Source organism: Marmota monax, unplaced genomic scaffold (assembly GCF_021218885.2).
Source record: "Marmota monax isolate L192 unplaced genomic scaffold, Marmota_monax_Labrador192_F-V1.1 WCK01_AAM20220418_F8-fsc00158, whole genome shotgun sequence".
In the NCBI taxonomy this organism is placed as follows: domain Eukaryota; kingdom Metazoa; phylum Chordata; class Mammalia; order Rodentia; family Sciuridae; genus Marmota; species Marmota monax.
In genome coordinates this window covers 3,206,099-3,278,187 of record NW_026694092.1, presented here as the reverse complement: position 1 = coordinate 3,278,187, position 72,089 = coordinate 3,206,099, and positions in this window count along the sequence as shown.

The window sequence follows — 72,089 nt, the reverse complement described above, 5'->3', positions numbered from 1 at the left end:
TATGAATATAGGCATATATGAATATAGGAACATGTCTGATTCATTCTACTGTCTTTCCCATTCCCATACCCCATCCCTTCCCTTCATTCCCCCTTGTCTAATCCAACAAACTTGTGTTCTTCTCTGCCACCCCACACCATTATTGTGTGTTAGCATCTGCATATCAGAACATGCAGCCTTTGTTTTTGGGGGGATTGGCTTATTTCACTTAGCATGACAGTCTCCAGTCCCATTCATTTACCGGTGAATGCCATAATTTCACTCTTCTTTATGGCTGAGTAATATTCCATTGTATATATGTACAACATTTTCTTTTATCTGTTTATCTGTTGAAGGGCATCTAGGTTGGTTCCATAGTTTAACTATTGTGAATTGAGTTGCTATAAACATTGATGTGGCTGCATCACTGTAGTATGCTCACTTTAAGTCCTTTGGGTATATACCAAGGAGTGGGATAACTGGCTCAAATAGTGGTTCCAGTCCAAGTTTTCTGAGGAAGAGGGAGACAATTCTTGGTGATCCAGCCTCTAATCTACTTATAAGCTGACTGCAGATGGATGAGTAAGCCCAGCAGAGACTAGTTAGGCCATTTCCAACCAGAAGTCATGCCTAACCAATCCACGGGAGAAGAGTATAAATAAAATGGATGCTGCTTTGAGTCACTAAGTGTTTGTTATGCAACTACAGCTAACTGAGACATTGGGGAATAGCTAAGTTTGTATATAAAATAAATTCATCTGAAAAGATGAAAATAAATCAGGTGGTCAAGATAAGTAGACGTCTTGAACATGAAGAGGAGAAAAAGACAATCAATGACCCTCAAATTTCTTTGGCAAAACCAAAAGAAGAAATAAATGACAGATCGTCAGGGTGGATCTTAAAGTGGAGAAGCCCAGGTAAGTGGTAATAAGGACTTGAATAAGACACGATCCAAAACTTCAGAGGCATTTTGAGGAAGAAAATAGTAAGATATAAGACAAATGAGCTATAAAGTAGGAAAACATGGCCTCAAAGATGCCTTGAGGTTGATCCTTTTGGACCTGGGAAAACAGTAGTGTCAAATGTATCAAAAGGGAAGTTGGGAAGGACAGGCAAATAGAGCATGATTCAGTCAGTAACCTCAAGGCTGCAAAAATCATTAAATCCGGGTAACCTGTAGCATGTAAAGAAAGCAGACCAACCCAGCCTTAGATAGGGCAAGAAAGTAGCTAAGCTTGGAGACCTCAGCATCAAGGTTTTGTGGACTTATACTCCATGTTGTCATTCCAAGATGCTCTTCTTCTCTATTCAGTTGCAGTTCTTGGGTGTTTGCAGGCCCCCCAAAGGATGAGTGTATGGATCGGGCATTCATGAACCTTGATTCAATCAGGGTGGGGAAAGAGGAGAATGATAAGCCTACAGGGCAAATTCTTCAGAGCTATAAGAGCAGACAAGAGGTAAGGAAGAAAGAAATGAGCACCTCAATAGGAAAAGATGCTAAACCAAGGTTTAAGTAGGTAGAAATGCAAGTGAACATAGGCACTCCTGTGTAGAGTCCTGCTGGGGGTTGGAAACACAGGATTAATGGTTGGGCCTAAAGTTTCCCATATGAATGACATCTACAGATGAGTGAGGGTAGACTCCAGCAAATAATGAGTAATTGTCTGCAAAGAGAATAGCAAGAGAAGACCCTAAGGCAGAGGCCTGGAGCCGTGGGCAATGCCTGTGGATGTGAAAAAAGAAACAACCCTATTAAAAGAGAAAGGACAGAGAAAACAAACCTCAGAGAAAAGTGGTATGAAAACCAAAGAAGGGAGGCATGGCCAACTATGGCTAATGAAATGGACCAGGTCAAGGACACTGAGGACCATGAAAAAAAACCTTCATATGTTTAGATGATCATTGGTGACTTTTAGGAGCAGAAAATAGAGGAACATTGGTTAAACCCTTTCTCCAAGGGGAGTCAAGAAGTAGAATCATGGGATGAGTTTCAAGGAAACTCACACCAGTTGGTTTGGTGCAAAGTGGAAATGGACTGATTTCCAGAAGGGTGTAAGGCTGGAGAGAGTAAAAATTGGAGACATCTTCAAGTGCCCACAAATCAGCCTTGGGAATGTCTTCTTTGGAGGAAAATGGTTCTCCAAATTCTAAGGCTGTACAAAGAAACTTCAGCTTTCCATATATCACCCATGAAGGTTCCATCATACAGTTTTGGAACCACAGCCAAAAGACTGGCTGACACATGTGTGATTTGTAGGCTCTAAGTTACTGTGAAACATTTAGCCAAGCCGTTTGGTAACAGTAGAGACAGTGGACAAGCCCTTATTGCTCACAGGGATGCCTCTGGGGCTTCTTTCACTGCAGTTAATTTCCAGGACATGGCGCCACTAAATATTAGCATGTCCCCTCGTGTTAATGGCAAATGGCAAGAGGCTCTCATAATTTAGATATTTTTATGGCTGTTCTGTGGAAGCTAATTTTGTCTAACAAAACCCCATTAAGTTTTAGCTCTATCCTTTTCCCTTCCTCCAACTCCCAGAACTGGGACTTATATGTTAATTGCAGCCAGTCTATGCTAATTAGGTTTCATTTCTATTTCTTAAAGAGACAGATGCCACCAGGTCCCACCCCAGCCATCACTCCCTCCCACCTTCATAGCTAGCTTTTCAGAGGTTAAACTCTAGACTGGATGAAGAATTCACTCAAGGTTTGCACTTGGAGTTGGAAGGCAGAAGGGTCAGGTGTTTCCATATTCCTCACAACTTCCTTCAAAGATGAAATGCTTCTTTTCCATGAAATTCCAAATGCAGCATTTTTAATTGAGGAACAAATCAACATACCATTAGATTCTTTAACTACTCCCAAAACTCAACAAAATAGCCCCAAGGCCTACTATAACCATTATTTTGAACAAAAGACCCTTGATCCCAGAATTTTCAATTGTGCCATGATACATTTAAGCTCATCATCACAGGCTGAGTAGGGCTCTACAGGGCAAGAACTATCGGAACAGAAAGGCAACTTTCTATATTAGTACCTGCTAGGAGCCCAGTAGGTACTGGAGACAATAAAAACAAAATAGAGGAAACAATGACACCACCCATTAAAAAGTTCTACTTTAGTAGAAAGACATAATAATAGTATTATAATATGAGTGACCTACATCATCAAGCCCTAGAGTGAACTCAATCAACATTTTAATCAACACAATTATAAATATATTAGATGTATATTTATTGACCCATGATGCAGATGAGGAAATTGAGGCTTCAAGTGCCATACTGTGTCAATTACACAGTGCTACACGGAATACTGTGCAACTAACCACAACAAAAGTCAGTGACGTATTACCAAAAGCCTTATTTTTTACTGAGTGGTTTAGACGGGTATATAAATGGTGCATGGTGATTGGGAAATAACCTAATAGGTTTAGAATTTGGATGGTATGTGGGTCTGCTGGGGAAGTTCTGCTTTAAGACATGGGTCACCTTGGCACCGCTGCAGGTAGAGTTCAAGTCTGTTCCATGTGTATTTCATCTTCTTTGGACCCAGAGCGAACCTGAGGCATCTTCTGTTCATACTGTTGGTAGCTCAGAGGGACAACTAGAGACAACTGATGCCTGTGAAGGCCTTTTTTAATATCTATTTTTATTAATGTATATTAATTCTACATATTAATGAGATTCACTGTGCTATTTCTATATATGCATACAGGGTTCTTTGATCATATCCATCCTCTCTTCTTCTACCATTGTCCCCTGGTCCATGGGACCCTTTCTAGTCCTTAATAATCACTGTTTATCTTTAAGGTACAATTTTTTTTTAGTTTTTACATATGACAGGAAACATGCAATGCTTGTCTTTCTGTGTCTGGCGTATTTTGCAGTGAAGCACTTTTAAAGTCTAAGCTCAGAACTCGCACAATGTAGCTATCACCCACATTCTATTAGCAATCTCAAGTCACATGGGCAAGACCAACATCAACGGAAATATTTTATGCCCAATCAAGTGGGAAAAACCACAAAATCACACAGAGAAGGCCGAAGGGTGTGTGATTCCAATCAGAGAGGGTGTGGAAAACTGGAAATGCTGATGTCATCTGTTCTTGTGGTTTCAAACGATTAGAACTGGGATTCAAACTCTGGGTGATCAGACTCTATAGCCATCCCTCTAACCATTACCCTAGATGGAAACTTCTCACTGTAATCAAGTCAGTCAGTGGCAAATGAATAGTAGTAACCCATTCCAGTTGGGGGACTGGGTCAGGCTTCACAGAAGAGATATACCCAGGTATGAAGACAAGCAGGATTTTGATTGGCAGAGAGGATGGTTGGGATATTGTCACAGGAGGAAATAGCATGAGGATGGATGGAAGGGCATGACATGATCATAAGACAAAATATAGACTCCCCACAGACAGTAGGGAGCAGTGAGAACTGAAGATGGACTAGTAGGAGGAAATGGAGCCAGAGTTCTGAGATTGTAGGTAGAAGGATCAGATCCCAACTCTTCTGAGCCAATGCATGTAAAACATAATTGCAAGCCAAGCACAGTGGTGCACGCCAGTAAACCCAGAGACTAGGCAAGCTGAGGCAGGAGGATTGCAAGTTGGAGGCCAGCCTCAGCAACTTAGTGAGACCCTGTCACTAAATAAAATATAAGAAGGGCTGGGGATATGGCTCAGTGGTTAAGCAACCCTGGGTGCAATCCCTGGTACAAAACAAACAAACAAACAAACATCCCAAAACAAAATTGAACTGTGGAATCCCCCTGGGGGATATTGCTAAAATGAAGATTACCATTCAGTAAGTATTGAGCAAGGGGCCTGAGATTCTGCATTTTACCAACTGAGGATGCTGTTTTTTCACACTCCAAGTAGTCACACTCTGAACAATCAGTCTGTTATCCATGCAAGGGTAGGGACTTCATTTCCAACTCTTTGTTCCCACACAATGCCTAGCACATTGGCTTCTACATAGCAAACCCACCATCAGGGCTCGGTGCTGCTCATAATTTCTGTCTTTTTAATCAGCCTCCTTGCCAGGGATTTCTAACACCTTGTTGCATAGGCTACCTGAAGATCTATGCTCTAGCTTGTTTTCTCCTTAGAACAATGGGGGAAAAAAACAAGTAAAAAGCAAAAGCAAAGAGCAAAGTGCTGCCAAAAAAAAAAAAAAAAAAAAAAAACAACCTTGTATTAGTGGACAGCTACGCAGATTCATTAGAGCTTTGGGGAAACCATCAGAAGTTGATTGTGCTTGAAGGGGTTGCTCGTCTCCTCCCATTTCCTAATTTGATTTCACAGCTCTGCAATGAAGTCGGAATTAGAGTCACATTAAATATGGGGAAAAGGAGAAAAAATTGTACTACCAATCAAGTCCGAAAATTTGCAAGATGCCTTCTTTCAGTCTCCCCAAGGAATCTTCTATTTCACTAAGGTGAAGGTGACCTCAAGGGGACCCTAAGCTGAAAAATCATGGCTCCCAGAGCAAGAAAAAGATCATTTACAGAGAAGGTTCATATTTGTGGGCAAGGGGCTCTGTGGAAGGGGGGAAAGGAATTTTGAGAGTCAGAGTTTGGTTAGAGCTCACTTTGGGGGGTGCTAGGCCAGCTGCACTAGGGTCTCACGTCTCACGAAGTCCTAACCCAGTGCCTGTCTTGGAGTTTGGAGGTGTCTGTGAGTTTACTGGCGTAGGCTCACTCCTCCAAGTTCAGATGATGCTCAGGTGCCTGTAGCAGATGCTGCTGCTCCCCTCCCCCACCCCCTTGGCATTTGTTCCTATATCCTGCAGGCACTTACAATGAACACCTGCTAAGTTCTGCCTGAGGGCTTTTATTCTGGCCCTGGGAGCGCGTTGAGGACTCAAACAAGATGAGCCGAGCACGTTCTGGTTCTGGAGACTTTCTATTAGCAGAATAGCCCTCAACCAAAGGGGTTGGAAGATGAATACCCCCTCTGCATCTTTGGCTGTGATACATCGGGGTCATATTCTATTTTGTCTCCGAGAGGTCTCCAGCAGGACTGAGCTCCCGTTGTCTTCAGTAGTCACTTGTTTGATAATATACGTTGTATGGGTGTCCTTTTGGTCCCTGCCTCACTTTACCGCCCCATTCTTAGTGATTCATAGAATCAACTTTCTCGAATAAATTATTTACCCTCCAGACTTTGTCAGAGGATCTAGTTCTGGGAGAATCCAAATAAAGATAGGGTTCTCAAACTTCCTCCATTAAAATGCCACCATTCCAGGGTGGCAAGGGTTCAGGTGTTCAGGAATGAATGGGCTTTATGAGCAAACTGTAGAAGAGGAACTCAGAATAAGCCCCTGGGCATGGAATGGGATGGGATGAGGGCATGCTGGGGATCTGGGAACAGGGTGCAACACAAGTCTCTGATTGCCGAATGGAAAGGTGCCAATTCATCTGTCATTGGGATTCTGCAAGGAACTTGTCCTATTCTTGGGTTTTCTTTGCAAACTGGGAAAGATTAATGGGCTCCTCTATGACGTGGAGCTTGAGCCTTTCATCGCCTCTTCCTGAGTGTACAGCCTAGAGCAAGTCCTTTTTATTTTTCTAAACCTTGGTGTCTTTAGATGTAATCAGAGATCGTAATAATACCCGTTGAACCTAGCTGCCTTGAGCTTGGGGTTAAACCTCAGCTTTGCCCTTTACTTGCTGGGTGACTATGTGTCTATTACCTAACATCTCTAGACTTTTTATTACCAAACGGAGAAAGAATATGAATCTGAACTTTATGAAATTGCATATATTTGACTTTCTGATCTACAGAAATGGCAATTTCATGTGGTTCAACCTAAGATCTTGCAGACTTTATATGAGGATTTAAAATCATGTATGAAAAACACCTAGTATACTGACTGGCACATAGTAGGTGTCCAATGTACCACTACAGCAGCTACAACTATTATTATTGAGATAACACAAGAAAATAGGAAAGCCCTACTCACAATTTGAATAAATAACAATAATAACATCCCCACTGCCTGACGACTTTGTCTAACCACTGGCTAAGATCAAAACAAAGTAACAATTACCGGACAATCAGATGCTGGGAGAATGTACCAGTTCTGTGGACTTCTGAGCATCCTGAAGGACACAATTTTTTGTTTGTTTTTCTAAATGTCATATTGAAACCATTGTGAATAAAAGAATAAGATATGATTTCAGCTTCCATCCTTTGTGATGTTCAGGTTTCAAAGAGAAAGGAGGGCCCGGCAAAATTAACTTCATCATTTTAAGAAACAGCCATTGAAACAGCCATTGCAAATACATTCATTATTATACAACGCTGAGCGCTGTGCACCAGTGCGCGCGGCATCTGTCTGCTCACTAATTCTCCCGTTATTATTATCCACTGAAAGGGCAGGCGGGAGACAATTCCAGGCAATCTCCCACAGCAGAGGTTTGCAGGTTTCATGGAGTACTCAAAACTCCCCCAAACGTGCTCCTTGAGCATTTGGCTTGCTAATCTTGTTGACATGACAGAAAAAAAAAATCAAAAATAGCTAATGGCCTTAATTTTCTTATACCTGACAGCTAACCAATTCATCCCACCCCAAACAGTTACTCATCTGATTCCCTCTCCTTGTCTCCCTCACGCGCCTGTGCACGCTCGCACATGCACACATTCTGCTCTTTTCCAAACCTGTCTGTCACAGCCATGTGTGTGTATGTGTGTATGTGATGGGGCTTTATTTTATTTCTTGCCTCTCAGGAAGGTCACAAATTGCAGCTGCAAAGAGGCTACTCAGATGGCAAACAGGGAGGGGCAAGCCGAATGGCTTCATCAAAGTCTTATGGCAACTAGGCACAATCAGGACCACATGTGGTGCACATCACTCAAGATGACCATTGTGAATAAGATGGAGAAACAGCAAGTGGGGCCTGGGAGGGGGATCTGGGGAGTGTCCACTGTGTCTGGTGGGCTGCAGGGCTTGGAGCCCCACAACTGCCCTTGCACACAGTTTCCAGGACAGCCAGAAGGCTGTGGCAGGCTGGTCATCCTGGAAGGGCGCTGGTGCTGCTGCATCTGGACCCGGCTCAGAGGGGGAACTAGAGAGGAATTTAGTGCAAAGGCAGCTAGAATAGGTTGCTGCTTTTTCTTTCCCCTCCCCTACTTCCCAGTGCTGGTGTTAACTCGTTAAACCTGCAGTCCGGGCTGTATTTATAAATAGGAAAAGTAGAATGAAACTGAACTACCCTTTGTGCATGTATGTGTACATCATGTGTGTATGCATTGGAGTGTGTGTGTGTGTGCGTGCGTATATGTGTGTGGGGGGATAGGGCAGGATGGGATGGTTCTGCATTTTAAAGGGACGGATTAATGGCTAAATGGCTGTTCTATGCTTTAAAGGGCCAGCTGTTCTATGGTTTGTATTACAAGATTTATCTCTCAGAATGTTTTTTTTTTTAAATCACTCCTCTCCCCCAGCTGTAGGCTTCTTGTTGTAGAAAAAGAGAAACATTGTCTGGGTGGAGGGAAAGCATCCTAATGTGCAACTTATGTCCTTTACTGTCCAGCAGAGACCTGGATATTGCCTCTGTCTGAAGGGTTTTTCTAAATTTCCTGGATATTCCTCAAAAAAGGGGGGGTCAGACTTATTTACAAGGTCTGGAGAAACAGGGATTCTATTCTCATTTATTTCAACCTCCTTATTTCCTATTTTCCCAGGCTTGGAGCAGTGCCTATCTTTAGCTTCCAGTAGTTTCTGCCCCAGTTCCCCACTGCACCTCATTTATTTACCCTCAATTCTGTCCTCTGCTTCCTACTTCCTTCTCAGACCCAGAACTTTTTACTTCTACCTCCCCATAGAACATTCCTCTAGTGTAAATGTTTTGCCTTTGCCAAGGGTGATTATGTCTGCCCTGGGAGTAGAGGCAGGAAGCCCCTTCCTCCAATGAGTTTTCCCTCTCTCCTTTCCCTGAGCATCAGGACTTCCCCAGGCAGCCTGACTGTGTACAGGTCTCTGCTCTCTTAGTCCCTGTCAAATTCTTTAGGACTTCCTCCCTGTCTTCTGAAGACAGGCTCCTTAGCCTCCTTTGCTTTCTTGCCTTCTCCTACCTCCAACCCTGTCTCCAGCTGGGATAAGAGGTGTCCAGGGTCCTTCCAGGATAGATGACAACCCACTGAGGGGCAGCTGCAAAACAACTGGAACAAATCAAGCCAAGGCCAAAAGTTAACTGCCTCTGGCGACTTCTCCTTTTGGGCCTCTCTCCCAGGTCCCAGAAAGGCTAAAGGTTCGGGTCACAAAATCCAAACTCCCAGACATACAAATCATCATTTCTAGTCCAAAGGAGACACCCTACACTGCCAAGGTCTTTCTGGACACACATTAGTCATTGAAGCAGCCCTGTCCACGCCACCTAGAGGACCCTTTCATTTCCATGCTCCTTAGATTGTTCCATGAGGAGTGGTCAAATAAATGGCTTAGGAGGTTTCAAGAGAGCCCTGGGTCTTACCTGGAATCATGTGATACCACAGAAGCTTCTGGGGTCTGTCGTATAGGAGCTGAGGGCAGGTCTTAATTCCTGATGCTGAAGCCAGAAGCCCTGTCACATTCACCAGCTTCAGACCAGAGATCCCTACTGTGAGTAAATGCTGCCTGAGTCCTGAACTATGCATGTTCCTGGATGACATTTGTCCTCCCAGAGAAACTGTTCTCTCAAAAGGCTTATCTTTCTTTCTTCTATGGAAACCCATGTTCAAATATGGGACTTGATGTCACAGACAAATTTTAAATGGATCCTAAGTTTTGTGACATATTTCCTAATGAGTTCCTTTGGATTATGAAACACCCCGTCCCAGACAGTGAGAAGACAGAAGGTAGAAGTTGAGGTCATATAAATAAAAAGCCTTAGGATCACTCCTAGCATTGCCACTGTCTAGCTGTGTGACCTTTGGCAAGTTACCTCTCCTCTCTGAGCCTCAGTTTCTGCATCTATAAAATGGGGATACGGATGAGAACTATCACATAAGGTTGATTTGAGTACTAATGAGAAAATCTAGGCAAAGCATTTGGCAGAGTGTAAGTACTCAAAAAGGTTCTTTATTTGAAATGGGATTTTAAAATCCAACTATCAATCTTCATTCGGTTTGGGAAAAAAACAAGGTCAGACAAATGTGCTGAGCAAATGGTTCCTTTCAACATTTTATCATGTTGAACATCTACTATCTCCAAACCTCCTTCTGACTTTGAGTTTTTTAAAAAGCAGAATAATACACAAAGTACCAGTCCCTCAAATATTGTCCATTTTGGGGGAAAGAAAAGTAAAGAATTAGATCAGAAATGTAGTTTTATCTATGTAGTTTCCATTTTCTGATTTCTCTCTGGGGTACCATCCTTTCCCCACACTTAGTCTCCTGGTTTGAATGGGTTAATGTGTGTGCTGGAGACCCTTTCTACCACCTGGGATTATGCCATCTCAAGTTCATGTTTAGTAGCATCAGGCCAGTAACTTGCAATCAGTCACAGTGAGAGTGTACACCACTGAATTTGGAAAACAATGCAAGAGAACATATCCTTTCTCCCACCCTAGAGCTAGCTGTTAAACATTTACCAGCACATCCATGGACAAGTGACTAAAGACTGATCAGACTATTCTAATTTCCTGGATTTAGTGATTCATTCAGAGATGGATATGTGTCCAGAGCCAAACCATTGAGATAGAAATCTTGGGATGTCTTCTGCAAAAATCTGGAAGAAAAATTTCTGTATAGTGGGATTGTAAAGATAAAGATGTTAGTGTTCCACTTACCACTATATGAAGGTAGTCTCAACTGAGACAAAAAAGAATAGGAGATCAAGTGCTGGGAACTAAGCCAGAACTTACTGGATTTAAAAGGAAAGTGACCCAATAAATTTTCTCTTCCTATTTCTTGATAAGCCAGTTGGAGTTGGAGTTCTTTCATGTGAAAACGAGAGTCCTCCCTAACAGGGATACATTAGATACTATCTGGTGTCTAGGTTTGATCTGTTCTGGGCATATGGTTTAATGGCTACAAATTCCTCCTTTCCCACTATGAACACACTCCTTTAAGATGTGGATTTACATCTTTTCAAGAGATCGAGCCTATTTCCCCCTTCCCTTGATTCTGAGCTGACCTATGACTTCATTTGGTAAATAGAACATGGTAGAAATGATGTATAACACCACCTAGAGCTGAGCCTCAAGGAACCTGGAGGCTTCTTCCCATTCTCAGAAACCTGACACCATCATACTCTGAGGCCATCAACCATGTGGGATGAAAGACCACATGGTAAAGATTCTCAGCTGTCCCAGCTATTCCCTCCAAGGCTGAATTCCCCAGCCAACTCTCCAGCTGAACGCAGCCATGTGAGAGAAACTAGGCAAGACTAACAGAATAATCAGCTGCCAACACACAGAATCAGGGGACATAATGAGTTTTTGTTGAAGCCACTCAGCCACTGGGGTGGCTGTTACACAGAAAAAAAGGAGGTACTTGATGGGTTTTAGTATCCAAACTTTATCTACCTACTAATGAAGGAATACAAGTTTTGTGTATAGGAAGAGAATTGGCACGTGGGTGCAGACAGTTGGGTTTTAGTCCTGGTTCCTTCACTTAGTAGCAGTGTACCCTTGGGAAATTCATTTCTCTGTGCTTCAGTTAACACATGCTGTGGTTTGGGTGTGGTTTGAGTGTCCCTCAAGTCTTCATGTGTTGAAGTTCAGTCCCCAAAGTCATATGGTGATGGTTTTATGAGGACAGAAAGTTAATCTGACTATCGTGTGTAGAGGTGAGACCTTTGGAATTTGTCATTTTCAAACATCATGTAGGGTGCTTCCGCAAACCTTGATGGTATAGTTTGTCATTTGGCATGGCTTCTGAATGTAATCAAGAGACACAGTAAACGAGATGTACAGGCTACTGTTGGCATTAACACAGCATAGTGTTTTTATGGGAAATACTTTTTATAAAGAATAAGAGAATACTCTAAAATAATGATTAAAGATGTAGTATAGTAAACATACAGACAAATAACATACTCACTTGTTATTATTATTTATTATATACTGTGCATAAATGCATCTGCTATACTTTTATTGGACTGGCAGCACAGTAGGTTTGTTTGCACTAGCATCCACGCACACGTGAGTCATGTATTGCACTATGTCATTTCAATGTCTACAATATCACTAGGTGGTAGAAATTATTCAGCTTCATTAGAATCCTATGGGACTACCATCATATATGACGTCTATCATTGGCTGAAACGCTGTTATGTGATTGATGACTGTAAAATATGAAGATTGTGAAATGAATCGAAAAAGGGATTGTTAGATAAAGAGGAACCAGAACTTGATGATTTGAAAAATTCTCAGCCTATCCAAGTTGCAAAAAAATAAAAATAAAAAATAAAAAAATGGGAGAAGTTATGCTGTAGAGAACATTAAGGGTGTGGCTGAACAACCAGTTGATAAAGAAATTATGGGTTTTACTCATGAACTTAACCAGCCATCTGAAAAGAAATCAGGAATATAGGAGAAATTATACCAGCAGATACACTGCCAGTCTGTACTATAAGGGGCAAAGATAGTGGGACAAAATGAAGTTAGGCTATTAAGCTTTTTTTGTTTTTAAAGGACAGAACAAAGTTTTTTGACTACCAATGCATGCTAGCATTCAAGACAGGGGAATGATGTCCCTGAAGATGATTCAGAGATCATCAGAGCTGATGTTCTTATCATAAATCCAGAGAGTATAGATCAGTCAGTCAAAGCTATCTCCATCTCAGTTTCAAAGGGTAGGGCCACTGTCCAGCAGAGCTGTAGAGAAAGGTTCTGGGTGAGAGCCCCATGGGCCCACCACCCTGCTGAACTGTCAAGGTGACACTGCCCAATAGTGCACTTGCTGGGCAAACCAGTGAACCAAGAAAGATTATCCTCAAATCTTAAGAGCTAATGAAAGTTGGCTTGCTAAGTTTTGGACTTGCCTATGACCTGTTGTCCCTTCCTTTTATCCTAATTCTCTCTTTTTAAATGAAAATGTCTATCTTATCTCTGTCCTACCATTGTATTTTGGAAAGACCTAACTTGTCTAGTTTTGCAGGGTGCAGGTGGAGAAGAATTTTACCTTAGGATGAATTGTACCTCAATTCTGACCCATATCTGATTTAGATGTTATTTAGATGATACTTTGGACTTTAGAGTTGCTACTGGAATGAGTTAGGATGGGGGGAACTGTTGGGTGGAATGAATATGTTTGTATGTGAGAAGGATATGAATTTGTAAGAGAGCAGGGGCGGAATGCTATGAACTGAACTGTGCTCCTCCAAATTCATACGTGGAAGTCCTGCCGCCAATGTGATGGTGTTTGGTGATGAGGCCTTTGATAGGTAATTAGATTTAGATGAGCTCATAATGTTGTAACCCACATGGTGGGATTTGTGCCCTCATAAGAAAAGACACCAGACTTCCCCCCCCCTCCTCTCTACCATGTGAGGACAGTGTGAGAAGGCAGCCATCTGCAAGCTAAGAAGAGAGCCTCACCAGAACCTGACCATGCTGCCATCATGATTTCCAGAACTGTGAGAAATGAATTTTTATTGTTTAAGCCATCTAACCTATGGCATTTTGTTATGGTAGCTTCATGGACCACAATACCATCTGTTAAATGGAAGTGAGCACTACCACAGAGTTGTTATGAAAATTAAATAACCTAAAAACTTCTTACATATCCATGCCATGTGAAAGAAACACAAACTATGCTGAACAATGATTTTGTCCCGGGTTAAGCCTGGTAGGATTCAAATATGCCCAATCATATTTTTAAGGACTTGGGGGCAGGTGGAAATAGTAATCTATTAGCCTTTGAGATCAAATAAACTCCTGGGAAAGAACTCACCCTAAGAATGGTGTTAGGAAATGAATAGTTTGCATTTATTGAGTACTTGTTCTGTGCCAGGCACTCTCTCAGGAATATCATACGGGTTATTTCATTTAATCCTCACAACAGACCTATGAAGTACTATCGACATCTTCATTTTACAGGTGAGAATACTGGGATTCTGAGAAGTTAAGTTACTGACCAAAGTCACACAGCTCATGACAGGGTAGAGCCAAACCTTTCAAACCACATTCCCAGCAGATTAATTCTGCATTCCTGACCTGTCACCACACTGCCTTGGTTCTAGAACAATGGAACAGAACTGGCCAGCACCACCAAAGTTCACTGAAATAATCCTTGCCTCTAAACTGGGACAAGAGGGAGGGCAGATATGTAGTAAAAGGGCAAAGGAATTCTCTAGCTTTGGTAGGGCACTGGATGTGTTGGGAGAGCCAAGCAATGTTGATACCAGTCCGTTGGTGGCCCACGGGAGGTGGCTCCCCTGCCCTGACACCAGCTGTCTAGTGTGGGGTTTCAGCACTCCAAGCAGACATTGGTGACTGTCTGTGGCAGCCAGGGCATTGTTGGCAGAGTTGGGTAGCAGTGTCAGTGCCTTTGGCAGGCATTGGGGTAAAGGGCCATTTTGGCTTAGGCAAGGATGAGAAACTCTGCCACAGCAGCTGCAGGGGAGGGGGGGGGGTGACATGACGCCACAGGCTTCCAAGAGCCGGAGCCTGCTGAACACAGCAGGAAAGCTCAGAACCATTTGGGAAGAATCCGAGGGGCTCCTAATCCCTGCAGAGTGAGTGGGAGTGGAGCCAGAGATGCTCTGCTTTTTATGGCTGTGACTGCAATGCTATTCTTACTCTCAAGAAATACAAAATTGCAGAACATGTCAAAGCCTCCACGAATTCAGGTGTTGGTCAAGACAGAGGTCACGGAAAAATCTCTATCCCCAGAAAATGTTTTACTCTCTGTCTCCACACCTCCTGAAATTCTCATCATGCAATCCATTCATCAGGGTTAAGACAGCATCTTTAGAAACCCTCGGGTAGCAGGCAAATATATAACAGCCTAGTTCAATGTTGTCATAATTATTACTATTAATAACAGCAGTAACCAACTTTTATAAACTACTCTTGATTTACCTGGATCTTTCCTATTTGAAATATTCCAAGCAAGAAATCGAGGATGTAGCTTAGTGGTAGAGTGCTTGCCTAGCATGTACAAGGACCTGGGTTCCATCACCATCAGTGCATAAGGAAATGTTTTTAATTTAAAAAAAATGGACTAGGGGTATGGCTAGGTAGAATACTTAGGTAGCATGCACAAGACTCTGGGCTTAATTCCCCACACTGAAAAAAATTAAAAAATAAAATAAATACTCCCAGCAACTCCTGACAGTATTAGCCTGTCTCAGAGATGAAGATACAGATTCGGACAGACCAAAGGATGTCCTTAAGATCCCACCAAAGCTAAATTCAATGTAGCTAAATGGTGAAGTACCCCTGGGTTCGATCCCCAGTACAAGAAAAAATATCCACTAAACATTAGGAAGAATTCTATAATTCTGTCCACTGCCTTTTCCTCCCACCCCAGGCTTCTCCATGTGTGCTTTTAAGTACCTCAGCAGACACCAATTTCTGATTCATGGAGAGAAGAGGTCTATGACAGATCAAAGGTGGTCACATGTCTTTGGCACTTCCCATTGAGAAGGGAAGTCTGATTCCCATCCTTTTAAATCTGGGCTGACTTTTGTGACTCACTTATAACCAAGAGAATGTAGTGGGAGTGACACCATGTGACATTTGAGGCTAGGTCAGAAGTCTTGCAGCTATTGCCTTGACAAACCTCTCTCTCTCTCTCTCTCTCTGTCATGCTGTAAGTATCCCAAGTCACATGGACAGGCCACCTCTACTCTATGGCAACACTTCTCCAAGTCAACTGTGCTTGTGGATCACCTGGGGCTCTTGTTTACTATAGAGCTCTTGTTTTGATTACATAGAAAGGACAGGACTCAAGAATCTGATTCTCTAACTAGCTCCCAGAGTTGCTGGCTTAAGAACCATACCCTAAGGAGTGGGGTACCATGTTTTCCTATTTGGCACCACCCACGGTGAATCTTAGCTACTAACATAAGGATCTCTGTTTCCTCATAAGCAACCCCAAAGGTCCATAATATTGCCTTGCCCTTTTTCTGAAGCTCATATTTAAATCATACCTACTTGGAGGCTAGTGTGAAGGAAGTCACTTGGCTTCCATGGGAATGCAATTTTAGAGAAAGCTCATATAAACAATTATTTTTTTTTCAGAGATTTGGAGATGGAGTGATTGCTCTGGTTTGAATTGTGTTCCCTCCACTCCCCACTCAAAAGATACACTGAAGTAACTTAACCCCAGAACCTCCCAGGATGGACTGGGAGGATGATCACAGCTTATCACCCTGCCCTTGGCCAAGAGTGTAATCTTCTAGCTCAGGCTGCTATGGGTGGAATGAAGTACAGAGGGCTCTCTATGGATTCCTGAGACATTTAAAAGGTAAGGTGGGTGGATCTTGATGATTAATACTGCAGAAGAAGATGGAGGTGTATAGGGTGACCCGATTATGACTTGAGGATATGATGATAGCAAAGATATGGAAGGCCAAGTGTATTTTTTCTGCCTAATTTCACTAAATAAGTCAATTGCATTCTCAACAATCTTTGCTCTTTCCTTTCTCATTTGATGGCTAATTTTCAAAATGAAAAATGTTTTCTCACTAGAGAAAGCATTACTCATAAAGAAGGACAAGTAGAGAAAATGACTAGGGTCTCTTTCTTGCTGTCTCTGTATTCCTCACCCCTATTTTGTATTTCTTAAAGGATGCTAGTCAGGGTGGCTATGAGGTAGCATTATGGTTTGGTTCTGCAATGTCCCCCAAAAGCTCAAGTATTAAAGGCTTGGTTCTCAGTGCCTCAATGGTCAAAGGTATCTTTTGACAAAATACTGGATCATCAGGGCTCTGACTTCATGAATGGATTAATCCATTGATGAGTTCATAGCTGAGGGTATTATTGAGGGTTGGTGGGAACTATAGAAGGTGGGGCCCATAGTTGGAGGAAGTATGTCATTGGAGGCAGGCCCTGGCAGGGTATATTTTTTCCTAGCCCCTGTCTTTGTCTCTCTCTCTCTCTCTCTCTCTCTCTCTCTCTCCCCAACCCCTTCCCCCTCTCCCCCTCCCCTCCCTCTCCTGGCTTCCATGAGGTGAGTAGCTTTTCTCTGCTGTACCCTCTCCACCATGACGTTCTGTCTTATCTGAATCCCAGAGCAATGAAACCAGCTGACCATGAACTAAAACCCCTGAAACCATGAGCCAAAAGAAATCTTTCCTCCTTTAAGTGGTTTTTCTCAGGTATGTTGTCACAGCAATGGAAAGCTGACTAACATAGGCAGAATTCTAAGATGACCCCCGGTGATTCACAGCCTTGTATATTTCCTTTCCCTTGGACCTGGCTGAATTAGGTCTAGAAGTCAGAAATAGAAGTCAGAGAGATATTGCTACTGGCCTTGAGGAAGCAGGTCACTATAAGCCCTTCAGCTGCAAATGACATGCTCTTGGAAGAAAACTCTGAGTCCCAGATGGGGCTCCCAGCACTAGCCAAAACTTCCATTGCAATCTTGTGAGATCCTGAGAAGAGGACTTAGCCGAGGTATACCATATCCTTGATCCCTGGACACTGTGAGATAATAAATAACAATTTGAAGTCTCTAGGTTTGGGGTAGTTTGTTATTCAGCAATAGATAACTAATATGGTAGTGCGCCTGACTTCCTTCAGCTGGACTTAAAAAAAAAAATGGATTCAGCCTTTCCTATCTTCTCCCTGTCATATCATTCCCACCCATGAAATGTTCTCGATCTGGTTGAGGTGTTCTGGTAATAATAACAGCAGATGCTGGGATGTTTGGATGAAAGCATGACCAGCAGGCAGTTAAAGCCTAATAAGGCCCCAGCGGAATTTCTTTCCTCTAGGACGAAAGTGGACTTTTCCATTCCTTCAGTTTCTGCTTGTAAGTGTAGGTTTGGATGTTGGAGAGGGGTGTTGGGAGACAAATATCACAAATGAGAGAAGGGGCTGGCTGTTCTGGGCCCCAGAAGGTGAAGACAGAAAAAAATGTTTTGCTGTTTCAAAAGGAGTGACTGTGAGCTGTGGACTTTGGGGAATCTGAGGTAGAACAAGGAACTTTTTATTAAGTACCAGTGGGCCCGAGAGTCTGTGCATCATGGTGGGGGTGATGTGGGACTCAACATGTGAAGCCGAAACTTGAGTTTCTGTCAAATTGTTTTTCTGGAAAACAGGGACCAAAAAAAAGAGCTGGGTGCAGTCAGTTTCTTTTAGAGGTGATTCCAGGAAGTAGGAGTGAAGGACCAGGAGGGCGAAACAAAGAAGAAGATCAAGCCAATACAAGAGTGTAGTAACTAGGAGTCTGTGTGGTCAGGAGTCTGTGAGACCAAAGGAAAGCTCTCCAGAGAAGTCCAGCAGGGACCCTGGTGACTGGGGCATTTGTCCACTGACTTCTGCCCTCCCAGGCTAAGGCTTACCCTCAGGAGTCATCCCCTGTACTTTGGGCTATTCCTACATGATGGGTTCCACAGCTTCAGAGAAAATTCTGAGGTAGAAACATGAATAGACACATAGAGTGAGAGGGAGAGTGCATTCTTCCTCCACAGGAACTGGCATCCAGAGCTTCACTGGCATTAGAGGTGGGCCAAGGAGATGAGGCAAGGGGCATAGACAGTACCTACCCTACCTGTCCAGCTACCTCTGCATCAGAGAGGAAAATGGCTGACAGAACTCCCTAGAGAATGTACATATGCACAAAGTTGCACACAAAATTCACAATTTCAGGCATTTCAGAGAGCTCACCCCGAAGCCCATTCAGGGACCACCAAGATTCAAAATCCTTACTCTCAAAGAAGAATGGGATTTAGCTTCAAGTTTTGTTGTTGGGGGTGGCTATCTTAATGCCTTCAAATTCGGTCTGACTTTTTTGTACAGGGTGGCAGGCATTTGGCCTCTGGAAAAATCCTATGCCACCAAGAAGATGTTCTCACTCCAGTATGGCCCCTTCCGCTCAGAGAGAGGACTCTGTTTGGGACTGGGGAAAACAACATTTTGCTATGTTTCTCAGAGGTGGCAAGTTAGGCACAGAAATAAAATTCAGATCAGATTGATCAAGAGAATTGAATAAAAAGAAAACTCACAGAGGCTTGGGAAGGGTTATAGGAACCAACTAGAAATGTTGATATACACAGACTAGCAATAGCAGGAAGTTGGAAGCAGGAACCAAGGAAAAGGAGGGGAATCAGTTACTTGAGCTCAAGAGAAGCTGAAGCAAGGAGGAAAGAATCACAGAAAAGGAGCTAATTGGAAGTTATACTTGTTTCCGAATGCTGCTGTAACAAGTTGCGATAAATGAAGTAACTTAAAGCACTACAAACTCTCTTTGAGTTTTGAATCCAAAATGCACCTTGCACAGCCAGCATCAAAGTGACAGCAGTGTTGTGTCCCATGTGGAGGCTGTGGGAAGAGTTCATTTCTTTGCCTTTTCCAGTTTCTAAGAGGCCACCTCTATTCCCTGGCTCATGGCCCCTTCCAGATCCAATCCTGACTCAGATTCCCCTGCTTCCTTCTTAAGTGATTGCACTGAACCCACCCAGATGATCCAGGGCAATCTCCCAGCTCAAAATACTTACCCCCAATAACATCTGCAAAGTCCCTTTTGCAGGTAAGTTAACATGTTCACAGGTTCTAGGTTCTCTTATGGAGGGGAGTACCATCATTCTGCCTACTATAGAGCTGTAATTGAGTGACAAATTTCCTGCCAAAGACAAGGAATCAGGAAAAGACCTTTCAGATATTATGCCAGTACTTGTTATGGTTACAATATAATCAGAAATCAACTGGCAAGGGAGCTAGGAGATGCAGCCTCTAGCCGGTGAGAAAAGTGGAAAATATATGTATGCTGAATTCAGTGGTAGAAACATGGAGAATGACTAGCACAGTGACTATGGCTTAGGTAGGGATGAGATTCATTCTGGAAATTTCAAGCCATGCTTTTCCCAAGTGAATGAATGCCTTGAAGACTCCTGTCAATGTATCTTTGATAAGGACCAGCAAGGTAATAACCCCTGGTTCCTTCAGCCAGTCAGCAGTGAGTTAAAATCCTTCAACTAGTTTCTATTTATTCCAATCCTTCCTATGTTTTAGAATTTACCTTGAGTCTCATCTGGGAATCCATCTTTGATGGCATTAGCCAACAATGATCCATTCTTTTATTTGTTGATCCATTCAAGCAAAAATTATTGATTATTTATTCTTGAACAAAGCACTGTGCTAGACACTTTAGAAGGCAGAGTTGAATGACACAGTCCATGCCCACAAGAAACCCACAATCAAATAGAAAAGAAAAGAAACACAAATGATCTTCAGAGATGAATGGAGAAAATGGTAATTGAGGAAGACTCTGAAGAATCTGTCAAATTTGAACCATGAAAATGGAATTGAAGAACATCCTCAGTGAGGCAATGTCATATGCAAAAAGGTATGTGGTTGTAAAAAGTCTTGGGGAGTTCAAAGAAGAGTGAGAAGTTTAACAATGTGGGAGCAGAGCACATTAAGCATTTACACAAGAGACAAATGTAAAAATGAAACCTGGGGCTAGGTTAGGACTTTGTATTCAAACTAAGGATTTATGATGTTTTCCTATCCATGACAGGAAGTGCTACAAATTTTAATTCAGGGACATGGCATGGTTAGATGTTCATGTTAGCAAACTGAGGCAGGGACAGTAGATATAGGGTTCTTGTAAAAGTTATGGTCTGCTGGGTTCAGTGTATGTCCCCACAGCCCAAGATTCCATGTGGCAGTAGGTTTAAGGTGGGAGGTATTGGAGAGGACCTTCACCTTTATCCAGAAGAACAATTACCATCAGTGTTGCATCTTGAGCTCTTGTGCAGCACTTCATTTGATGGAAGTGTTTTGTTTTAAGATTGATTAGATGCCACAGTGATAGGAGAACTGGCATAGGGTCTTGGCTAAAGTTGATAGTGAGGCTAAAAGTAAGCAAAGGCCAGATATGAGCTTCTCTTCCAAAGTTGCTGTGCCAGACCAGATATAAGGAATGAAAGACCAAAGGAAGTCAAGCCTCACAGAGCATTTTAGTCCTGGTTAGTTAGGTCTGGCTTTGCAGGACAGAGTTCATTTCATCTATCACTGGGGTGGATATCAGGATATCCTTGGCTCATCCTAGATTGAACAGTCCCTTTTCTGGGAAGTATCTTGGTGTAACATAAATTAGATAATCAGGCTAGGCGTGATTATCTCTAATCCCAGTGGCTCGGGAGGCTGAGGCAGGAGGATTGCAAGTTTAAAGCCAGCTTCAGCAATTTAGCGAGCTCTTAAGCAACTCAGTGAGACCCTGTCTCTAAATAAAATATAAAAAGGTCTAGGGATGGAACTCAGTGGCCAAGTGCCCCTGGGTTCAATCCCTGCTACAAAACAAAAAGATAAAAGAAGATATTAGATAATCATTCATTCATTTACTTAGCATACTGTCAGCACTGCTAGGGGCAGGGGACTTACAAACAGGTCAGATATAGTCCATGCCCTTAAAGGCCTCAGGATCTGGAACTGCACAGTCTACAGCAAGGGAGCAAGCAGGGAAGGACACTTGTAAGTGCCCTTGAGAGGAGCTGCAGCCACAGAGACCCTGATTGCTAAGATGAGGCCACCGCTCCCCACTGCATGGGGCTCCGAGTCTTCCCCATTCCTCCCACCTCCACAGTGGCTAGCCTCAGCCTCCCATCACAATGAGGAGGGCTGGGAAGAAGCCAAGCCCCAGCTCTGCCCCAGTCAGGGAATGTGCTCACTCAGCTAGGACTCAAAACTGAGACAAGGGCTTGTGGGGAGCTTGGTGAGAAGACTCAAAAAGATTTTCTCCTTTCTTTCCTTTTAGCTTTTGAGAGCCACTATAAAAATGTTTTCTACCTAATTAGAGTTCTCAAACTAGCCCATATTTGAGAAAGTAGAAAAGAGGAAGAATAAAATGTGTGGATTTTCGTTATGGTCCCAGATGAGCAATGAGAATGGTCTCAAATTTGAAAGTAACACAGTCCAAATTGGGGATGTTCAATCAGATGGAAGATCCCAGGCCAAGTGAGAAGGGCTATTTAGCAAACCATGCAAAGGTTTTGTAAGCTGCAGGCCAAGAGTTTTACAAAGAACCCACAAAAATTGCACAATCGAGCTGCTCCCCTGCCTTTTCAGCACACCATGAATGATTTGAGGCCTGCATGCTTTGGGATTGCCCTGGTGAAGATTGAGTTTCCAGCTCAAGAAAATCCATGTCAAAAAAAACCGTCCTTCAGCATTCTCAGAGGATAAATTAAAAAGATTGCTATTGAAAGAACCCAATTTTGTTTTTTTCAAAATAAATGTGCAAATAGACGTCAAAAATATGGGAATGATATAATAAAAAATATTATAAATTGTAATATGTGGGGAGAAGGATTATAAGAATTTCTAAAAATTTACAAAAAATAAATTTCTATTTATTTTTTTGCTCTTTGGGCTTTTTCTTTTTCTTGCTGAAGAACTATTTTTGCAATTATGAAAATTTTTTTAAAGAATACCAGTGAAAATCAGTTTCCTTATCTGTAAAAGGGGGATAATCACATCTCATATACGATACTTTAGAACCATATATAATACATATATCTATACAATATACACATATATTATATATGATTAATATATATATATTATATGTTGATCTTGTCATAGATCCTGAAACCTGGGAACATTCAGTAGATGGTTAATATGCTAAGGTAGTATCAATCTATGCTATGGTTTTAAAAATTGCCTTGTTTTAAAAAATTAAAGCATAAATCACAAATTTTATAAAATTGTGGCAGAATAATGTATTAAAAATTAATTTACAGTTCCATCTGGCCACTGTGGGTATTTTTTTCTTCTCCTCATCCTCTCATAGTAAAATAAGCTGGCTGCTTCTGGGCCTCCAAGGCTTTGTGTGAGAAAACTACAGTTATGGGATAGGAGATACAACTCCAGTTTATGCTTTTACAGATACCTAAAGCCACTGAAAGGAATTGTCCTGACAAATGTGTGTGTGTGTGTGTGTGTGTGTGTGTGTGTGTGTCTTGGGTTGGGAGTGAGGAAATGGAGATAAATATTTAGAGTTAAAGGATTTTAAGAGGGAGAGGTGGAGGAGAGGTAGAGATTGTCTGAGACTCTATGAGGAAGGGGAACTGATTCTATGGGTCCATCAGTGGTAAGGTACCTGATCCCTCTTCCCATGTCTGGTGACTGCGCATGGTCAGATCCTCTGACCAAGAAACTCTGGGATGGCAGGTATGTTGATGTCTGCTATCCACTCTAGATGATTTCAGCATAGACCATGTGATTTTATGCATGTGATGGTTTAAGTTTCAAGCCTAGGAGCCATGAGTTACTTATTTGAGACTTCCCATTCTAGAAAGCACTCTGCCAATTTTAGTGATATGGCTGCTCTGAGCATGCTGTTGACGGTGTTTCATTCAACACCTGGGACTTTCACTATAATTCCTCAATAGTGAATATCAGAATGGTTTTTTGTTGATGAAATTGGTGACTTGTTAGATGGCAGAAGGAAGGCCAGCCATGGGCTCTCTCCACCTCTAGGAGGTGCTGTAGGCATACTGCCCTTAGACTTTGGGTACACCAGCTCACTGCCAAGTGCCACTAGATGCATTGCCTAAACTTCGCAGGCTTTCTCTTGTCACTTTGTTGTTTAGGTGGGCAACCAAAAGTGCTAGGACATGGACTCCTTTTGTTGAGTTCTAAATAAATAATTAATTAATCAGAGTTGTTACCCAAATGCTTCAACTACCTTGTCCCTCAGAATGGATAATGGGAGGTGTGTGTTCTACACTGGCTTTCAGCATTTTCCCTACAGATTTAAGCTCTAGTTGCCTATGGTGGTAACTAACTTGGCAACACTCCCTTTTCCCTGTGGTTCATTTATTTTCTCTCCTACTGGTGGTTCCTTCACCTCCTAATTGAATGATCTGCAGGTAAACCCTGGCTTATGCAAGAACCCAAATGGAGACATGAATAGATCCTAAGGACCTAGCAAGGCTTGGAGCCCACACCCACAGGCAGCTCTGGGTTAACGTTCTAAATGATCTTGTATCCAGCCTCACACAGGGGAGATTCTACTGCATGATTAGAGAATATTGTCTCTGAAATTTTGAGATTGACTTCAGGTGAACCTTTAGAGCAAGGTGGTGATGGTGAACTTCGAAAGAAGAAAGACTGGGGCTTCACATGTCTACAGGTTGTACCGATGATTTCTGAGCTTTCCTTGAAAAATTTATAAGTGTCCATGGAAGTGATAGAATTTGTTCTAAGACTTTCATTCTGATGGCAGGTTGTAGGAAGAGTAGCTAGCTCAAAGTTTCTGATGGCTATAATCATTCTGTCAAAAGAACTTCAGAACTGTGAACATTGGCATAGAATACTTTGCAATTGCAGGGGGTGGGTTACTAAACATCAAGAGCCATGGCTTTCAGATCCTGGGCAAAAGACCCTGGATCAGCTTGTCCCTAAATGCCATAACAGCCTTCAAAAGCCCATGTGGGCCTCAACAAGGAATATATATGTATATCAGTAGTGATCACCGAACACATCCCCAGGGTCCTTCTTCAAATGTGTGGACCACACACAGTGTTCAAACCTTTCACACAGCCTTGGGAAAGGGGCATGAAGAATTCTCAGTAGTAACTGAGATTGAATTTTCCACCAGCTCAGAGCGGATTAAGTTAAGTATAGTAAAATAAAAGCACAGTTCACTTCTTGCACCCAGGTTTGGAAATTAAAACTTATAACCACAGTGACAATTTTATTTTGTCCACTTTTTTCTCAGTTAATCAAATCTATACTGTGTCCTGAGTTGGTAAATTTTCTAAAATGTTCATTGATTGAACCTGCTCTCAAATACTCCCCAACCTCTATCAACTCCACCCTGCACCAGTGTCTGTCATCTCTGATTTGGACCCTGATATACCTTCTAACTGGTTCCCCTCACTATTCTTTCTTGCAAATCTCATCCTCATAATTTGTTTTCCTCACTTAAACCAGAATGATCTTTCAAAAACCCAGCTCTGAGCATAAAACATCCTCCATTGTCTTCACATTGCTATAAGGGGAAGAATCAAATCCTAAAAGACACTTCAGGAAATGGTCCCCCTTACATCTCCTGAACATATATGTGTACTCTACCTGGGCCTCCTCTGGGCTGCAGACACACTGTCTTCAGGCTTAGTCTGTTTTCTATTGCTATGACACAATACCACAGACAAGGAAATTATAAAGAAAAGAAATTTATCTCTCATAGTTCTGGAGCCTGGGAAGTCCAATATCAAAGGTGCTGGCATCTGGTGAGGGCCTTTGTGCTGCATCATTCCATGGCAGAAGGTAGAAGGGCAAGACAGTACAAGAAAACCTGTGGGTGGGGCAAATTTCCTTTTACATCCAACCCACTACTGAAGTAACTAACCCATTTCCACTCCATGACATTAATCCATGCAGGAGGGCAGAGCCCCATAACCTAATCACATCTTAAATGTTTCACATCCCAATACTGTTACAGTGGCAATTAAATTCCAACATGAGTTTTAGAGGGGACTTTAAAACCATAGCACATACCAGTTTTTTATGCTCAGAATGTGATATGGACTTCCCAACTTCTGGGATTTTGCATCAGCCACCCCAACCCCTCACCTAAAGCAATCTGACTTGCCTTGTCTGCACTTTTCATCTAGTGATTCTCATTCTTTCTTTGGTTATAAGCCCAAAGCCTCTTTCTCAGGAAAACCATCTTTGGTACAACATCACCCTCAGCTGAATCAGGACCCTGGGTGACTGTGATAGGATGAAAAAATGATCCCTCAAAAAGATATAGTAATCCCTGAAGCCTGTAGATGTTACTTTCTTTGGCAAAGATTTTGCAGATGAGATTAAATGAAGGATCCTGAGATGGGAAGATTATCCTGGATTATTCAGATGGGCTCTGTATGTAACCTCATGAATCTTTATAAGAGAGAACCAGAAAGATCTGAGAAGACCAGGGGAAGACAGACCATAGAGATTTAAGTTTCTGTCCCTGAAGATGGGAGTGATGTAGCCAGAAGCCAAGGAAGGCCAGAAACCACCCAAATTCAGAAGAAACAAGGAAAGAACTTGTTTCCCCTCGAGTCTCCAAAGGAAGCACAGTCCAGTCATACTACTTTTGTACTTCTGGAGTCCAGAACTGAAAAAGAACAAATTCATGTTGTTTTAAGCCATCAAGTTTGGGGTAATTTGTTACAACAGTTTCAGGAAAACCAACACATGCACACAGCAGGCTTTACTGTTTATTATATATTAGTGTTAATAATTGGTGGATATCTGTCTGTACCCCCCAGATCAAGGGTTCTTAAACTGAGACACATCAACCACAGAATTTAAAAAGATTCATTAACTTGGATCACAAAATATATATATATATATATTTTTTCACTAAGTCTTACTATTCTTTCTATTGGATATATAGATAACAAGTCACAGTGGCCTTGACTGTATCTGTGACTTTGTTACCAACAGACATCACGTTTATTACTATATCCCTGATGTTTATAAAATATTTTGGTAACTGCTGCAATAGAATTAGTTTCCTTCATGAGCTTAGGTATTTTATGTTTTATGGATTTAATAACATGGTTCTGGGAAAGGGTCCAGGGATCTCACCATATGTCAAAAGGCTCTGTGGTACAAAAAAGATTATGACCCCTGCACTGGTCACCATCTCCAGAAAGACAGAGATCCTATGTGTTTTATTTGCTATCATATTTTTAGCATCTGGAAGTATGCCCACTGCATGCTAGGAGCTTGATAAATAATTGTTTGATAAATAATTATTTGATAAATAAATGAAATGGTGGATGATTTATCAAAAATTTATAATGCCAGGGCAGAGAAAGGAAATCCAACACCAAGAACTGGTCTTTCTACCAAGAAGTCAGAACATGGGAAAGGACAATCTAGAGCTCCCACCGAGAGGCTTGTTTAGGCTTAGCCAGAGATCCAGAACAGACTGTTTTGAAGAAATTTCTCTTCTTGGACTAAGCTAGTAATTTCTTATGTTCAATAGAAACTTTAAGCTAGTCATTCAGTGTTCTAATTATCTATTGCCACATAACAAACCACCCTAAAATCACTGACATAAACCTCCATTTTGTTATGTTCTTGAATTCTGTGGGTTAGAATTTCAGACTGGGACAGTGGGGATGCCTTGTCCTTTCTTTACAATGTCCCTCTTTCACAATGTGCCTCAGGGAGTAAGACCTAAGTGGCTAGATTAGTCAATGACTAGGGACTGGAATCATCTGGAGGTTTCTTTACTAATATGCCTGGTGCCTGGGTTGAAATGGTTCAAAGGCAGGGTTTCCCTGGGGTGGTTGACCAGAATGCCCACATACAGTCTCTCCTGGTGGCTGGGGCTTCTCTTAGCATAACAGCTTGCTTCTGAAAGGCAGAATCGTGAGACAGTATTCAGAGAATAAGCATTTTAAGAGGTATAGAGAATTCTGCATGGCATTTTATGACCTAGCCTCAGAAGTCACCTATATAACATACTTCTACCACATTCTTGGTAAAAGCAGTCACAAGCCTGCCCAGATTCAAGAGGAAGGGAACCAGATCTTCACCTCTAAATAAGAATTTAAACTTGTCAAAGAATTGAAAGGTATTTTACTTTTAAAACCAGTACAGCCAGGTTGGGGTAAGAGGTGTCAAAGCAAATCACCCATGTATTTGAAATCCTATAGGTACTTCCCTTGAATGAGTTGGACGTTCATCGAATGCAGATGAAGCTCCGGATGTTTGATATCGACTCGGTTCAGGAATGATTCATGTGATTGTTGCTGCCACATCTAGAGGATGAAATGGAAGGGAAGACAGCTGAAATATTAATCTATGAAGGCCTGTCTTTTCATGGGGTCTTATAAATTATACAAAGCAAATCACTGGTTCTAAGTGGATTAGCTGCCCATCATGTAGGCAAGGTCATGGCCCTGTGCTCTAGTTAAGGAAGATTGTTTCCCTCTAGTTTAAGTGATAATATACCCAGAGAAACTTTGAACTCAAACATAAGTAGGCGAGTAAGCTGAAACTTTTTATCATAAAACCAAATAAATTTTCTCACTTTGAGACAGAGCAGTAATTTCTTAAGTTCCAAAGGAATGAAGTTGGAAATAAAAAATAAGACAAAATTTGAGTTCTTTGCCATCCATACAATTTAAACTTAACAAGCATTCCAAATCCCTCTAGAGGGAAATGCCTTGACAATAGTGACTTTAGAGTGATTCATTCAGATCTTTGAAAATTATTTGATTATCGGCATAATGCTGTTAGTATAATGATGATTTTCACAATTATGTGAACTTATATTGCATTCAAAGAGTTCCTTAAATTTTTCAAGGAAACTTAATAGCCATTATCTCATTTTATCTTCATATTCATATCTGAAGATGGGAAGTAAGACTATCTTATAGATAAAGGAAATGAGGCACTAAGAGATGTCATGAATTGTTCTAGGATAGCCAACAAATTATTGGCAGACTGAACCCTAGAATCATCACTCTCAGCCTAATTTCCAGGTGACCAGATAAAATTAATTCAGTGATTGCTTTTGTGATGCCTGATCGAGTACTATCACCATGCTTGTGATGCTCATAGTCACTTCCAAGACACAGACTCCTAAAGATCACAGACCAAGGCATGAGAAAGTGGAGGCTTGAATTCCTTCCTGGTCAGTTTGCCTCTCAATGTCCTCTAGGCATACCCTAAATATTTTAAGGACTGTGACTCTTCAGAGCTGCTTTGAACTCTGACAAAAGGCACCCTTAAAATATTCCTTCTAGCTACTGAGCTTTCAAGACTAAGGGTGAACTCAGATGCTTCCCTGCACACTGCGCTTTGCAATCATCAATTAACATGGAGCCAATTCCCTCTTCTTAGAGTTCATAATTTAGTTACTGGCATCAGATAGTCATCTTATGTGTATTTCAGTTCTTCTCTCCCTCCATGTCTGTGTTAGCTTTTCATGGCTGTGAACAAAATACCTGATAAGAACAACTTAGAGGAGGAAAAGTTTATTTTGGGCTCATAGTTTCAGAATTTCCACTCCATGATTGGCCAACTCCATTGCTCTGGGCCTTAGGTGAGGCAGAATATCATGGCAGAAGAGCATGGCAGAGAGAAGTTGCTCTGTTCATGGCAGCCAGGAAGCAGAGACAGAAAGAGCACACAAGGAGCCAGGGACAAAATATAATCCCAAGGGCATGCCTACAGTGACCTGCGTTGTTTTGCTATATTTCACCAGCCTACCACCCATTACTCCATTTGGATTACAAATCCATCAAATAGATGGATCAAACTCATCAGTCCATTGATGATGTTATACCCTTCATAATCCAATCTTTTCACCTCTGAACATTGCTGCATTGCTTAACACATGAGCTTTAGGGAAGACAGAAAGATAAAACCATAACAATGCCTAGCTCATGGTTGAATCCTCTCTAGTATTCATAGACATGCTTATCAGCCATGGATGCACTGGGAAATATTAAATGACTTATTCTACCAAAAAAGTCTCCTCTGATTTGTGATGTTTGCTAATTTCCATGGTATAAATAACATAGCTGATTTCTAGCTAACACTATGATGTCATTGAACGTGGAGTTGGAAAAGAACGGCACACAATAGACTTGCAAGCTGGTTCAGCCAACTCCAGCACACCATTGACTCAGCCCTTCTCTCCTCTAACTCCTTGCTATGATTGATTTTAGTTCACACTGAATCACTTTCCAATAGGATTTATGTAGTATCTTTCCAGCTAGTCTGTTATCTCTCTGGTCTTGGAATCCTGCCATTCCTACCTCCCATTACCCACCTACTTACCACTCAGCAGACAAAGGAACTTTCCAGAAACAGACATCTGACCATGTCTTCTCACTACTTGATGCCCAAACCTGGTTCCTTTGACCAGTATAAATCTCAAGATTTATAGGAAGGTACAAAGTTCCTTCAACGTGTACAGTGGTGATTCTCAATGCTGTTTGCACTCTATTTTGTGGTGATGGGGATTGAACCCAGAGACTCACACATGCTCGGTAACTGCTCTACCACTGAGCTATATCCCCAGCTCCTGATTGTACCTTAGAACCACCTCAGAGGTGTCTTTATTTAAAAGCCCTCTCTTGTTCATCATGGAGTTTTGGCATTCATTTGTTTTTTTTTTTTTAAATACTGCATTCAAAGATTGTTTATCTTGATTGGTAAGCTTTTCAATGTCCCCTTAAATTTTGTACCTGAGACAAGTACAGTACTCTAGTCCCTCCACTGACTCCTAAAGAGTTTTTTTTAAAAATCCCTGTGTCAACACATCATTACACATTCATTTCAACAGAATCTCTAGAGATAGGAACCAGACATCAGTATTTTTAAAGCTCCATGATTGATTTTAATGCACAGCCAAGTTTGAGAGCCACTGGTCTTACTTGTCTGACTTTATGGTTTAATCTTTTACCAGGTACCCCCCACACACATTCTGCAATCTAGCAACATTAATCTGTAAACCCAGGACCATGCTATGCGTTTTCACACCCTCCCAGGAACTTGAATTTGTTGTTCTCTCTACATGCAATATTCTTGTTCTCTTTGCTACCTATTGAAACCTTATCATTTATTCCAAACCTTCTCTAAAGTACTTTCCTGGGCTTCCCCCATCCCACATTGTTAACTACTGGCTGTATTAGCCATCTATGGCTGCATAACAAACTACCACAAACTTAGTGGTTTCAAGTAAAATAACATTTATCCTGTCACCATGTCTGTGAATCAGGAACCCGAGTGCAGCATTAGCTGAGCCCTCTGCTTCAGTCTTTCATGAGGCTGCAGTCAAGTTGTCTCAGGTCTTATCTGAGCACTCATGCATGCTCCTTCCTCTGCAGTCCTTTTGCAATAAGGTGAGGTCTTGAAGCTGGGATTTGTAGCTAGTCACCTGCCTCTTTTCTCTAAGTGCTACACCTGAACTTCTGCTCTGTATCACTGAGGATCTGAATACTACAGAAACAACTTCCTAGACTCTTGCAAGGGGGCTTCTAGGTGGTTTCTTCTGATGGGAAGAAGTGATGGGCACTAGGAATGTGAGAGGGAGCAGGAAGACATTTTTCTTTTCTTCTATTTTTGGTTGCATCCTAATCTGCGGTGGGCAGCTCTAGGCTCCAGCAACTTGAGTGATTCAGAGTGGCCTTCGGAGTCTCAGCAGTGGCTCTGTTCCAATCATGTCAAATATTCCATGCACGTCAGTGGTGAGCAGACCCTGGGCTCTTGTGACCTGCCTCCTGTCCTCTGTTTCTCCAGCCTAGGGGTGTTTGCAGCTTCCTGCAATTAGTTACTAATCTCTTGGTTGTCTCACGTCACAGGTTGGGTTCTCTGGAAGCTGACACTGAGCTGGAGTGTGGCAGGCTAGATATTTATTAAAGATGAACATTTGTGAGAGACAGCAGGAGGAAGCAGGGTTGAGCAGAGGGTGAGTCAGACTGTGACGCAGGTCTGAAGAAGGCTTAGCCAACCCCACAGGGAGACTGGGAGTATATAGGACTTATCTGTTATCTGGCAGTGGGCCAACATAGGGATCCAAGAGGGTATGACTGTGGGTTAGGTTGTCTTCTGCTAAGGCAGACTCTGACGATGGTTGATAACTGGAGGCTGTTTGCCTCCAATACTCTCAGCAGCTAGGTCAACTGTCCTTTCTCAAAGGGGGTTCTTGGTGGAGCACCATGGTGTGCACCACACAGCCCTCCCCCTCACACATCCAACACATTTGTAACCAAGTCCATAAGTACTTTATGCTGTCCTAGTTAAACATGACTAATGCAAAATGCACAGTGCCATCTGTGAAATGAGAAAGTCATGATACAAAGGTAGTTATTACCAGAGACCAGAAGCAAAGGAAAGCTCTTGCAGTGATAGAAGTAGTCTCAGAAAGAGAGAAGGGACAGAGGTCAGACTCCAACCCACTATACTCACTCTCCTCACACACCCACAAGGGTCAAATATGGAGCAGCTGCAGTGTACTAAAAACGCTAAGAAAACTTTGGCTAATTCTAAGCACAGGGCAGATATGTTGCTTGTAGCTTCATAGGAAAAGTTGCAAGTACCTCAGAGTGAGCCTAACAGTCATGATCCTAGTGTACCACAGCCCTATAAAAGTGGTAATTTTAAATGAGAGAGAGAGAGAGAGAGAGAGAGAGAGAGAGAGAGAGAGAGAGAGAGAGAGAGAGAACAAGTCATGCCAACCAGAGCATGGAAAGCCCTCTTTAAGAGTTTTCCTAGGCGCTCCATCCAGTGACCTATGAGACTGGAAAACATGGTTTCCTTTTGGCCATATTGCCATCTAAAACAAAGTAGTATTTTGTCTGTCAGGAAGAAAAGGAAAATGGATATTAGATAGGCAATTAGCAGTCTTTGACACAGATGGTGATAGTAAATTGGCAAAGTTTAAGTATGTTCTTTCTTGACCAAACTAAAAGTTGACATCATTATGGCCCTTCCCTTGATTTTCAAAAATCATATGAGACCGTGAAACCCAAAATCCAAACCTGCTGCTGTTAATCATTTTCTATATAAGTTTGGACTATGATGCATAATACTTAGATGAAAATGACCAAATGTGGTTGACTGACCTAGGTTGAATTGTTGATGAGAAAAGAATCCAGGACACCCACCCACTATCCAGGCAGCTTTTCTCAAGTGATCATGTTTAAATTATGGTCTTTGGAGATCCTTCTACAGCTCCAGAAAGAGGCCATCAACATTTGGTGTGGTGTTCATTTTGAAGAGGAAAGTGGTACATCCCAGGTCTCTGCAGCCTTCAGTTCCTTCTCCTGCCTAAATTTATTTGACTTTGTACCTGGGTTATCTGGAGTGCCTTACTGTTCCTGACATTTATCCAACATTTGGCCTCCATGACCTTCCCTCAGCTGGGCCTACTGCCAGTTGTATTTTTTGCCAATCCCCAAGGCCATGGAGGAAAGTTCCTTCCAGCTCTCCCAGCTCAACTCAAATGCTACCTCTTCTATAAAAATTTCTGAGATCCCTCAAGCTGGATGGAAGCCTTCTCCTCTGAGAAACCAGAAAACTTTGCTGGTACTCCATTAAGACAAGTATTATGATTCATTTATAAAGGGTGATTTTGGGTGTATATTTGATTCTTTTAAGTCAAAATCCTTGTGTTATTTATTATTTCTAGGCTGAGACCTAGAAGAGTACTTGGCCCATGGAATACTCAATACACTTTTATTGAAAAAAAATACATATGCATATATAATGACAAATGTATAAATATTATAATTAATGAATACATAGTGAATGAATGAACATAAACTAAAAGAAATGGGAAAAAGGAAGAAGAAAGGAAGGAAGGAGAAAGGAAGGAAGGAAGGAAGGGAAAAAGAGAAGGAAAACATGATGAATGAAAGAATGAGTGACCGTGCGTCTCATTCTGGGTGAGCATCTGCTGGCACGGGCACTGACAGCCTCCTGGGTGGATAACTCACAGACTCAGCAGTACTCACACCTTCTCTTTGTCAAATTTTCCCTGACAGGAGCCCTCTCTTGTCATTGCTCATTATCTTTTCTATCTCTGAGTTGCCTTGTGTCCTCTTCCCCACAGATAGAGAAGTGAATCCAACTTAGCAGGCTCAGCATGACCATTGGGTAAAAGCAAGCTTCTTCTGCCTGCATTCCCCAGGGCAGGTGTAGTGACTGCTGAGCACAGGTATCTCCGAGGTGGATGAAGACAGGAAAGAATCCAAGAGAGTTCAAGCAGTCTGGACCTGTCATTTACCAGGAGGAAGGCCCACATCTTCCAACAACTGGTGGAGGTGATCAGGCCATATTTTAAGGCAAAAAGCAAAAGCTATCTTGGCCAAATTAAAAAAAAAGTGATATTTGGTTGGATTTTAAAGTAAAAAAAGATGCAGCCAAACAAGCAATCCACTAACCAAATAAGCAAACAGATAAAATAATCCCTGATAACTTAGAAAATTTGCTTTTTTGGGGGGGATTAGGATAAACTTTATCTTTTCCAAGACTACATTTGCTTTGAGCAGGTTTCACAGAAATATAAGGGTAGGCTACAATGCTCTGATCCTGATAATAATTGGAATATTCTCTCTCTCTCTCTCTCTCTCTCTCTCTCTCTCTCTCTCTCTCTCTGTGTGTGTGTGTGTGTCTCCCTCTCTCTCCCCCTCCAATACTCCTTGCTCCATGTCTCTTTCTCTCTGTATGTACTCCTCCCTTCCCACATAGCCATTGGGCAGGACCCTAGTGCCATTTCCCCTCTCCCAGGTTTTGCCCTTTGATCAGGAGGGAAAAAGCAATTGTAGCTTCTACAAAGAAAAGCCCATTTCAACAGCTGTGATGTCAGCCAGGAACTACATTTCCCTCCTGTGATATCAAACCTAGGGCTATAATCAGATTGAATATTTGGGTACAGAAGACATTTCATTTCAAAGCATTTAACAGGCATTAACTAATCCATCCTCCCCGGTGAGGGAGGTGGCTTCCCGCTATCACAAAGATGTAGTCGGGTTCCCAGCCCCTTAGCACACACAGCACTTCTCTTTGTGAAAAGGGGTAAAAATGAAAGGAGAAGGAAAGCAAAGCAAAAACGTGTCTCCTACATTAAATTGGTATTCCTTGTGTAAGTGCTATGTCCTAGAAACACACCTTCTTATCAGATTCCAGACCCGAGTCACACCTTCTTCTATTTCAGGCTGAACTGAACAGAGGTAATTATTTCCACCCATTTCTCCTTCCAGCTAATGGAAATGTGAAATGTAGGAGGGCGTTTTGACACCGAGATTAATAAAACATAAACCAAAATATCCACCAACACTGGAATAAGGTGGTGACATACAAATGACACAAGGGAACAGGCTGATTGGTGTTGTTCTCCAGATATGATGATGTCTGCAGCAGGCTGAACTCAGAGTGGCTCAGAAAAAGCTCAGAAAGGAATTATTGAGATCAAGACTCAGAGATATTGTGTGTGCACATGAGCACATGTGCAAGGGAGGGGAGGTGAGTGGGTGTATCCCAACCCATCATTTCAAAAGTAACTCTGGTCATCCTAATAACCTTTTTTGCAAGAAGACAGCACAGCCTTGAGGATAAAATTGTTTTTTATCTTTAAAATATTCTGCATTGTGAATTCTCCGGGTAGACTTTGATTATATAAGGCTCAAGGCCACCAGGAACTTCCAAAGTTCTGTGTATTTACATCTTTTCAGATGCATGCCTTTCTTCTAAAATATGGGGCACTGTGGTTTGATTGCTCTCAAGGTCAATATCAGTCATGGCCAGGTGCCTCATATACTGGAGAACTCAGTCATCCAGCTGTACAATGCTAAGCACCACAATTCCATAAGGCTGTCTGGGGATGCCTTCTCTGTTTTCTCCTTCCCTTAGAGTCATAGGATTTTAAAACTAGGGGGCTAGTAGAGATCACATGGAATTAACTTACTCCTCTTATCGGTAACTGAAGCCCAGCAAAAAGTAGTGGTTCTCAAGAAATGGCCAACCAAAAGCTCAGTGTTTGAGAGTCTCTTTAAGTATATACCTAAGTCCTCCAGTTAAGGATGTTCCAGTAAAATGCGGCACAGTCTAAATATCCTTTTTTTTTATGCCAATCAAATAAATTGCAAGTTTTTTTTGACAGGAAGCTCAAGCAACTTATGGGTTACTTTGCCCACATTTTCTACACCGTCTTCTCAAACACCTTCCCGAGAGGGAAGACAGCCCTATAATCCCATCTGCTTCTTCTGTTGGGAGAACAAAAATGGACAGCTGAACTAAGATGTTGCCAATCGATGTTCTCTTCCAGGAATTGGGAATTCAGTCACACAACTCAAGTATCTGCTGTAGCCAAATGGAGAAGACACATGTATCAGTATTCTTCAGAGGAGAAGAACCAATGGATATATATATATATATATATATATATATATAGAGAGAGAAAGAGAGAGAGAAAGGGGGAGAGATATGATATATTTATCATATATGACACAGATATCACAGATATATATATATATATATATATATATATATATATATATATATATATATGCTATAAGTCATTTGTATACATGATTATGGAGGCTAAGAAGTCCTCTCATCTGTGGTCTGTGAGCTGGATACCCAAGAGAGCCAATAGTGTAGTTCTAGTCCAAGCATGAGAAACAGAGGAGCCAATGGTATGTGCCCTGGTTGGAGTCTGAAAGACTAAGATCCTGGAGCACTAGTGTCTGAGCAGGGTAAAGATGGATGTCCCAGCTCAAGCAGAGTGAGTAAATTAACCCTTCTCTCTCCATTTTGTTCTATTCAGGCCCTTAATGGGTTAGATGAGGCCGACCCACATTGACAAGGGCAACCCTTCTTTACTTAGTCTACCAATTCAAACGCTAGTCTCTTCCAACATCTCCCTCACAGACACATCCAAAAATGTTTTACCAGTTATCTGGGCCTCTCTTTGCCCAGTCAAGTTGACATATAAAATGAGCCATCACAATATGTAAGGCTCCCTAAGATGACTGTTTTTTTTTCCATGTACAAGGAAAAATTGAAAATACAAAAGTAGGCCATCACAAAACATTGAATGGCTTCCCAGACAGAAGAAGTGAGGAAAAAAGTGACCCACTACCTGGTTCTTCATGCCTTTTAAGTTCTGGTTCTGGTCTTCATTTTTTACTGTCTTTCTTGCCCTTGAGTTCAGGAAGACAACTACAAATTCGTGCAATATATGCTCCTTTCTGTTTAAAATAATTTGAATAGATTTCTATTATGATAGAAGTCCAGATGTTACTTGCACTTTTCAGTGCATTCTATATTGGTTATCTACTGTCATGTAACAAATTATTCCAAAATGTAGCAACAACAACAACAAAAACAAAAAAAAAAATATCATCTCACAATCTGTAATGGTCAGGACCCTGGATATGATCTAACTGAATCCTCTGGGTCAGTATGAATCACTAAGCTACAATTAAGCTATCACTTGGGTCTCATCTCAAGACTCATCTTGAGGAGGATGTGCTTCTGAGTTCATTCACGTGAATTCTGGCGGGCCTCAGAGGTCCACTTCCAAACTCACTCATATGGGACTCTCTATAGGGTTGTCTCATGACATAACAGCTTATTATGGCAGAAGCAAGTAACACAGAGAGTATAAGAGAAAGCATTCAGAGAAGAAGCTATGGTCTTTGTATAAACATAATCTTAAAAGTGACATTCTAGTCAGGTGTCATGGTACATACCTGCAATCCCAGTGGCTCAGGAGGCTGAGGCTGAGGAAGGAGGATCACAAGTTCAAAGCCTGCCTCCTCAATTTAAAGAGGCCCTGTCTCAAAATAAAAACATAAAATAGCGCCAGGGATGTGGTTCAGTAGTTAAGCACCTGTGGGTTCAATCCCTGGTACCACAAAAAAGTGACATTCTATTACTTCTGCCATATCCTATCTATTAGAAGTGAGTCTCTAGGTTCAGCTTCCGCTCAAGGGGGAAATTATTTCACAAGGGCATGAATACCAGGAGGCAGGGAACATGGAAGTTACTCTTAAAGGCTGCTTTCCAAACCTTCTTAGCTCAGGTTAGTATTCAATTTAAGTTGGCTAATTGCATATTTATAATAGGTACTCTGTATTTTCTGGGCCCTTTGGCCTCTTTCTTATGTGTCTGGAACACTGTCTGGTTGAATAGAGGGTATTTAAAGCTACCTCCTTCCCTGGAAAATGCATATGGTGATGACTGAGAACCAAACTTCTCTAATCATCTAGACAGAAAATTCCTTGAAAGCAGGTACTTTTACTTTTCAATGAGTGCCCATAGCAAGTCAACAAAGATATAATTGTTGACTGAATGGCTCTGTAATAGTACAGCAAAAGAGTTCTAGCATGACTCTCTGGCACCTAGTTTTAAGTTCTTGACTCAGAGTTTCATCATTTTGACCTTGGGCAAAATGGAATTCCTTAGGGCTTCAGTTTACCTACTTTAAAAAAAGAAGGTTAGATCAGAACTTTAAGGCTGCTCTAATGAATATGTTATAAAGAATTTCTCCTTGTTTAAATTCCCTTTGTGGGTAGTATACCAGGCATTTCTGATAACCCTTTTTCCCCCTTGACCCACCTCTAATTGCAGCCACAACTATAGTGGGTACTCTTCTCAAGCTGAGCATATCTGTCTTCTTTATGCCCTGGGTCTTCTCCATCCACATGGGAGTTTGCCTGATCTGTGTGTTTGTGCAGTTCAGAAGAGGGAGGGAATTAATATTTCCAAAGAAAAATCCTCCACCAAGGTCAGATGGCAGCAGGTAGACTAATGCCCCAGCTTCTGGTCCCTCCAGTTAACGATGCTATAAGGCATTCTCTATACTTTCTTGAGAAATCGGCCCCTGTTGCCTTTCATTTTACTGAGGTTTCTTCCAACCCTGTCTCACTCTCTTTTTTCCTTCATTCACTCCTTTACTGGGTTCATCTCTCAAAATACTTTTGTCCATGACCTTGTGTCATGCTTTGCTTTCAACAGAACTCAAAATAAGACAAGAAATAATTTCTTTCTCTATACAATCTCAGTCAGTAAGGCTAAACTGTGAGGAAACATGGTTCAGGAAGATAGGGTATATGATGACCAAAATTCCAACCAGACCAGAAAAGCCTGATTCTTCTGGCCCTGTCTGGACCAAAGTTTGAATGGGTAATTATCTGATGGGAGCAAAGGGAAAAGTCAAGGGCAGAAGCTAATCTTCCATCCTCCCTGCAGGGATCCAGAGGAGCCCATCATCATAGCAAGCCATGATAAACTAACATAGCTACTAGTGAGGCATAGAATAAGTTGGAGTAGCATTCCTGAGATATCTTGGGTTCCATTTGCTAAAGATCACAGAAATGTCTAAAGATCTCCAGAAGAATATAGATGTTGGCAAGACACTGGCTAGAGAACTTGCCAGAAGGATTTATCACTGTGGAACAAAAACAATCCTAGAGCCAAGTGAACTGACTGCGTTACCTGAATAGAATCATGGAATCATGGCCATACCTCAGAAGGTTTTCAGTAGCCCCTGTATTCAATGACGGAGTCACATGAGGTAGTAAAGGCCTGCTGTCTTACCTCAATTCAGGACAGCTCAGCAGGAGCTGACACAGCTTGGAGGACCACAAGGACAGGGACAGGATGCCATAAGTTCACTAACTTCAAGTTTGCAGACTTAGCAGTTGTCAGCATTGTGAACATTGATTGCAGTGGAGACATGCAGGACCCAGAAAGGAGAACAGTAATGTCACATAGATCTCTTTCTACCAAGACCATGGGAAGTAGCATGCTCCCACACCACACCCACGTGACATCATGAAAGGATCAAGAGAGGAGAGCAGCAGGAAGCAAGCAACTACTGAAAGTGGAAGAAACACAATTTCCCAAAGAGATTGTTTAAATCAGAGCCAAGTTTAGTGTGCACTTTTGTGTGTGTGCACACATATCTGCTTAGAAAATTCCTTTGCACGTCTGAATGAAGCATGGAGAAACCTTTGGACCCTTCTTAGGTGCTAGTGGGATGGAGAATAAGCCTTCTGTCTGTCAGAAGTGCCCAATCACTGATTCAAGGTCTCCCATCTGGAGTAGCTTTCCTTGCTCACGCCAGGCTCCTTTGGACCCGAAATGCCACATGAGCTGCAAATCCACCTCCAAGTGTCTGCTTTTACCTGGGAGGCAGAAGCCAGGGGTCTTAAGGCACTCAGCGAGAACTGTGAAGGGAGGGTGGGGGTGGGGGAGATGGCAGCATTTACTCCTTTCATCTCTGTGGGCAGTCTCGATTTCCCTGCCCCCCATCTCGGCTGTATCAAGGCTATCTGTGTCCCCCTGTCTTTCTAGGCCTCCTCTGGGACGTCTCTTCTGCCGTGACAGTTGCTGAGGATTCCCTAGGGCAGGTCGAAGCATGATTTGCTTTTCAAGCTCTGCCCACTTATTGATCTCCTGTCTGAGAAATGTCAGCAGCAGCCGGGAGCTTTCCCCGCTAAGGCACTTAGCTTGGAAGCCTGTGGTATCTGCCTGTATAAACCCTCCCGCCTCCTGCCTGTCTGGCTTTAGAACTCTCCCCACCCCCACCTTGGGAAAAGTCTTCTAAGATGAGATGGCAAGAATCAAACAGCAACGTGCTTTGAACACTGGGACGGGAACCAGATTTAAATTGGGCAAAAGCCCTGAGCTCAGAGCCAGTGAATTTCCCTTCCTGCCTTCCCTCCCCTTCTCTGCATCTTGGGGTTGTGAGCAGGTGGGGAAATCTTCTAGAAGAGGCTGGCCAGGGGCAGGCGCTCACTGGGAGTCAGAAAGTGGTGATCTGGTCCAGAAGGCAGGCAAATAAAGGCAACCCATTATTCCAACTGCCATCCCCTAGCCCCATGCCCCTCACCTCAATGAAATTTAAATGCAGGATTGCGAGGAGGGGAGGGGAAGAGAAAGAGACTGTGTGTTTAGTGGTTAAACCTTTTAAAGTTTAAGTGCATAAACAGGGCCTTCTCCATATCTGTCTATACCAATTCCCATGACAGTTACAGCAAAATTACAGAAACTGGGTCGTTTATATAACCCTTTGTATTGTCAAAGCACATTAAATGTCTACTTTCCTGCACCCTGCCGAGCTGTCTTCAGCTGTCAAATCCCCATACTGCAGCTCAATACACTGAGGATAAAGGGCTCTGGCAAGGAGCACATGGGGAATACCGGACCCTCAGGTGCAGCAAATGTTTTGAAAAACAGATTTAAATTTCCTGTGTGCATGAGAGTCCCATGGTTTAAAACACATCAAATTCTCCGCTTTCCAGCCAAATGCTTTGTCACCTGACTAGTGGGCTTTTTCCTCCCAAATGGGCAAACGTGACATTTGTCTTTCATTCTGGACAGGGTTGAAAGAGCACATTCATTTATTCATTCATTTAAAGAGGATTTATTGAATGTTTTCTAAAATACTAGCCTTACAAATAACACACATGAAGCCACCGTCTTAAGGACTTATATTAACTCTTTTAATCCTGATTTAAACCAATGAAGTAGGCATTATTATAGTTCCTATTTTATAAACAGAGGATGTGAGGCTCAGAGAGGTACAGTGGATATTGTAGTGTGCTGCCAGATGTCCCTCCAGGACTGAGGCACACATTCTTTCAGTTGCTTGGAATGTTGGCAAGGGGACAATTTACATTAATGCCCCTCCAGAAACTGACCTAAGACCTTGCCCCCACATTCAATGACAGAGTCACACGAGGTAGTAAAGGCTCGCTGTCTTATCTCAATTCAGGACAGCTCATCAGGGTCACCCCAACTCCAGAGATCCCAGGGGGCCAGTTTGTGACTCCATCATAGCAATTCAACTCCTCCCTCAGCCCAGCCTGGCCTCATTTCCCCACTTACTGTTGATCCTAAGGATATTCCTCAGTAAATCTCTTGCACTCACATCTCCATCTCTATCCCCATCCCCTTCTCTATCCCCATCCCCATCCCCATCTCCATCTCCATCTCCATCCCCATCCCCATCCCCATTACCAACTCCATCTCCATCCATATCCCCATCTCCATCTCCATCTTCATCCCCAGCTCCATCCTCATCTCCATCCCCAGCTCCATCTCATTCCCATCCCCATCTCCACCTCCATCCCCATCCCAATCCCCATCCCCATCCTCAACTCCATTCCCATCTTCATCCCCATCTTCATCCCCATCCCCATCTCCATCCCCATCCACATTCTCATCCCCATCCCCATTCCCATCCCTATCCCCATCCCTATCCCCATCCCCATCTCCATCTCCATCTCCATCTCCATCTCCATCTCCATCTCTGTCAAGAGTGTTTCCCTGAGATCCCATCTAAGGTAGGAGAAAAAACTACAAAACTTGTCAAGGCCCACAGCTAATGGACAGTAGAGGTCATTTTAACCTTCTTAACTTCACTACACTACCTTGTTTTACAGGGCAGCTTCTCTGGCAACCCTAGGCCTGACACTGTATCCACATTCTTTGACTCATTGAATCCTCCATCCCAAGAGGTAGCACTATCTCCATTTTACATAAAGAAAGTCAGAGGTTTGATAAGCTCAGCAAGGGTATGGGAGGTTCAGCAGAACTGGATCTCTTGGACTCACTTGACAGCTCCAGCCTCAGCCCTAGCCCCAGCCCCAGCCTTAGCCCCAGCCATCCTTCCAAAGTCCAATGCATTCACATGGATGGATGGTGCAGCAATTTGCAAAGATGCTTCTATCTCACAGTTTTTTTTTTAAATTTCTGGACCTTAAGGTCTTGCCCTTGAATTGAGTTGCTATGATGGGAAGGAAGGTATTATCCTCCTTTAACAGAGAGGAAAATTAAGCTCAGGGAGGTTACATAGAGTAAGACTTGCCCCTGCCTAGGAAGTGGGGCCATCCACACCTTCCCTCTGCCTCTCTGTATGAGCTCCAAGGCTCCAGAACTCTGAGAATCTGGGGACTCATGCTAGCCCCGTGACCACTATTACATTCCCTACCTTGGTAAAGACTCACACAGATGACTTCTCTGTCAGGGTTATCCTTTACTATAACCCTGTGATTCAGGTAGAATGGGCCTGATGATCCTTATTTCACAGAAAAGAACACTGAGATCTAGACTAGGGATCATGATCATCAGCTAGATCCATGAAGAGCTGGGTCTTTGATAACAAATTCAGGACTCTTTTCACCCTGCCATATCCCACTTGATCTCCTCACAATCACAGACTTTGCTTGGCTCCCTTGTTGCTATGAACATATATGTAAGGAAGTTCTTTCTTGGAGGAGGCAGTGACATAAATTGGAAGATGACTCCTGTAGTGTGATTTGTGGAGTTCTAGAATATTCCCCGAATTCAAAACTTTCCCCCACTACACTAACACCTAAAATTCTACCACCATAGTCAGCTCTGAGAGCTAATCATTGCCTTCCCTAGAAGTCCTCTTTGACATGCAAAAAGCAAGTGGAACTCTTGTATACTACTAACATGAATGTAAAATGGTTAAATAAATGTTTTGGGAAATTTGGGCAGTCCCTTAAAATGTTAAGCATGCCAATCATTCTACTCTTAGGTATTTACCCAAGAGAAAAGAAATTATATGTCCACAGACTTATGTATCAATACTCCAAACCTGGAAATAATTCCAGTCTTCATCAACAAATAAATACATAAACTAATTGTGATATATCTATATTTTTGTGAATAAAAAAGTATCAATATGATGAATGTAAAAAATACATTAAACAAACAAAGCCAAATGCAAACGGCATTTGATTGCATGATTGGTGGATTATTGTGATTTCACTTATATGAAGTTCTAGAATAGGCAAAGCTATTCTATGGTAATAGAGCTCAGAATACTGGCTGCTTTGGTAATCTTGGGAGGGAGGTTTTCACTGGAAAGTGGAACAGGAACATTTCTAGAAAAAATGGAAATTTTATTTTTTTGTCTTTCCACATTTTTTTGGTGCATTATAGTTGTAGATATTGATGGGATTTGTTGTTACATATTTGTACGTGCACACAATATAACAATATGATTTGGCCAATATCACTCCCCAGCATTTCCCCCTCCCTCCCCTTGGTCCCTTTCCTCTACTGGTCTCCCTTTGATTTTTATGAGATCTGCCCCCACTTTCTTTTCCTTTTTCCTCTCTAGCTTCCACATATGAAAAAAGTCATAGGACCCTTAACCTTCTGAGTTTGACTTATTTTGCTTAACATGATGATCTCTAGTTCCATCCATTTCCCTGCAAATGCCATAATTTCATTTTTCTTTATGGCTGAATAAAACTCCATTGCATATATACACCACATTTTCTTTATCCATTCATCCACCTAGGCTGGTTCCATAGTTTGGCCATCAGCATGGGTATGCATGTATCACTATAGTAAGATGACTTTAATTCTTCAGGATAAATACTGGGAAATGGTATAGCTAGGTCATATGGTGGTTCCATGCGTAGTCTTTGGAGGAACCTCCATACTAATTTCCATAGTGGTTGTACTAATTTATAATCTCACCAACAATGTTTCTTTTTTTACACATCTTCTCCAGCATTTATTACTATTTGTATTCTTGATGACTGCCATTCTGACTGGTGTGAGATGAAATTTCACTGTAGTTTTGATTTGCATTGCCCTAATTGCTAATGATGTTGAGCATTTTTTATGTATATGTTGGTCATTTGAATTTCTCCTTTTGAGAAGTGTCTGTTGAATTTATTTGCCCATTTATTAATTAGGTTATTTTTTAGGGGGTGTAAATTTTTTTGAGCTCTTTACATTCTAGATATTAATCCTCTGTCAGAAGAATAGCTAGCAGAGTTTCTCCCATTCTCTATTTCTCTCTTCACATCCCTAATTGTTTTTTTTGCTGTGCAGACTCTTTGTAATTTGATGCTGTCCCATTTATTAACTCTTGGCTTATCCCTATTTAGGGATCCTAATGAGAAAGTCATTGCCTGTGCCTAAAACTGGAGTGCTGACCCTACATTTTCTTCTAGAAGTTGCATGGTTTCTGAGGTGTGATTCTCAGGTCTCTGATTCATTTTGAGTTGATTTATGTGCAGGGGGAGAGATAAGGGTCTAGTTTCATTTTTCTACATATGGATAACCAGTTGTCCCAGTACCATTTGTTGAAAGGCTGTGTTTGAGAGATGGAGATCTTCTGTATATTCATGGTATAATGATTATATGGGTGTATACATTTGTCAAAAATCATCAAAGTGTACACTTAAAATGGCTGCATTTTGTTGTATATTATTTATACATCTATAAAAATGGTTTTAAATAGATCACTGACATAATAGATGTGTTATTCTTAATCTGGAGTTCTGAGAGTGTCTGGAATCCATAAGACTATATGCACCATTGTGTGTTTATGTGTATTTTACCAGAAAGGGGCTCTAACTTTGCTTGGATTCTGCTTTTACAAGAGTCTCCACAATTCACTTAACTCAGACACAGAAGAAGCAAAACATCTCATATAACTGTTCTGTGTTACAAATCTCAGAGAGAGCTTCCTTACCAGAAGTCTGAAGCCCTTGAGGGTTGATTTCTGGGGATGCAGAATCAGGGTGGAAAAGGGAAGATTCCAAAAGGGAATTTTGGTCAGTTTGCACTGTGCATGGAGATGAAGGGCCGAGGATGAGTTCTAAGATTGAAGAATCACCAGGCTATTTAACCTGGTCTTCCAGAAAGATGGCAGAGAATCCAGGATCACTCAGGTGTCTAAGACTTATGCAGGTTTGAAATCACAATCTTGTCACGCCTGTTTAAACCACCACAATGCAGTGAAATCCTATTATCTGCCGTATATTACTGTGCTGACAGATGTGGGAGGGAACTGTGGACGCCATCAGACACACCTCATTCCCTTGGGAAACGGAGAGCTTGGAAAATCCTGTCTTGGCAAAAGTATCCTTGAGTAATCATCTCAGCCCTCCAGATGTATGCTGGGATGGGGAATGGGTTGTGTTGAGCAGCACCTGGTGCAGGGAAGCACGTGAGTATGCCTGCGTGTGCACGTGCACACAGCCGCCTGCGCTGGGGTGGCGGTTTGTGAGATATTTCAGAAACTAGCAGCAGCAGCAGCACTTGGGAAGTTGAAATGCTGAAACCTGCGAATCAATCCAAGTACAAAGCTCTCAGTTTCTAATTCCGTACCTGTTTCCAACACCTTGCAAAGAGTCAATCTGTGCAGAACCTCACGCTCTTGGCATTTCTGATACTCGGTTTTAGGAGGATGCAGTAACAGCAGGTGTCTAAATCATTGATTTCTTTGAGAAGATCCCATGCCTTCAATGACTTCCAGTCTGCTCTTGCAAATACTGGGGAACTTTTTCGTGTCCACACTAAGAAACACTCAATAAAAATCTCAAACTTCTGTCTTCATCTGGCTATGGTTAGATCAGACCTAAGAGATGATTTTATTCATTCCTTCAACCTAATTTATCAAGCACCTACTCTGTGTGAAATCCTGGTATATAGCAGGAAACAGGACAGAAACTCCTATGCCTTCAAGGAGCTCCTATTTTAATAGATTAATGAATAAATAAAGAGTTTAATATGCTAGATCAGACAATGGGATAAAAGCAATGAAGAGAAAGGCAAAATGAGCTGCAATTTTAGATAAGATGTTCAGGGAAAGGATCACTATAAAGAAAACAGTGAGTAGCTGGGCGCGGTGGAGCCTGCTTGTAAACCCAGCGGCTCAGGCAGGGGTATTGTGAGTTCAAAGCCAGCTGAGGCAGGGGTATTGCAAGTTCAAAGCCAGCCTCAGCAACTTAGTGAGGCCCTAAGCAACTCAGTGAGACCCTGTCTCTAAATAAAATACAAAATAGGGCTGGGGATGGGGCTCAGTGGTAGAGTGCCCCTGAGTTCAATGCTTGGTACAAAACAAACAAACAAATAAAACAGTGAGTAAATACTTTTAGAGGTGCGGGAGCTGGTTCTATAGTGTCTGGGAAGACAGACCCAGGAAGCAAGTCCAGTCAGTACTGAAACTATGCAGCAGGAACATTCTGGAGCATTAGAACAGCAAAGAGGTCAATATGCCAGCATCACTTGAGCAGGAGGGACTACCACTAAGAGGTGAAACTAGCCAGGGGAGATTGTTAAGGTCTCTATAGGTGTCATAAGATTTGGGCTTTGACTCTGAACAAGATGGAGGGCTCTAAATTAGGTTTTAAAAAGACACTCTGGCTGCTGTGCTAAGAAGAGTCTGTACTGCAAGGTCTGAAGCAGAGTGACTACAATTTGGAATATTTTTATTTTCCTAGACCTAGTAAAGCCAGGCATGGTGGTGCACACCTATAATCACAGCATCTCAGGAGGCTGAGGCAGAGGGATCACTAGTTCAAAGCCAGCCTCAGCAATTTAGCGAGGCTCTAAGCAACTTAGCAAGACCCCATCTCTAAATAAAAATAATTAAAAGGGGCTGGAGATGTGGGTCAGTGGGTCAGCACCCTTGGGTTCAATCTTTGGTACTCAGTAGATATCCAGGTGAAATGTTGAGTAGGGATTTGAATGTGTAGTTCTGAAGTTGAAGGGTGAGGTCTGAGCCAGAGATAAAAATTTGGGAGATAGTGTCATATAAATGTTAAAGAGGATCATGAGAGTAGATTGAATCACTAACGTTATAATTAAAGATAGAAACTGGAGGATCAAGAACTCAGACTTTGGTCCTTCCAACATTAAATAGTTAAGATAGCTTATTCAGAAAATCCACTAGGCCAGGTGCAATGGTGCACACCTATAATCTCAGCAGCTTGGAAGGTTGAGGCAAGAGGATCCCAAGTTCTAAGCCAGCCTGGACAACTTAGTAAAGCCGTAAGCAAATTAGCAAGACCCTGTTTCAAAATAAAAAAGAACTGGGGATATGGCTCCGTGGTTCAATACCCCTGGGTTCAATCCCAGGCAAGAAGAAGAAGAAGGAGGAGAAGGAGAAAAATAAAGAAAGAAATCCCCACCAGTGTGCATTTTTTTCTTACTTGCAAAAAAAAAAAAAAAAAAAAAAAAAACAACAAAAAACGGCCAGATTGAAACATGCTAAATCAAGCAGAATCATAGTGATAACTGACAGTGGGATCAAGTTTATTTCTATTTTCAAGTTTATCTATTCTGCAGAAAATAAAGAAATCATGGAATGGTAGCCTGAGAGATGTTTAAGAATTCTAACCTGGGGGCTGGGGATGTGGCTCAAGCAGTAACACGCTCGCCTGGCATGCGTGGGGCGCTGGGTTCGATCCTCAGCACCACATAAAAATAAAATAAAGATGTTGTATCCATCGAAAACTGAAAAATAAATATTAAAAAATTCTCTCTCTCTCTCTTTCTCTCTCTCTCTCTCTCTCTCTTTAAAAAGAAAAGAATTCTAACCTGGTATCTAGGGATGGAAACATTTATGGGCTTATTGTATTAATATGATAATTAATTCTTTTCCCATTTACCTATCAAAGACCTCCATTGGTATCACTGCTCAGGGCCAGTACAGTAGGGCCTGTGATGGGAGTAAAATAGTCCCTATCTCTGGTACTCCTAACACCCTGGGCTAGCTTTGTTTTATCTAGTGATGCTGGCATACCTGTTTCCTACTTTATTGTGCCACCACCCACCAAAAACTTCTCAAAATTTTATTTCCAGGTACCCTCGAGTCACACAAGCATGATTCTGTTCTTAATTATCATACCAAAGAGTTTAAGAACTGAACTAAAAAAATAGACCACTGCTTAGGTCCTAGACAGGATACTGGATGATCATACCCAGGGCATATTTGAAGTGCACTACAAAGCCTTTGAAAACTTTGAAAACTGACAGAAAAACCATAGCCCAAGAATGTGTATGGTAACTTGCAGCTTAAACCTAATTAAACAAAAAACCTGCTAAAGTAAACATGCGGATATTTTTCCATAAAATTAAAATAAGACCCAGAGTCTCATAGAGTAATGTGCAAAAATGTCCAGAATGCAACTCCGAACATACAAAGAACCATGAAAATTGCCACTCACGTGGGAAAAGACAATCAACAGGTGCCGATGACAAAATGATAACACTTGTTAAGACTATACGACAAATATTTTAAAGCACCTGTTTAAAACATTGTTCAAACAAGTCACTACAAACACTCTTGGACCAATTTTTAAAACAGAAAGTTTCATTAAAGGAACAGAAAATATGAAGAAGGGTCAATGAATGCTTTTTCATCAGTGCATAATAATTGCATAGAATAGTGGGTTTCATTGTGGCTTATTGGTACAAATGCATATAACATAATGTGATCAATTTCACTTCTCAATGCCTTCTTTCACCCTCCCTCCCATGACCCCCTTCCTCTACCCTAATAATCTCCCCTCTGTTCCCATGACATCTTTTTCTTTCTTTTCTTTTCTTTTTCTTTTTTTTTTGTTTTGTTTTTTCCCTATAGCTTTCACATAGGAAAGTAAACATTTGATTCTTGTCTTCCTGAGTCTGGCTTATTTCACTCAACATGATAATCTCCATTTTCATCCATTTTTTGCAGATGACAATGTCATTCTTCTTTATGGTTAAATAAAACTCCATTGTGTATATATACCAGATTGTTTTAATCCAATCATCTGTTGCTGGACACTTAGGCTGCTTCCATAACTTGACAAGTGGCTATAAACATGGGCATGCATGTGTCTCTAAAGGATGCTGACTTTAATTCTTTTTTTTTAATTTTTTATTGTGGGTTGTTCAAAACATTACAAATTTCTTGACATATCATATTCCGCACTTTGATTCAAGTGGGTTATGAACTCCCACCTTCACCCCATACACAGATTGCAGAATCACATCAGTTACACATCCATTGATTTACATATTGCCATACTAGTGTCTGTTGTGCTCCGCTGCCTTTCCCATCCTCCCCCTCCCCCCTCCCCACCTCTCCCCTCCCCTCCCCTCCTCTCTCTCTACCCCTCCACTGTATAACCCTGAGGGTCTCCTTCCATTACCGTGCAATTTCCCTTCTCTCTCCCTTTCCCTCCCACCTCTCATCCCTGTTAAATGTTAATCTTCTTCTCCTGCTCTTCGTCCCTACTCTGATCTTAGTTACTCTCCTTATATCAAAGAAGACATTTGGCATTTGTTTTTTAGGGATTGGCTAGCTTCACTTAGCATAATCTGCTCTAATGCCATCCATTTCCCTGTAAATTCTATGATTTTGTCATTTTTTAATGCAGAGTAATACTCCATTGTGTATAAATGCCACATTTTTTTTTATCCATTCGTCTATTGAAGGGCATCTAGGTTGGTTCCACAGTCTTGCTATTGTGAACTGTGCTGCTATGAACATCGATGTAGCAGTGTCCCTGTAGCATGCTCTTTTTAGGTCTTTAGGGAATAGACCGAGAAGGGGAATAGCTGGGTCAAATGGTGGCTCCATTCCCAGCTTTCCAAGAAATCTCCATACTGCTTTCCAAATTGGCTGCACCAATCTGCAGTCCCACCAGCAATGTACAAGTGTACCCTTTTCCCCACATCCTCACCAGCACTTGTTGTTGTTTGACTTCATAATGGCTGCCAATCTTACTGGAGTGAGATGGTATCTTAGGGTGGTTTTGATTTGCATTTCTCTGACAGCTAGAGATGTTGAGCATTTTTTCATGTACTTGTTGATTGATTGTATGTCCTCCTCTGAGAAGTGTCTGTTCAGGTCCTTGGCCCATTTGTTGATTGGGTTGTTTTTTCTCTTATTGTCTAATTTTTTGAGTTCTTTGTATACTCTGGATATTAGGGCTCTATCTGAAGTGTGAGGAGTAAAGATTTGTTCCCAGGGTGTAGGCTCCCTATTTACCTCTCTTATTATTTCTTTTGCTGAGAAAAAACTTTTTAGTTTGAGTAAGTCCCATTTGTTGATTCTAGTTATTAACTTTTGTGCTATGGGTGTCCTATTGAGGAATTTGGAGCCCGACCCCACCGACTGTAGATCGTAGCCAACTTTTTCTTCTATCAGACGGCGCGTCTCTGATTTGATATCAAGCTTCTTGATCCATTTTGAATTCACTTTTGTGCATGGCGAGAGAAAGGGATTCAGTTTCATTTTGTTGCATATGGATTTCCAGTTTTCCCAGCACCATTTGTTGAAGATGCTATCCTTCCTCCATTGCATGCTTTTAGCCCCTTTATCAAATATAAGATAGTTGTAGTTTTGTGGATTGGTTTCTGTGTCCTCTATTCTGTACCATTGGTCCACCCGCCTGTTTTGGTACCAGTACCATGCTGTTTTTGTTACTATTGCTCTGTAGTATAGTTTGAAGTCTGGTATCGCTATACCGCCTGATTCACACTTCCTGCTTAGCATTGTTTTTGCTATTCTGGGTCTTTTATTTTTCCATATGAATTTCATGATTGCTTTCTCTATTTCTACAAGAAATGCCGCTGGGATTTTGATTGGCATTGTATTAAACCTATAGAGAACTTTTGGTAATATCGCCATTTTGATGATGTTAGTTCTGCCTATCCATGAACAGGGTATATTTTTCCATCTTCTAAGATCTTCTTCTATTTCTCTCTTTAGGGTTCTGTAGTTTTCATTGTATAAGTCTTTCACCTCTTTTGTTAGGTTGATTCCCAAGTATTTTATTTTTTTTGAAGATATTTTGAATGGAGTGGTTGTCCTCATTTCCATTTCAGAGGATTTGTCGCTGATATACAGGAATGCCTTTGATTTATGCGTGTTGATTTTATATCCTGCCACTTTGCTGAATTCATTTATTAGCTCTAATAGTTTCTTTGTAGAGCCTTTTGGGTCTGCTAGGTATAGAATCATATCATCTGCAAATAGTGATAATTTAAGTTCTTCTTTTCCTATTTTTATGCCTTTAATTTCTTTCGTCTGTCTAATTGCTCTGGCCAGTGTTTCGAGAACTATGTTGAAGAGAAGTGGAGAGAGAGGGCATCCCTGTCTTGTTCCAGATTTTAGAGGGAATGCCTTCAGTTTTTCTCCATTCAGAATGATGCTAGCCTGAGGCTTAGCATAGATTGCTTTTACAATATTGAGGTATGTTCCTGTTATCCCTAGTTTTTCTAGAGTTTTGAACATAAAGGGATGCTGTACTTTGTCGAATGCTTTTTCCGCATCTATCGAGATGATCATATGGTTCTTATTTTTAAGTCTATTGATGTGGTGAATAACATTTATTGATTTCCGTATATTGAACCAGCCTTGCATCCCAGGGATGAATCCTACTTGATCATGGTGTACAATTTTTTTGATATGTTTTTGTATCCGATTCGCCAGAATTTTATTGAGGATTTTTGCATTTAGGTTCATTAGAGATATTGGTCTGTAGTTTTCTTTCTTTGAAGTGTCTTTGTCTGGTTTAGGTATCAGGGTGATGTTGGCCTCATAGAATGAATTTGGAAGTTCTCCCTCCTTTTCTATTTCCTGAAGTAGCTTGAAAAGTATTGGTATTAGTTCTTCTTTAAAGGTTTTGTAAAATTCTGCTGTATACCCATCCGGTCCTGGGCTTTTCTTAGTTGGTAGTCTTTTGATGGTTTCTTCTATTTCCTCAATTGATATTGGTCTGTTTAGGTTTTCTATATCCTCCTGACTCAATCTGGGCAGATCATATGACTTAAGAAATTTATCTATGCCTTCACTATCTTCTAATTTATTGGAGTATAAGGATTCAAAATAGTTTTTGATTGTCTTCTGTATTTCTGAAGTGTCTGTTGTGATATTGCCTTTTTCATCCCGTATGCTAGTAATTTGAGTTCTCTCTCTTCTTCCCTTCGCTAGCATCGCTAAGGGTCTGTCGATTTTGTTTATTTTTTCAAAGAACCAACTTTTAGTTTTGTTAATTTTTTCAATTGTTTCTTTTGTTTCAATTTCATTAATTTCAGCTCTGATTTTAATTATTTCCTGCCTTCTACTTCTTTTGCTGTTGTTTTGCTCTTCTTTTTCAAGGATTTTGAGATGAAGTATGAGATCATTTATTTGTTGGTTTTTTCTTTTTTTAAGGAATGAACTCCAAGCAATGAATTTTCCTCTTAGAACTGCTTTCAATGTGTCCCATAGATTCTGATATGTTGTGTCTGTGTTTTCATTTATCTCTAAGAATTTTTTAATTTCCTTCTTGATGTCTTCTATAACCCATTGATCATTCAGTAACCTATTGTTCATTCTCCAAGTGATGTATGCTTTTTCCTTCCTTCTTTTATCGTTGATTTTCAGTTTCATTCCATTATGATCAGATAAGATGCATGGTATTACCTCTACTCCTTTATATTGTCTAAGAGTTGCCCTGTGACATAATATACGATCTATTTTTGAGAAGGATCCATGTGCTGCTGAGAAAAAAGTGTAACTGCTTGATGTTGGATGGTATACTCTATATATGTCAATAGGTCTAGGTTATTAATAGTTTTATTGAGTTCTATAGTTTCCTTATTCAACTTTTGTTTGGAAGATCTGTCCAGTGTCGAGAGAGGTGTGTTGAAGTCTCCCATGATTATTGTATGGTGGTCTATTAGACTCTTGAACTTGAGAAGAGTTTGTTTGATGAACATAGCTGCACCATTGTTTGGGGCATAAATATTTATGATTGTTATGTCTTGTTGGTGTATGGTTCCCTTAAGCAGTATGTAGTGTCCCTCTTTATCCCTTTTGATTAACTTTGGCTTGAAATCTATTTTATTTGATATGAGTATGGACACTCCTGCTTGTTTCCGAAGTCCATATGAGTGATATGATTTTTCCCAACCTTTCACCTTCAGCCTATGTATGTCTTTTCCTATCAAATGCGTCTCCTGGAGGCAGCATATTGTTGGGTCTTGTTTTGTGATCCATTCTACTAGCCTGTGTCTCTTGATTGGTGAGTTTAAGCCATTAACATTTAGGGTTATTATTGAGATATGGGTTGTTCTTCCAGCCATATTTGTTTATTTCTGTTACTAAACATGGTTTGTTTTCCTCTTTGATTATTTTCCCCCCCTTTACTGTCCTACCTCCCACTGTTGGTTTTCATTGTTATTTTCCATTTCCTCTTCCTGTAATGCTTTGGCGAGGATGTTTTGAAGAGATGGTTTTCTAGCTGCGAATTCTTTAAACTTTTGTTTATCGTGGAAGGTTTTAATTTCATCCTCCATCCTGAAGCTTAATTTCGCTGGATACACAATTCTTGGTTGGAACCCATTTTCTTTCAGTGTTTGAAATATGTTATTCCAGGATCTTCTAGCTTTCAGAGTCTGTGTTGAAAGATCAGCTGTTATCCTGATTGGCTTACCCCTAAATGTAATCTGCTTCCTTTCTCTTGTAGCTTTTAAAATTCTCTCCTTATTCTGTATGTTGGGCATCTTCATTATAATGTGTCTAGGTGTGGATCTCTTATGATTTTGCACATTCGGCATCCTGTAGGCTTCTAGGATTTGGGATTCTGTCTCATTCTTCAAGTCTGGGAAGTTTTCTTGTATTATTTCATTGAATAGACTGCTCATTCCTTTGGTTTGGAGCTCTGTACCTTCCTGTATCCCAATGACTCTTAAGTTTGGTCTCTTAATGTTATCCCATATTTCTTGGATGTTCTGCTCATGGTTTCTTAACAGTCTTGCTGAGCTGTCTATGTTCTTTTCCAGTTAAAATACTTTGTCTTCATTGTCTGATGTTCTATCTTCTAAGTGTTCTACTCTGCTGGTAGTATTCTCCATTGAGTTTTTAAGTTGGTTTATTGCTTCCTGCATTTCTAGGATTTCTGTTTGTTTGTTTTTTATAACCTCTATCTCCCTATATAGTTGATCCTTTGCTTCCTGGATTTGTTTGCGTAATTCGTTGTCAAAGTGATCTTTCATTGTCTGATTTTGCTGTTTAATGTCTTCCTTGATACTCCAGATCATCTGAAGCATGTATATCCTGAATTCTTTATCTGACATTCCATCTGCTGTAGCTGTTACCTCTTCTAAAGTTGCGTTGACCTGCATTGCTTGTGGTCCTTTCTTTCCTTGTCTTTTCATACTGCTTGCGTATCTTTCCTGCAGGCGCGGGCGGCGGCTCTGCTCTCTCCTTATTCCAATTGGGGTGTCGTGGCTACCACGCCGGCAGGTCACTGGGCCTGTTCTGGGCGCTGGTGGCGGCTCTGTTCTGCCCCTACTCCAATTGGGGTGACGAGTGTACCACGCCGGCAGGCCACCGGGCCTGATCCGCCGGTCGGTTGCAGGTTTGCCTACCCTGCAGGCGTGGGCGGCGGCTCTACTCTGCCCCTACTCCAAATGGGGTGACGTGTCTGTCGTACTGGCAGGCCACTGGGCCTGTCCCGCTGGTCGGTCGCAGATCTGCCCACCTTTCGGGCACGGGTGGAGGCTCTGCTCTGCCCCTACTCCAATTGGGGTGTTGTGACTACCCCGCCTGCAGGACGCTGGGCCTGTTCCTGGCACGGGCGGTGACTCTGCTCTGCCCCTACTCCAATTAGGGTGGTGTGTGTACCACGCCGGCAGGCTCCTGGGCCTGATCCGCCGGTCAGTTGCAGGACTGCCTACCTTGGAGGCGCGGGCGGCGGATCTGCCCTGCCCCTCCTACCACGCCTGCGGACCCCTGGGCCTGATCTGCAGGTTGGTCACAGGTCTGCTCACCCTGCGGGCACGGGTGGCGGTTCCGCTCCGCCCCCACTCCAATTGGGGTCACGTGACCACCACACTGGCAGGGCCTGATCCGGGCGTGGGAGAAGGATCTGCTCTGCCCCTACTCCGGTTGGGGTGACGTGTGTACCACACTGGCAGGCCACTGGGCCTGACCCGCCAGGCTGTCACAGGTCTGTTTACCTTGCAAACGCGAACGGCGGCTCTGCCCTGCCCCTCCTACCAAGCCCATGTACCACTGGGTCGCGGGTCTGCCCACTTGTGGGTGCGGGTGGCGGCTCCGCTCCGCCCCCTCTCCAATTGGGGTCACACGGTCACCACGCTGGCGCGCCGCTGGGCCTGCTCCGGGCGCTGGCGGCAGCCCGGCTCCTCCCCTCTGGCTCGACGACAAATTGAGGAGACTCGGGTGTCTGTGCCTCACCCCCCCTACCAGGAGACCAACTGTTTATGTCGCCGCTGGTATTGATGAAGATCTCTCCTCCACCGCTTTCTGATGACATCAGATCTCTGCCATGTTGGTATCCTATGCGAATGGCAGCATTTCGTTCCCCTTGCCGGGCAACCAAAGCAACGGGTGAGTCCTGACCGGCCCTCAGCAGGACCCAGACCGAGAAGCAGTTTCCGCGGGCTCCTAGCCCCGGGCCAGGGAAGTTCCGGGAGCCAGAACTCGGCCGCTCCGTGCTCGGTGTAAGCTCCTATAAGTGTAGGCTCCAAGAAGCAGTCCCCGCGGGCTCAGTTCCGGGAGCCGGAATTCCCTGACTTTAATTCTTTTGGATAAATATCAAGGAGTGGTATATAACTGGGTCATATGGCAGTTCTATTTTTTTTTGAGGAATTTTTATGCTGCTTTTCATAGTGGGCGTACTGTGCTGAAAGTTTTAAAACTGAAAAATAAAATAAGTGAAATCAAAAAACTTAATGAATGGACCCAATACCAAGGGAAGAGTCTGAAAATGTGAAGACACATCTATAGAAAGTATCCAATCTAAATAAAAGACATAAAAGACTGAAAAAAAAGAATAACACATCAGGGTTCTTTGAGGTTTAACATTCATGTCATCAGAGACGCATAGGAGAGGAGAAAGTAGGATGCTAAAAAATCATTTGAAACAATATTGTCTGAAAACTTCTTGTTTTCATCAGTTTTTTAATATCATTTTTTAGATGTTGATGCTCCTTTATTTTATTCATTTATTTATATACGGTGCTGAGAATCAAACCCAGTGCCTCACACTTGCAAGGCAAATGCTCTACCACTGAGCCACAACCCCAGCCCTTCGTCAGCTTTTTTGTCACTGAGATAATAAACTTAAAATGAGAAAATGTTTATTTTGGTTCATGGTTTCAGAGGTTTCAGCCTTGAGCTTGTGGCAAAGGCACGTGGCAGAGGAAACTGCTTACGTCATGGCAGCCAGAAAGCAAAGAGAGAGGAGAGAGATGAAGAGGCCAATGTCCCAATATCCTCTTCAAGGGCACACCTCCAATGACCTAACTTCCTTCCACTATGTTCCACCTCTTTAAGTTTCCACCACCTTCCAATTGTGCCAAACTGCAGACCACACCATTAATAAATGGGCTCTGGAAGGATGTTCCAAACCATAGCCCTTTCCAAGTTTGGCAAGGATATAAACCTAAATATTCAAGAAGCCAAGTGAATGCCAAATTGAACAAATCCAAAGAAATCCATGCCTACACACATTATAAACTGGTGGAAAGTAAAGATGGAAAAAAAAATCTCTTGAAAGCTTCCCAAGAAAAACAACACATTATCTGCAGGGAGACAGCAATTTGAATGACTGTGGATAGCTCATCAGACTTCATGAAGGCCAGTAAAAAGTGGCACAATATTTTTAAAGTGCAGAAAGGAAAAAAAAAACTGTAATCACAATCCTAAATTGAGCAATAATATACTTTAGGAATGAATGAAGGTGAAATAAGGATATTCTTAGATGCTAGAAAACTGAAAGAATTTGTAACCAATAGATTTGCTCTAAAAGAATTGGTAAAGGTGGCTGTATGTTAATGGATGGAGAAAGGGAAGAACTTGGAATGAAATTGACCAAATGATGCTATGTAGATATATGAATATACCACAGTTAATTCCACATTGATGTATGTTTATAATGCACCATTAAAAAAACTATAAATAAATAGAAGGAAGACCAGTAGAGTAGAGGAAAGGGAATACAGAGAGGGAGGAGGAAAGAAAAAATGGAAGTACGAGGAGTTGAAATGGAGCAAATTATATTCTATGCATGTTTGAATGTCAAAATGAACTCCACTACTATATGCGACTACAATACACTAAAAACATTTAATAAAGGACAAATGAAAAAAAAATACTGGAGAAGAGTTTTGAGGGCATATTCATTTGATAAGGGTATAAATAATAGATGAATCTTAAAATTCTGATTTCAATAGTTTACATTTTGTTTGGCCCATGTTTCTTTTGAGAAATTCTCTCATTTGAAAAAAAAAAAGAATTGATACATGGAAAAAATCTTTAGATTTCGAATCATGAAGAACACAATAAAGAAAAATGTAACTAAAAAGAATTGCTAAAGGAAATTCTTCAAACAAAAGGAAAATGATATCACAGGAAACTTGGAATACCAGAAATAAAGGAAGAGCGATGGAAATAGTCTGGATCTGGGTAAATATACAAGATTCTTCTCCTATTTTGAGATATTTAATTTATGTTTGACCATTGAAAGTAAGAATTACAACATTACCTTCTGGGGTTTTAATGTAGGTAGACGTAAAAATAATATATAGACAAACACAGCCCAAAGGAGGAGGGCAAATTACTCTAAATGGTGCTATATTTTCTACCTTTCAATTGGAGTGGCAAAATATTGATTCTAAACTGATGGTGAAAAGTTTAGTATGTGTTTTGTAATCCCTAGAACAGTGACTAAAATAACTATGCCAGATATAATAAAAATCATAATAGATAAAATTGAATACTAAAAATGTTCAAATGCTTCAATTCAGTTCCCAATTCTTCCCCTTTCCAAAATGACACTATCACTGAACAATGCAGTATGCTGGACTGAATCTAAGAATAGAAAAATTAGATGAGTAGAAAAATTGGCAAACTTAAAATAAAGTCTTGGGTTTAATAAATAATAATGTGCCAAATTATTTTCTTAATGTTGACAAGTATATATCATAGTAATATAAGATGTTAACATCGGGTAAAACTGTCTGAGGAGTACATAATAACTCTCTGTGTTATCAATACCACTTTTTTGTCCATCTAAAATATTTCCAAAAAATTTATCTAAAAAAAGTTAAAATGAACAAAACATAGTCCAGAAAGCAGAAATAGAAGAACAAAAAATAGAGGGAACAAACAAGCCAAATAATGAAATGGTAAAATTAACCCAAATATATCAATAATTACATGACTCTAAATGGTCTAAACATATTAATTAAAAGGACAATGGTTATAAATAATTAATAAAAGAAAACATGACCCAACTATAAGCTGTTCAGAAGAAACTCATTTCAAATATAATGATATGGGTAGATTAAAATTGAAAGAAGGAAAATGATGTACCATAGAAACACTAATCAAAAGAAAGCTGAAGTGGTTCTATTGATAGCAGACAAAGAAGACTTCAGAGCAGAGGAAATCACCAGGGATCAAACGGGATATTACATAACAATGAAAAGATCAATTCACCAAGAAGACATAACAGTTTTACGTGTGCATGCACCTAACAAAAGAATTTATACTACATGAATCAAAAATTGACAGAATTGAAAAGAGAAATAGACAAATCCACAATTATGATTAGAAACTTTTCAACACTCCTTTCTCAGTAATAGAACTGGTAGGCAGAAAATCAGCAAGTATATAAAAGAACTGAACAATAATGTCAACCAACTGAATCTAATTGACATTTATAGAACATTCCACCCCACAACAGCAGAATGCATACTCATTTTTTTCAAGCGAACATGAAACATTCACCACAATAGACATTGTACAACAAATCTTAACAAATTTCAAAGAATTGTAATTATACAACACTTGCTCTCAGATCATATGAAATTAAACTAGAAATAAAGAAAGAAAGATAGCAGAAGTTCCCAATGGTGGGAAGGTGAACAGCACATTTTTAAATAATTCATGAATCAAAAAAGAAATATAAGGGAATACTTTAAAATTTTTGAATTGGACAAAAATTAAAATGTAACATCAAAATTTGCTTGATATGTCTACAACAGAACTCAAAGGGAAATTTATAGCATTGCACGCTTACAGTAGCAAAAGGTATCAAATAACAAACAGCTTCTATCATAAGAAATTAGAAAAAGAACTAAGTAAACTCAAATCAAGCAGAAGGAGGAAGTAATAAAAAGCAAAGATCAATGAACTGGAAAAATCAACAATAGATAAAATCAATCAAACTAAAAACAGGCACTTTGAAAACATCTATAGAATTGATAAATCTCTAGTGAGAGTGATGAGAGAGAACACAAATTGCTAATCTCAGGAAGGAAAGAGAGAATATCACTACAGATTTTGCAAATATTGAAAGGAAAATAAGGGAACAATATGAATGACTCTGTGAACATGAATGTGACAAGCTAGATTAAATGGTCCAAATCCTTATAAATCACAAATTAGAAAAACTTTCCCAAGATGAAATAAATAAATGAACACTCCTTTAACTATTTAAAAAAACCCTAAATTTATAGTTTAAAATCTTCCAGAAAAGAAATCTCTAGGTCTAGATGGAAAACTCTACCAAACATTTAAAAGAGAAATAACATTAGTTTCACATAAATCTCTTCTGGAAAACAGCAGAGGATGGAACACTTTCCAACTCATTTTATGAGGCCAGCAGTACCTGGATACAAAGCAAGATAAAGGGATTGCAAGCATAGAAAACTACATGCTAATATCTCTCATGAACATACATAAAAATTCTCACTGAAAAAATTAGAAAATTGAATACACCAATTTCTAAACCAATAACTCAACCAAGTGGGTCTATTCCAGGAATGCAATTCTCAAAACTGAATAGATATAATGCACACTGTTGATAGTGTAAAGGAAGAAAAAAAATCACTAGATTGTATCAGTTGATGAAGAAAAAGCACTTGATAAAATTCAATATTCATTCATGATGACAGACTAGGACTGTCAGCAAATTAAACACAGAAGGGCTTTTATTCAGCACAATAAAGGTGTATCTAAAAAAAATCCTACAGTTAACATCATACTTAATGGCAAAAAAAATGGAATGTTTTCTTCCTATGATCATAAACAAGGCAAGGATGACCACAATCACCCCACCATCCCACAATTCAACACTAGTGAATTAGGCAGTGCAATAAGTCAAGAAAAAGAAACAAAGGGCATAAATATATACATATATATGAAATCAAATTGTGACTCTGCATGCCACATGATTGTCTACATAGTAAATACAAAGGGACTTACAAAACAGAAACAAAACCTCCTAGAACTAGTGAGTTCAGCAAGTATGAAGATATAAGTTCAACATACAAAACTAAAGCAAAATTTAAAAAGAGCAACACAATTTATAATAGCTCCAAAAGAATGAAATACTCTGGCATAAATGTAACAAAGTAAATACAGGATCGATATGATGAGCACTACAAAACAGTGATGAAAGAATCAAAGAGGACTTTAAAAAGTGGAGAAAAGGTGGCATATCGTGGAATAGCCATATACCATGGTCATGCATTGATAAATTTCAACATAGTAAATTCTTGCAAAATTGATTTACACAGATTTAATGCAATACCTATTAAGATTCCAGCAGAATCTTTTTAAACATATATAAACAAGCTGATTCTAAAATTTACATGGAAAGGCAAAGAAGCTAGAAAAACTAAAACACATTTGAAAAATAATAAAAAATAAACAAGTCACACTACTTGATTTTAAGGCTTATGCTACAGTAACTGAGACAGCATGGGGTTATCAAAGGGGCATACACATCCATCGATGGAACAGAGGAAAGCATCCAGAAATAAACTGATTTTATATGAAGTTGCAAGGAATGGGCACTGGCTCCATTTGGCACTCTGGCTTCATGGCAACTTGTGACCTTTTACTCTGAAGTCTGTGGAAGAAGTTGCCCCTTTCGGTAGGCTTACTAGATAGTCTGCTCTCATGGGTTCAACCAACAGAGTGGGCCAAACTTTGGTAGAGTGGACCAGTTCAATGGGGTTTTGAATCACACTTGGATAGATGGCCTTTTCTTCATTCTATAGTTCAGAAAATTAGATGTGCTGAACTATGGCTAAGTACTCTGTATCCCGATCTAGTTGGTGGCAGAGTTTTAGTTTCTATTCATTGCCCTGATTACACAAAGGAAGTGTCTGGGACAGATGGCCGGCTTCCATTTCTTGCTTCTAGAAGGTGCAGAAGCCTTTCCTTATGAACCTGGTCAGCTGTGCAGTGACTAGGGTATAGTGCAGACAGTGGATGCCCTCCAAAATTCTGTTTTTCAAGGAACCCCTTGCCTGCCTGCCTGCATCTCTGGTTGCAAGCTTGGGCTTCCACAGAGGCAGGCAATAAAGGAGAACAAACAGCAGAGGTCATGAGGCATAATGGCAGGCCAAGGCAGGGTGCCTAACAATGTAAGGTGTTCATTGGGCAGGTTCTGGGACTAGGCTGCTACTCCGAACACAGCTAAGGGCATATGCATCTGTTATTATTTCTATTTGGGGGCTGTCGAGTTGCTATGGGCTCCATTGTGTCCTCCTCCAAATTTTTATGTTGAATTTCTTACCTCCAGTACCTTGAAATGTGACTGTATTTGAAGATAAGGTCTTTACAGAGGTGATCAAGTTGCACTGAGGACACCTGTCACATAAGAAGAAGTTCAGACACATCCTCACAGAGGAAGCACGATATGAAGACCCAGGGGGAAGACAGCTACCTATTATATGTCAAGTCCTGGAACAGATTCTTCTCCATGACCTTTAGAAGGAACCAATTCTGCTGGCACTCTGATCTTGGACTTCCAGCCTCCAGAATGTAACAAATAAATGTCTGTTGTTTGAGCCCCTAGTCCATGAGACTTTATTATGGCAGCCCAAACTGACTAATACAAGAGTCAGCCGTGGGCAGTCTGTGAGTGGCTGCGAGGGCCTCTTTGAACTGCCTGCAGGAGGGCTCACAACTAGAAGTACCTTCATAACAGTCATTGCTCCCCTGTGCCTGAAGGCAGCCATTTTGGTACCAGGAGAGGGGAGGGGTTGCAGACACAGTTGTCCTGGGGCTGGCGCTGGGAGCCTCCTCTGCTCTTCTCAAGGAGTCATAAGAAGTTTTAGCCTGTGGGTGCACCTGCTTGGTGCCTCCTGGAGAGGAGCTGGGGGCTGTTTTTAGCACATGCACCCTTTCCTCCCTTTCTGTCTGTCTTCTTTCCTAAATAAGAGAAGGCAGTTCCTTCAGCACCAGGAGCAAAAAAGAGGGAGGGAGCTCAGAAATGAAAGACTCAGAGAGTGTTACACATAACAGTGGGCGTATTTTATGGAAAGCAGCCGACAATCAGTGTTTGCAGACGCCTTTTATTTTATATTATTTCCTCATCTGTTCTGCTTTCTTGGGTGGGAGCCAGAAAGTTAATATTCTCCGTCAAAGTCGGCCTTTTATCTGTCAGGTTCAAAATGAAACTGAGACGCTGGGGCTTTAATGTGTCTCAGCCCAAAGCCAAACACACCTACCTTCTCAGCAGCTCTGGCCCTGGGACTATCGCGGGGGCTACTACCTGCCACCTCAGAGAGCAGTTCCCACTGAGTATTCTTTCCGGGGCTTTTGGTTAAGAGTCGCTGTGACAATTTCAACAGGAGACAGGTCCCTCGTGATCCTTGCTTGGCCTTTTGGCATCATAGTACTCAAGCGTGGTGCCATCAACCAGTGTCTGAGTTACCTCACAGATCCTGCTGCTGTCACCAGTAGTGTGGCCAGTGACAGAAGGTAGATGAGAGGGTTAACTCTGCTGGAGTCCCATTTGGGATCCTCAAAAGGAATCTCACTGAGGAGTGGTCTGAACCTAGTTGTGATTGTTTTTAAACATGTCTCCAGTTTCTTTGACAGCTCCCCCCAAGAAAAAGCAGTGCCTAATTGCTCCCCCTTTCAATATGAGCTGGCTTTCATGACTCACTTCTAATAAACAGTCACAAAAGTAACAAAAAGTGACACTGTGTGATTTCCCAGGCTAGATCATAAAAGGCAATACAGCTTCCACCTGGCTCCCTCTCATGGGACACTCACCTTGGGAGCCTTGAGCTGCCATGTAAGAAATCCAGCTGTCCCGAAGCTGCCCTGCTGGAGGGATTGTGTAGAGAGACCACACAGAGAGACCAGGAGCCCAGCTGTGGCAGCCCCAGCTGTTGGAGTCTTCCCAGCCCAAGCACAGACAGAGAAGAAGGCTTAGCGATATCCCCACCTCCAGCCATCTAACTGCAACTGCATGAGAAACCCCAAATAAGAGCTGCCTTGCACCCCAGAACAATGAGAGTTCATGACAAATGATGATCACCACTTTACCCCATTATGTTTTGGGGAATTTGTTGTACAGTCAGATAACCAGTACAATGGCCTTCTCCATTCTATTTTTTTTTCCTCCTTTAAAGCAAAATTGTAGAAGTTAGACCCTTGTCTTTTTCTTTCTTTTTTTGGTGATTTTTAGTTATACATAACATTAGATTCATTTTATCAAAATTATAAAAACATGAAATATAATTTGTTCTAAGTCAGTTCCCAGTACTTTTCTGCTGTACAAATCCTTGCTTGGCCATTTACCTTGGGTCAAAAGGCCTGGATTCCAGGTCAGATTCTCCTGGTACATGGTCATAGTTTACTCACTCAAACCTTCTGAACTTCAGTTTCCTTATTTATGCAATGAGGATAAGAGAATAAGATTAGCTTGGCAAAGAAATTAGAAGGGTCAAATGAAATGGTGGATATATATTTGTCTTCAATATCTCAGTTCCCTGAAATACAGGAAATATCATCAACACATTTCTTTTGAGGGGCTCCCATCACAAGTATATGGTAGAAAGATATGTAGAAAGAACAAGTGAACACCATGTGAACACCTGAATAGACACGTGCAACTGGAAAAGGTGAGTGGCTGTTTGTAAATGATAAGAACTATTCAGAAGCACCTTCTTGTTGTTATGATCTCTCACAGTTCTAGGGAGCAAACGATGATACTGATCAATCATGGAGGTTCATTTCATGGTAGGTAGCCCAAGGCTTTGTGGCCCTCTCAGTTAAACCCCAATCAAGTGAGGACCTCTGCAATCAATTTGGGGCCTCCTGGAGGTTTGAAGGCCACCTGAAAAGCAGTGGGTTGGCCCTGGAGCTAGAATTCCAGAAACTTCCCTGTATCAATCACATCCCACTCAACCTCAGACCCAGTTGGACTCAATAGCAAATCTGGGGGTCAATTGAAATTGAAAATAGATATTGTGAGAAGGAATAAGGAGTGAGAATTTTAGGGCATGCTGCACCACCACATACTGAGCTTGGACCTAGAATTCTGCCCACCTTTCTGAGTGTTCTGCCCTCAGCACTTCTGGGGGGCCTCTCCTTTTCTTACAATATGGCTGCTGCTAATAAAGGCATAAATGCTGCAAAGCACTTATTACAGTAATATTATCTTTATATTATCCCAGCATTACCAGGCCGTGTGCAGGGCCGGGGAGGCGGGAGAACCTCTTCGGTGCTGTCAGTAATCGGAGGAAGGCAGTTTAGTTTAATGATAATGACTTACACTTACATAGCTGCCCTCATCCCAGAGGACCCTGGAGCACTTTACAAACATACTCTCACTCTGAGCCTTTCTAACAAACCTGAGCCGCAGCAATGCTTATAAATAATATATATTCTGAGTGCCTCTATATACTGCAAATGTATGATATAAATATGTATAAATGTAACAAATATGATTTTTGCATGTTACATTTATAATCTTTAAAAAAATGGTGACCTATCATGGGTGTGCAGCCACAAAACAGACTCATAGGATGCTGAAGTCCAATAAATACAGATACTGTGAAACCATTTATAGCAGGTACCAGCCCGGGGCTTTTAAAAGCTAAAGAAATCGTTCATGTCTGCATTCACTGGGTTCCTCTTTCACTGAGAAGGTCATTCTCAGGTCAAGTTCATTCAGCCAGTCCCAGTTTAGGATTCAGCAAATCCATAAGGGTAGACAGTCCTGGATGTTCTTTAGGCTTGATTATGAAGCCTATCAAGGTGCTGTGTGACCAGGGACAAAACAGGAAACTTCTCTGGGCTTCAGTGGAATTCTCCACATAAATGATTAGAAGGCTCTATGGGAGCTCATGCTATTGCTCCTAATCCTTCAGATACTCCCTATATTAGAATTACATACATATGCCTTTTGTCATGTGAATTTGAAGTTTCCCACCTTAGACAACATTTACTTTGTCACCTGATAGATTTGGCATTTGGCCATGTTTTCTACTTACAATTGTTGTATAAGCAACTGTCTTGAAACTTAGTCATGTAGAACAAACACCATTTTTTTTCATGTTCATGGTTTCTCTGGTTCAGGAATTGGACCAGGCCACAGTACAGATGGCTTCTCTCTGCTCAAGGATATCTAGAATCTCAACTGGAAAGACTAGAAAGCTGAGAAAGACTCAATGGTGGGGCTGGGATCATCTGAAGGTTTGTTCTCTCACATGTCTAAAGCCTGGGCTAATCTGGTGAAAAGGACAGTGAACCATACTGCCTACATAGTGCCTCTCCATTGAGTGTATACTTCCTCACAACATGGCAGTCTCAGAGGAAGCTGACTTCTTAAATGGCAACTCAGGGCTCCAAATGCAAGTAATACACGTGGAAACCACGTGGCCTTTTCTGACTCAGTCTCTTTTCTGACTCAGTCTTAGAAATCAGTGTCACTTCTATTGTCCTCTATTGTCAAGGAGACGCAAGTCCACCTGGACTATTAGACACTGGCCCTCAATGGGAGGAGTTTCAAGAACACATGGTAAGGGGATACATTGCTGTGGCCATCAGAATTAGTTTCCTATGCTGATTCACAAATGACCACAGCCTTAGTGGCTTACTGTGACAAACATTTTTGCTATTTCCATATATCAGAAATTTGTGCATGGCTTAACTGTGTCCTCTGTTCAAGGTCTAGATGTCAATCAGACTGTTTCTTTCTGGGGCTCAGGATCCTCTTCCTGACCCTCTTGTTATTCAGTCTCCACATCTGGGAAACTATGGTTAAGATCAATGGTAAGGGGCTGGGGTTGTGGCTCACAGGTAGAGAATTCACCTAGTACATGTGAGGCCCTGGGTTCAAACCTCAGCACCACATAAAAATAAATAAATAAAGGTATTGTGTCCAACTACAACTAAAAAATAAATATTAAAAAAATCAATGGTAAAAATGTGTGAAGGCATCAGGAGTACCCCAAAGAACTATATAAATGCGACTTATAATTCTCCAACTAGATTGTAAGATTTCCAAGGCTGGTGTGCTGGGTTATATTCACATGGGATGTGCCCTGGAACCCAGGGCAGGACAAAGCACGTGGCTGGTTCTCAGGAAATGAGGATTAGTTGAAAGCATGCATTGAAAGATGGATACATGAGTGAGGGATGAGACTTGAATCTCAAGATTTTGAAAGAGGATCAAGGAATATGGAGCCAGGGGGAGAATTCATATCTGGTGTGTCCCTGTTGCTGTCACAAGTGAAAGAGCTGCAATGAAACATTAGAAATACACTTTGTATCCTTACTCTTAAAGATAGTCTGAATGCTTGCAGGAAAAGGTACAGGGTGCTGGTAAGAGCGGGGCCATAGAGTCAGACAGATTTGGGTTTGAATGCTGGTTCATCCCTTTTCTAGTTGAGTTATCTTGAGTGAGTTATTGAGCCTCTGAGCCTGAGGTACCCCATTAATGGAACAAGAGGCATGGGAATAGTGCACACGATGCGTGGGAAACTGCTCCCAAGATCCACGTAGATGATGCCCGTTTAGCATCAGCTAGTCTTACAAGGGACAGCAAGGAGTGTGCGTTCAAGTTCAGGTTCTGGAACAGCACTGCCTGGTTCAAAGCCTGGCTCCATCGCTTCCTGGCTATGTGACTTTGGGGAAGTGACATAACCTGTCTGGCTCTCCATTTCTTTGTATGTAAAAAAAATACATATGCATACACATAATTTCTGGCCATACTGTGAATCTAACCAGTGTGTCATGCATACTAAGCATGTACTCTGCCACTGAGCTGTATCTTCAGACCGAGGATAATATCTTTATATGCTTCATAGAGTTAGCTATCAGGAATAAATGAAATAATGTGTATAAAGTGCTTAGAATAGCATATGGTTCATGGTAAGTACTCAATGAATATTAGCTGTTGTTGATTTGCTACATCATCTGCTTCCCTTCATTCTCCTCCTCCCTTTTTCTTCTCACTGTGTATGAGTGGGGTCCTTCAGACAGTCATCCCAGTTCTCTGCTGCGTGAGTTTCACAGGCCCTAAGATGCCTCAGCACCTCCCTAATTCAGCTCAGTATTTCATTTGGCCAAGGAATGGGAGAGGTAAGCCTTACTGAGCACCACTCCTTCCTCTTCTTTCCCCTGGCATCCGGGCACTTCTTGGAATGGTACCTCCCTCTATTGAGGTGCTTCCACTGGAACCGAAGCTGATATCTTCCTGTCCCTCATCCTCACTTCCAAATAAGCACTAAGTCCTGTCCATTCTCCCTCCAGAATCTATCTGGCACCTGCCCATACCTCTCTGTCTCCATGAGATAATTTGGTCTACATCTCTTGCCACAATGAAGCCATGGTCCCTCAGTGCTTGCACTTTTTTTTTTTTTTTGTACCAGGGATTGAACTCAAGGGTGCTTATCCACTGAGCCACATCTCCAGCCCTATTTATGTTTTATTTAGAGACAGGGTCTTACTGAGCTGCTTAGAGTCTTGCTAAGTTGCTGAGGCTGGCTTTGAACTCCAGATCTTCCTGCTTCAGCCTCCCAGCCACTGGGATTACAGGCGTGCGCTATCGCACCCAGCCTGCTCTCACTCTTGAACCTGCATTTACTTTCCACACAGGAACCAGAGAACTTGTTGTCATCCCCCTACTTAAAACTTTCTCACAGCTTCCCACTGCACTATGCCTAAAACCCAAACCCTTTACCTCATCTTTCTTATCCCTACCCTCATTCCATAGCAGCCAACCCCCTTCCTGCCTCAGACCCTTTGCATTTGCTGTTCTCTCTGTTCAAAATATGTCCTCTACCCCCGAAAACCTCCCAGAAGACTCAACATCCTGAGAATTTCAGCTTAATATCAGATCTAGAGAGAGGCATCTCCTCACCACTGCCTCCATCTAAATTAGGTCCCTTTGTATCTTTGTCATACTTTTCTATTCCTTCTTCACACCACAATATGTAGTTAAATATTTTTTTTACTGAATGTCTACTTCTCCCATTCAACTTTTAACTCTTGGGTGGCAAGGAAAGCATCCCTTGCCTTACATATTATAAATATCCTCAATAAATATTCACTGAATGAATTAAAGCAGTTATCATTTCCTAGGTCCTTTGTAAACAATCTACTGAGAAACCAAGAGAGACAGAAAAATTTGGCCAAGTCACTCAGCTGATAACTGGGCCAAGAGGGAGGCCCATGACCCTTTGCTCCCCAAGCCTTCATGGTCCTTAGCAGCTTCTCAGTGGGATTCTGACAGGATACAAGGCATCATTCTTTGCAATTAAGGTAGCTAGGTCAAAAGTGAGAAACCTTGATCATCATGGAGGCTGGGAGTGAGGATGGGGGTTCTCTCTGGCTTCCTGCTTACCCATAGTAACAAAAATTGAATAGGCCAAGGTAGTAAGCACTGAAATGTGCCACCTAGATCCTCTTTCAAAGGACTCACTGCTCAGCTGTCCTTAATCAGCCTTCAGCTCTCAGCCCACGCAGGGTAAGTCTCAGCTTCTGAAAGAGCCATGCTCAAGTCCACAGCCCTCCAAGGCTATCCCACACCCAGGTACAAAGGAATGGCCAGCCTGGCCCAACTCACTGCAACTCTGATGGACCAAAAAACTCCAGGGCTCTCACTTTGGTCAGCCATAGTTGGCCCTAGGCCTATGCCACAGCTCCTCTGCTCACTTTCCACTTCTCCTTCCTTGCCTTCTCTTTCCCAGTCATTGATCGTAAGGATACCTCAGTAAGCATTCCACAGGCTAAACTCCATCTCAAAGCACACTTGCTGGGAAACCCAACCTGTGATATTCAGTATTCCAGACCCCCAGCCATGTAACTTTGGCACATCATTCCTGATCTTATTGTATATTGCCGGGTTGGAACCCAGAGTCTTTCCTATGCTAGGCAAGGGTTGTCCCACCGAGCCAAACGCCCAGCCCTAGTTCATGCATTTTGACTAAGGGCAGCAATTTTCTTTATTTTCTCCTGGAATAACACAATCTGTAACTTCCTGTGCAATGCTCATTCCAGCACAGGTGCCCTCCAGCATGAGGGTGTTGGAGAACTTTCAAAAAGCTTGCCTGTCTGCACACTCACAGCTCCTGGTTCAGTGGGGCTGGTATGGGGCTGGGGGTTAGGCATGTCTAACATGCTCCCAGTGATGCTGATGCTGCTGGCCAAGGACCACATAGTATAGAGCACTCCTGACTGATAAAGGTTCCACTTATAATTTTGCTACTGAACCAGGGTATAAAAGCAATATACATTCAGTAGAAACCATACTTTGAATTCTGAATTTTGACCTTTACCTGGGCTACTATTATGTGATATGATCTCTCTGGTGATGCTGAGCAGTGACAGTAACCACAGCTCCCAGTCAGCCCTGAAATCAGGAGGGGAAACAAGCGACACAACAGTGTGCTGTGTTACTAAGCCCGTGTGTGTGACAGGTTAGGTGGACGAAATGCATTTTAGAACCTTTTCAGCTTATAACAATGGGTTTAATGGGACATAACCCCATGGTAAGCTGGGGAGCATCTGTACAGGGAAGTGACAAATCGACCGAGGATGTCATTGTCTTCTCAGTTCTAGTCTCTGTGGTCCCTTGGCAAGGTGCCTCACAAAGTTCCCTTCCACCTGGGAACTTACATTTAATTATATTTAAATCATCAAAAAGATGTCTGACTTGAGTGGACCCTTGGGTAGGGGAAAGAAGCCAGTAGATGGAACACACACACAAAACTGCTCTTTCCTTCAGGCTACCCGAAGTTTGCAAGCATCCGGGGTTCTGACTTCTCTTTCTGCTGTGCAGTCAATTCCCTCTCCCAGCCCTGCCACCCTCCTGAGCCCCACTTTCTGAGGAAGTAATTTCCTGAGGCACGTGTGTGACAGATACTCTGGGCTAAAGCCACTGACTGTTCTAATCTACTCTCTGTGTCCCTTAAGCTGGAAGTCTCCAGAAGAACCACGAGAAAACAGCCAAGAGGTGGGCTGAGGCTCAGAGAACTAATTGAAGAACGACTCCTCTGCGGGGCGTTAATACCTTGCAAAGAAGTGAATCGACTGGCATTTTTTTTTTTTAGAGTTTAATAAAAATATATATGCACCGTGAGAAAATCACAGCAATAATTCCTTGCACCTTTGTTCCAAGAAGCCCAAAGCACTCCCCATATATTATCATATTCATTATCCTATTTTCTTCACGTTTCTCATTAATTTTTTTCCGAGGTGATATATTAATATGAAATTCTAAATCACATTAAGAATACCACGAGTCAACGCGTTCTCCTCACCCCAACTCCACCTTCCTCTTCTCCCCTTTTCATCCATCATCCTCACCCCCTTTCCTACCCCGAGGAGGGCAAATCAGGTGCTGATGGAAGTGCTGTTTGGCCAGGGGCCTTCTTTCCCAGGACAGTGGCCAGGGCTCAAGCCCCTTCCCTAGAGGCACTTGATCAGACCAGGACTCTGAGGTAGGTCAACTCCCCTTAATGGGTATAACACCCTCCTCCCCCTCCCTCTTGCAGAAGGAAAGAATCAGGCTCATTACAGATATTATCATGCAGCACTTCATATTTCAAAGAGCTTTATAATCGCTAATTAGTTGTTGCCAGAGAATATGGAAATGGCGCCTTGCTGGAATCCCACAGGCTGAGGCCAGAGTTCTGCAGGCAGGTCAGTGCCTGCTGACCGCCCTGCCTGGCCTGGCACGCAGGAAGCTGGGCCACCACAGGTCAGAAGGCACAAGGATGCAGTCATGGCCAGTGAGGTTCTGGGGATTCTGGGCAGAATGAAAACAGCATCCTGAGTCAGAGAACCAAGGATGGAGAGACTCTTCCCCCTTCCCAGAGCACAGGAAAGCCCATTCCAGAAGCTTCCTGAAGACCTGAAGGGTGTGTGCGCGTGTGCACACACACACACACACACACACTCACATATGTGTTCTGTTGGGGTTCTAAAGCCCCTGGGGGAAAAGGAGGGACCAGGAGCAGCATGAATTCAACCCAAATTACCTCAGTCTCATTGGAATTTCCTTCCAAAGCCTTCAGAAGCTGGGGCCTGTGTTAGGCCTGAAGGGGCCTGAAGGAGGCAGGCCTGGGGGAGTCTGAGACTGTCTTTTTGGAGGGGCAGTTCCCTGAAGGTTGAGAGGACAGAGTGCAGACAGCATTCTCACTGGGGACTCCATTCATCATCCATCCTGTGAATGGGGACTGAGGAGGCGCTCCCAGAAAGGAAGTTTCCCTTCTAGCAAAGCATGTCCACACAGGTCAGAAGTGGGTGGCAAAGCCCAGGAAGCAGTCCTGGCTTAAAGAAACACCATGCCCCAACTCCCAGGGAGTGACTGGCAATCTCAAACATAGATGTTTTTGGCTTTCCTCTCTTTTGACAAGGGACCTGTGGAGGTTATTGTGTCATCTTATTATACCCCATCTAATAACTGCAGTGTTTGTGCTGAGGCTGA